At 34.8% G+C, this 72,089-nt stretch overlaps 2 protein-coding genes across 3 annotated transcripts; one reads left to right on the forward strand and one right to left on the reverse strand.

Annotated features, from left to right (window-relative positions):
• Nucleotides 1-24,922: 24,922 nt before the first annotated feature.
• LOC104888990 (transcription factor bHLH153) lies at nt 24,923-31,709 on the forward strand. Of its 2 annotated transcripts, none has more exons than XM_048641190.2 (6): nt 24,923-25,457; nt 28,626-28,733; nt 29,237-29,302; nt 29,542-29,607; nt 30,009-30,056; nt 31,159-31,709. In XM_048641190.2, exons 1-6 carry the CDS (start codon nt 25,437-25,439, stop codon nt 31,285-31,287), a joined length of 438 nt encoding a protein of 145 aa, XP_048497147.1. In that variant the 5' UTR covers nt 24,923-25,436; the 3' UTR covers nt 31,288-31,709. The 2 variants fall into 2 exon arrangements, with proteins under 2 accessions (XP_048497147.1, XP_010672413.1); XM_010674111.4 differs by having other exon boundaries at nt 24,929-25,457; nt 28,616-28,733.
• A 10,999-nt stretch (nt 31,710-42,708) lies between these two features.
• On the reverse strand, nt 42,709-45,636 carry LOC104888991 (protein IRX15-LIKE). The gene is made up of 2 exons (XM_010674113.4): nt 44,964-45,636; nt 42,709-43,418 (listed from the first exon to the last, which is right to left on the reverse strand). The coding sequence occupies exons 1-2, from the start codon at nt 45,440-45,442 to the stop codon at nt 42,920-42,922; spliced, it is 978 nt and encodes a 325-aa protein (XP_010672415.2). The 5' UTR covers nt 45,443-45,636; the 3' UTR covers nt 42,709-42,919.
• Nucleotides 45,637-72,089: the final 26,453 nt, after the last annotated feature.

The raw sequence follows: 72,089 nt of genomic DNA on the forward strand, positions 1-72,089 counted from the left end.
AGATGAAAATACAAGAAATTATATACAAAGAGAAGTATACAAGAACATTATCAAAACAAAGATGAAAATACAAGAAATTATATACAAAGAGAAGTATACAAGAACATTAATCAAAATAAACAAAGAGAAGTATACAAGAAACATTAATCAAAACAAAGAGAAGTATACAAGAACATTAATCAAAACAAAGAGAAGTATACAAGAACATTAATCAAATAAACAAAGAGAAGTATACAAGAACATTATAGATCTGAAAATACAAGAACTACCTCCAAACATTAACCTAATAATGTTTAAATACATAAAACAAAACCCTAATACATAATTTAAGGGAAAAAAAAATTCGGAAAAACTTAAAATGCCTATTTGGAGGCTTAAACGAACTCGGAAGGCTTAAAAAGCCTAAACGTCACGGCATAGCGGTGAGTTTGACTCATTGGCCCGTTCCGCTTCCGAAAAGGTATCACAATAGGCAATCGGACTCCGTCGGCATGTTTAGTGCAAATCATTTCAGGATTTTTATCGCAAATGTTTATGGGAGTTTTTGAGAGAGAAGAGAGGATGAGAGAGAAGGAGCAAAGGAATAATGAGGGACGTGAGAGAGGAGAGAGAATGAGGGATAATATATTTGACGAATCCCGCTTAATATTTGAAGCCCGTGAACTTGAATTTTTCAAATTTTTTTAAGAAGGGCTGCGCTTTTCTTCAAAAGCGCAGCCATACTTAGTCAGAAGGGCTGCGCCATTTATAAAAGCGCAGCCCTTCTGTTGTGTAGGGCTGCGCTTTTGTACAAAAGCGCAACCCTTCACTAGTAGGGCTGCGCTTTTAGAAAAAGCGCAGCCCTTCCTCTGCAGCCCTTCCTTTTTTTCCCCTAGTGAATCTGCTCACCAAGAATGGATCAGCACATGATCAATAAGGCAAAGCCATGATCAACACATACAAACAAAGCACGTAATCAGCAAAGCTGAGTACTACGTAATAATTAAATAAACATTCCTAACATGATACTAATAAATAGTAAGCAGGGATAAATAACAACATAATAATTTGCAGATAACGTTTGCCGAACTAAATTTCAACAATGTTTTTATTACATTAATGGAATAGTCACTGGATCGAGTTGTCTAACTAAAAACCAGCCTTCCCTTTTGAAGACGAAATACGGGTGCGACTCCGTATTCTCATGACCTACGATATCGAGGAACCTTTTAAATAAAAATAGGAAAGGTGATCAATCCGAACCCAGAAAAAGCCATGGCCCGCTCACCATGTACCCCAACTCTTGATTGTCGAACTTTAGACGTGCACCAGTCTAAAGTTTATTACTATCCAAGTTTCACTTTACATGATTTACCATTTATTACTTGTTATGACACACAAGCAACACAAATAATATATAATCGAACATTCACAACCTTATTTTTATCTTAGGATTAAATAAGTCATCACACAACTTATAACACAAGATTAATTCTTTCTTTAATCCAATCTTTCTTATTTGTTGAACCTAGATAACAACCAACTTACCTTTCAAAGGTATAAAAATATCAACTTACCAAATAAGGCCATCGGTCCTCATAGAGTAGTGAAATAATAATAATAATAATAATAATAATAATAATAATAATAATAATAATAATAATAATAATAATAATAATAATAATAATAATAATAATAATAATAATAATAATAATAATAATAATAATAATAATAATAATAATAATAATAATAATAATAATAATAATAATAATAATAATAATAATAATAATAATAATAGGGAACAACATGATTCAATCATGATCCATACCAATAAATATATTAATTCTCCAATGTGAATTTAATATAATAAAGTTCCCAACCAATATGCTTGCATTAATCTTCCATACAAATATGATATAAATCTCATACTTAGCATGTCCGCACACAAGCATAAAACATGCAAAATACAACATAATAGCAATCATATATGAACTCATCACAAAGTTCCTATACATGATACTACATAACTTTCCTTCCTAAAATCATGATACTACATACCTTGTGTAGAGAAATAGATAGGCCGCTTTAACAACTTTAGAAGTCGCCTAGAGAAAACTCTCCGCCTAAAACATACCATAAAAATTTATAATCAATACACAAATAAATTCCAGCAACTTTAAAATACTTTAAACCTTCTTAAAAAATGTTTAAAAGTTGTTTCCATCATTACAACTTCAATATACTTCCTAGCATGATACTATTATACTAGTCATTAAAATCCATAAAACTCCATTAATAACATCCTTTTTAAAATTTCAGCAACATATAGTTTATTAAAACTCCCTTTAAATATACTTAAACATGATTAAACTTATAAGTATAATCAATTCATAGTTTATAACATACTACTATGATTTTCCAATCTTTATCACCTTAAAAATCCATGCTTTGATAATTAAATATCCAATTTAAACATAATAAATCAATCTGAATTTTTATTTCTTTAATAAAAAAATTATATAATCATAGATTCATAATTAAATCATTAAATTAAAGCTTCTAAACATAATTAACACCAAAACAAATCTTAAAAACATAATCTCTAAATTAAACTCGAGGAGGAAGAAAGGTAATCAAACCAACACAAAGGAAAAAGAGGACAAAAGGTGAACACCGACATGGAGTGGCAGCAGCGTGAACAAGAAGCGGTGGTCGGCGGTGGTTAAATTTGAGGGAGGAAGATTTCTTGTTGAGGAAGAAACCGTTTCTTGGAAGAGAAGAAAAGAAGAGAGAAAGAGAGAAAAAAACGTGAGAGAGAGAAAAAATTAGGGGAGCCGGTTGTCAGAGGGAGGAGAGAGAAAGTTTGTGTATGTGTAAAATTTGAGTTTGATGTATTTATATGTGTGTTTTTCCTTTAGAGGCTTAGGAAAAGACAATTAGGTTTTAAATAGAGTTTAATGATAAATCAGATTGATGATTGAACTCCTAACATCACTAGGACTCTTTTTCCTAATCTAATTAGTATTTGGATTCCTCAAGCCCATTTGAACTCCTTTTTCAAATCCAAAAAGTATTTTACATGTTTTTCAAAGCATGCTTTAACAAAATATTTTATCTTCCTTAAATCCTTAAAATGATTCCTTTGACTTTCAAATAGTCAACCTTTAAAGAAATAAATTATATTTCAATATATATCCTAATATATATTTTGAAAATCCATAAATTTACGGGGGATTACATCCGCTCCTTTGTTTTGGTTATTTTCTTCCTCCTCAAGTTATATTCAATGCAAAGTTTATATTTTAAAAATTGTTTTAATATGTTTATGTTTAAAGTTATAGTTTGATTGAAACTTAATCATCTGGTATTTGCAGATGATTTGCTACTTTTCTCAAAAGGTGATTATAACTCTGTATGTATGCTCTTCAGTGCTTTGAAGATGTTCTATGAGAACTCTGGCCTTCACATGAGCCCTGGGAAGTCTGAAATATTCATGACTAGCATGGCAGATAGTGAGATAAGAAGAATCCAGCAAGTAACAGGCTTCAAAATAGGGTCCCTCCCATTTAAATATCTTGGTGTTCCTATGAGCACTAAGAAACTAAAAGTGGCTGATTGTGAGGCTCTCATTGATAAAATGTGCCTGAGAGTGCAATTCTAGAGTAGTAGAAACCTATCCTATAGTGGGAGACTTCAGCTGGTAAATTCTGTGTTGATGTCTATATGTGTATAATGGACATAACTTTTCATTCTCCCCAAAACTGTGCTACATAAAATCAATGCTATATGCAAAAACTATCTATGGCATGGTTCATATGAGAGTAGTAGCCCTGGATACATTGCTTGGGATTATGTGTGCATATCTAAGTCTCATGGTGGGCTTGGTGTTCGAAATATTCTCTTGTGGAATCAAGCTGTTGTTGCAAAGCATATATGGGCTATGTCTCAGAAAAAAGATAACCTATGGGTGAGATGAGTTCATTTTTGTGTACTTAAAAGAGGCTAACTGGGATGGTTATCAACCTCCTTCTAGTGCTAGCTGGGTATGGAAGTGTATTTGTAGTGTGAAAGATCAGCACTGGTCTATGATATCTCAAACTAGCTCTCTCCAGTTTAGCATTGTTAAGGCCTACAAGGCTCTTCTTCCTGCTGGGCAAATTTGGAGATATAGTAAGGGTATATGGAACAGGCTTTCTATACCTAAACATAGATTTATTTTATAGCTTGTCCTGAAGCAAAGATGGCTAACCAGGGAGAGATTGGCTACTATGGGTATCACTACCTGCACTAACTGCTGCATTTGTGGTGCTACTATTGAGACTCACTCTCACCTTTTCTTTGAATGTGCATTCAGTATGAGATGCCTGCGCCATATACACATATGGCTAGGAGTCAGAAGACATGATGCAAGCTTATATCAGCACATAACCTGGATGTTCAAGAACCATAAAGATGGTGGTTTCAAGAAAAAAGTTCTCATGACAGCCCTTGTTGCTCTTGTTTATCAGGTGTGGAGAGCGAGGAATGATGCCTTAAGGAACAACAAGGTCCCCTCCATAAATACTGTTGTCCAATAGATTCAATTCAATGTAAAGCATAGAATTATACAAGTGTATAGGAGAATGACCCCTAGAGAGCATAGGTGGTTTAATACTTTGTAGTTTTGTTTTTTGAGGCTTTACCTCTGTTGGTTTGCAGCTAAGTCCTACCTTAGCTTGCTTGAGTTGTAAAATTCTTGTTTGAGTGCAATATATCTCTTTCTTGCTTCTCAAAAAAAAAAGTTATAGTTTGATAATTTAAATATAAATCTAAGATTATTTAGTTTATATAATAATTGGGAATTTTTAACTACAATAATACAAACTTTTGCACGTTCTCTCGCAATAGAACAAACTTTTGATTATTTTTTAATAATACAAAATTTATATGAAAATTCCTCTAGTAGGTCAAGTTGACTTGTAACCTGTAAAACAAGTGGAAAAAAATTACAAAATGATCTTTCTTCTTTCTCCCTCCTCCCTCAACCCCCCACCCACCTAAACCACATCAACTTGTTACCTCCTATAACAAGTTAATAACCGGTATTGCCTTACTGGAGGAATTTTGATCAAAAATTTGTATTATTAAAAAATAATCGAAAGTTTGTATTATTACGAGAAAACAGACAAAAGTTTGTATTATTCTTGTTAAAAAATCCTAAAGTAATTAAATTTCAGATTTAATTATTATGTTTGAATTGAGATTTCAAGTATCAAAGCATGGATTTCTAGGGTTTTATAAGTTGGAAAATCATAGTAGTATATTATAGATTATGAAATTGAGTATTCTTATGATTTTAATTATGTTTGACTATGTTTTAAAAGGGTTTTATTATATTATAAGTTGCTGGGAATTTTGTAAGGATGCTTTTGATGGAGTTTTTATGATCAAAGCATGAGTTTTTAAGAGTTTTTAACAATTAGTATAGTGGTACTATACTAGGAGGTTTTAATAGTTGAGGTTTAATGATGTAAAAGGTTTTCACACACTTTTAAAGAGGGTTTAAAGTATTTTAATATTGTTGGAAATTTATCGAGTATTGATTTGTGGTTATATTGGTTATGTTAGGCGGACAATTCTCTTTAGGTGACTTTTAAGCTTGTGAAAGTGGCCTCTCAATTTGTCTACACAAGTTACATACATATCTGTGTTGGCTGGATTAGTATCATGTTCTAAGGATGAGATTTATGTAGTATCATGTATAGGAAACTATTTTTAGTTCATATGTGATTTATATTCAATTGGATTTGCATGTTTTATGTCATGGTGTGAAGCATGTCAATTATGATGGTGATATTATGTTTATATGGAATATTGATGCAAGCATATGGGATTAAAATTTATGTTGGTATTGAATCATGATTGAATTATGTTGTTACTTTGGATTATTTAATTACTTTATGAGGACCGAGGACATTTTTTGGTAAGTTGATTATTGCACCTATGAAAGGTTGATTGGTTGTTGACTTGGTTCAACAAATGAAGGAAGGTTATGAATTTAATATTGAAAGTAACCTTGAGTTGTTAAGTTGATGATCACCTTAATTATCTAATCTTAACATAAAAATGGAAGTTCATGTATCTTGATGATTATATTATTTGCCCTACTTGTGAGACGTAACAAGTGAATAAATTATTAATCATGTAAAGTGAAACGTGAATAGTAATAGTTTTAGACTTGTGCACGTCTGAAGTGTTGGACACGTATGAGTTGGAGTACATGGTGGTATCCCAAGGATTTTCTTGGGACCGGATTGATCGTTGTGTTCTATTTTTATTTTAAAAGTTCCTCGATATCGTTGGTCAGGGAGTACAGAGTCGCGTCCGTACTTCGTTTTCTAAATTGAAGACTTTTTTAGTTTAGACAACTCGTTCCATTGACTTTTCCATCTCAACTAATAATTATTATTAGTTGTGGAGTTTAGTTCAGTGAAAGTAGTATGCGATGTTATTATATTACTATGTATTCCTGCTTAATACTTATTAGTATCATGTTAGGTTTAATCAATTATTCATTTACTATGTTAGGCCGTGGTGTAATAGGTTTCCAATTAGAACACTCCTAATTCCCTTCCCTTCAAACTTATGTCACTCCTTCTCACTACTGCTCCCAATAGAAAAGGCAACTTATGATTGTTGAATGTGAGCGAGCTTTCTTGATTAACCTCTATGTAGTTTTCCGTCCAGTCATAGCTAGGGATGGCAACGAGTCGGTTTTAAACTGCTCCTTATGAATACGAATCTTGATTCATTTCCATAGTATGAATCCAGATCTTCCCCAAATCCGACAGGTCTGGAAAATAGGACCCAAGTCCAGATATTACGAATTCTATAGATTTGGGTCCGAAACGGATCTTATGAAAATTCAAATGGAACTGAATTCTAGCCTGAATCAGTTTGACGTTTTTGACGGTCTCCTCAATAAACTATGTCCCCAATAATACATTCTCACTAAAATTATTCCAACAAATGGGACTTGTACATTTCCGTCCATATAGTGTCTCAAAAGGTGCCATTTTAATACTCGCATGATAACTATTGTTATATGTAAATTCAATCAGGCCTAATTGGTCTTCTCAACTACCTTGGAAATCAATATCGCACACTCTCAACATATGCTCCATGGTTTGGTTAGTCCTCTCGGTTTAACCATCAGTCGTAGGGTGAAAGGTTGTACTCATCTTTAAGGTTGTCCCAAGATTCAATTGGACCTTTTTCCAAAATTTCGAGAGTAATCTCGAATCACGATCAGAAATAATATCTTTTGGAACCCCATGGAATCTCACTACATGCCTAATGTACGTCTTCGCAATTTGCTTCTTTTTCCATGTCTCCTTAATAGGTATGACCACGACGGACTTCGTACTCGGTCCACAATAACCCAAATAGTATAATTGCCACTCCCCGTCCTAGGCAAAGCAGTCACAAAATTCATTGAAATGGAATCCAACTTTCATCCAAGAACCTCTAAGGATTGAACCTTCCCTATGGGTCTCTTATGACCTATCTTCACTTTCTGACAGGTTAGGCACTTCGATAGATATTCGGCTACTCATGCTTCATGTTTGGCTACCAATAGATATCCTTAAGGTGCTTGTACAACTTATCCCCGCTCCCCCCCCCCCCGGGTGCACAGAATTTGGAGTGTTATACCCTTAATCCATAAGACGTCTCCTAAGCTCATCACATTTTTTGGGTACGCCACCTTCCTTTAAACCTTAAACTTCCTATCATCATGGATCTTAAAGTCGGCTTCCTTACCTTGATTTATATTCTCCTTAATCTTATCTAGGTGCTCATCTCCTACTTGACCCTCTTTGATCTCATCGAAAACTGACAACCCCAATGATAAGGCGTTCATTCTTGCCTCACTTTCCCGAAGAGTTAGAATTTCTAGGCTCAGCCTTTGCATATCTCGACATAACTCCTTAGGGACTACCAAGGCACTCACGCTATGGCTCGACTTTCTACTCACGGCATCGGCGACTTCATTTGCTTTCCCCTCATGATACCGGATGTCTAAGTGATAGTCCTTAATCAACTTCAACCATCATATTAAGTTCTTTCTGGGTGAAAATGTACTTCACACTCTCATGGTCGGTAAATATCTTACAGGTTCAACCCATAAAGGTATTGTCTCCAAATCTTCAAGGCAAAAACAATAGTAGCTAACTCTAGGTCATGGGTAGGGTAATTAGCCTCATAAGGTTTCAACTGACGCGACATATACACGATTACTTTTCCATTCTGTTGTAACACACATCCCAAACCATTCTTTGAAGCATCTTTATACACCTCAAATCACTCATTCCCATCAAGCAGGGTCAAAGCAAGTGCGGAGGTTAAACGTTCTTTCAAGATTTGAAAAGCTTCTTCACACTTTTCACTCCACTCAAACTTTGACTCTTTCTTCAAATAAATTGGTCATTGGCCTCGCCATCTTCGAGAAATCTCTCACAAATTTCCTATAATAGTCAGCTAGACGTAGGAAACTTATAATATCTGACACATTTTTTGGAGTTGGTCACTCACTCACAGCTTGGATCTTAGCAGGATCTATAGAGACTCCTTCTTTAGACACATAGTGACCCAAAAATGCCACTTTCTCCAAACGGAACTCACACTTAGAGAACTTGGCATATAATTGATTCTTCCTAAGCGTCTCCAATATAATCCTCAAGTGCTTATCATGTTCGACTTCGTTCCTCGAATATATCAGAATATCATAAATGAATACCACCACGAACTTGTCTAAAAATTCGTGGAAAATCCTATCCATCAAATCCATAAATATGGCAGTAGCATTGATTAACCCAAATGGCATTAGAGTAAACTCATAATGACCATAACGCGTCCTAAATGCAATCTTAGGTACATCTTTATCAGCTACCCTTAACTAGCGATACCCCGAATGCATATTATTCTTCGAGAACACACTCGCCCCATTTAATTGATCGAATAGGCCATCTATTCTAGGCAAAGGATACTTGTTCTTGATGGTTACATTGTTTGGTTCCCTATAGTCAATACACAACCTCATACTCCCATCTTTCTATTTCACAAACAACACAGGAGCTACTCCCTAAATTACTCGCTTTTAAATAAATAATTTAGTAAATAATATTTGAGTAATTTAGGAGTATTACCGCCACGTGACTAACACGCTTTCGACAACCAACTACTAACTAACCAAAATAACTTGCAGCGGAAGACTTTAACCAAAAATAATAATACTTCTTTATTAATAAAAGTAAATTTGTCTCAAAACTCAATATAAATAAAACCCTAATCTAGGTGAAGATCCCCTTCCTAGTATGCTCCCATGCACATTCAAAATTCACCTGCAAAACTGCTTGCCAAAAAGGTAAACATGGAGAAGCCAAATAGGAGAAAATGAAATACGCATCAGTGTAAAAGTGAGTATGAAATCTACTAGATATGTAATGCATTTGTTAGTTTGCAATATTTTTTTTATTTCGAAAACTCCATCACCAATATTCAAGAATAACTCTTTAAGAATAAACTATTTTCAAACACTTAATAATAATTCAAGAATAACTTTTAAGAACAAACTACTTTCCAAACACTTGAATAATAATTCAAGAATAAAACTTTTAAGAACAAACTCTTTCTCCAAACACTTGAATAATAATTCAAGAATAACCTTTTAAGAACAACTCTTTCCAAACAACTTGGATTAAAAATAATCCTGAAAACAATTCCTCTTCTTATCTCCCCTTCTATTTTGCTAAGTGTGCACACCCCCAAGCTAGTCATCCCATCACGGAGCTATATCAAGGGGTAACTATAATTGCCAACAAGTGGACTTTGAATCTCTTGATATTAATCAAGCGAAATAATAATAATATGACTTCTAAGTCATGAATAAACCTCCTTTCCTCATAAACAACTTTTTGAACATTCAAAGTTCAAAAAACCAATCAACCTTTCCTTGTAAAAATAATTTAATTTTCCAAAAAGGATAACAAAACTTCTATATAAAATGATTGATAAAATTATTCTTTCTTTTCACTTTCAAGAGTGAATAATAAAATATTGTAACCATTTCAAACCAAATTTCTAAACCAATCCAACCATTAAATCAATAAAAACTTTATCACATATAAACCACATTTCAAAAGATCTAGCTACATAACGTACCTTGATCTTGCACAAAAGTATACTAGTATCTTACTTATTCTTATACTTGAGCTTTCTCATAACCAACCAATAAGTAATATTACCACATGAACTTAATCATGAATTTAAACATGAATGACCTATCATGAGCATAATATTTTTGAGTAAGAATTATGAAAATATTTTCTTAAACGAAAGAAAATTGGAACTTGAACAAGAAATATAAAACTAGAATAGAAATAAAGACAAAGAAGAACTTTGAAGTAAGAGAAAGGATTCTTCAAAGTTTTTGTTGGAAAAGATGGCTTAAGATATGGGGTATTTATAGGAGTAGAATAGGTAGTACTTAATTTCAAAAATTAAATATTTGTAACCTTCACCATAAATTGGAGATTAAACCAAGATTTGTAACCTCCATCATAAATTTGAAGTTAAGGAAAACAAAACTCCCTCCATTCACCATAAACCCGTAGGAAATATCCCTAAAATTTTTTTTTTTTTTTGGTTTTCTGATTTTTTTGACTAGGATTTAATACCAAAAGCTTAACAAATCCAATTTTGGCGCCATATTCCCGCCAAAATAATTAAAAATCGGTGAAAATACTAAAATACCCTTTGCTTAAAATATTTATTTTAGAAAATAAATATAAAAAAATGTTTAATTATCTAAATAAATACTAAAAATATGGTGTATTGCAGTCTATCCCCCTTAAAAGAAGTTTCGACCTCGAAACTTAAGACAAAAAGTCATAATCACTTTCCAAAAACGGATTAAAATTCAAAATTGCAGTTTCTGACTCAAATGCTCATGTCTAAAATGCATATATGACTCAAAAATATGCTAAAATGCAATAACTATAGTAAAAGGCGAAACTCTATCGCATTCTACCAACTTAAAAGGAGTTACGACCCGTAACTCAACAACTAACCTCGGAAAACAACTAACGCGGGATATTTCTTGCGGATATCCGCTTTAACTTCCTAGATTGCTTCCTCAATCTGATGGTTTGACCATAATACTTTGGTTAATCTTACATCATTAGTCCGAGTACTTCTAATTTTACTATCAAGGATTCTTACAAGTCTTTCCTCGTAAGTCAAACTATCATAATTTAATGGTCTCAGGTTGCAGCACATGAGACACATCCGGAAAATACTTCCTTATCTGAGATATATGGAAAACATCATGGACTCGACTTAAATCATTTGGCAAATCAAACTTGTATGCCACTTTCTCGATCATCTTTAACACCTCATATGGCCCGATATACTTTGGGCTTAACTTTTCCTGCTTCCCAAATCGCATCACCCCTTTCATTAGAGATATTTTCAAAAATACCTTCCCCCCGACCAGATCTCTTCATCCCTTCACTTCAAATCAGCATAACTCTTCTGCCAATCTTGAGTTGTCTTGATCTTTTCTTGAATCCCTTTCACTTGCTTCACTTTTGAGGAACTTGGGTCTAAGCACCCTGGTTTCATTAATATCATTCTAGCAGACTGGACTTCTACACTTCCGATCATATAAAGCCTTAAACGGAGCCATACCAATATTTGCATGATGACTATTGTTGTAGGAAAATTCTATCAAATCTAAGAAATACTCCCACGAACCTTGATACTCTATAACACAAGATTGAAACATATCTTCTAAAGTCTAAATTGTTCGTTCTGTTTGCTCGTCTATAGCTAGATGGAAAACATTACGCTGGAAAAAATTAGTTCCCAAAGCCATCTGCAAACTCTACCAAAATTTGGACAAGAACTGTGAATCACGATCGGAAATAATATGCTTAGGTACACCATGATATTTCACCACCCACTTCACATATGCTTTAGCCAATTGATCCATCGATCAAGTATTCATCATAGGTATGAAAGTTGCGGATTTAGTTAAATGATTCACCACTATCCAAATTGTATCATTTCCAGCCTTAATCCTTGGTAATGCAGACACAAAATCCATTGATATAGAATCCCATTTCCAACTCAGAATATCCAGGGACCGAACCTTCCCTTGCGGCCTCTCGTTCTCAAACTTGACCTTTTGGCATGTGAGACGCTTAGCCACGAACTCTGCTACCTCTCGCTTCATGTTTGGCCACCAGAACGTTTGCTTCATGTCCTTATACAGCTTATCACCACCTGGGTGTAATAAATAAGGTAAGCTATGAGCTTCTTCCACTAATTTCCGCTTCAACTCTTCTCTATCACTTGGTATACACCACCTCCCCTTGAACCGAATACTTCCATCATCGGCTATCTGGAAATCCGACACATGACCATCCTGGATCTTCTCTCGAATCTTTGCTAACTTTTCATCCTTTGATTGACCCTCCCTAATCTCATCATAGATTGAGGATTGAGCTGACAAAGAACCCAATAATTCTTCAACACTTCCTTCTTCTAGTAGCTCCAATGACATTTTCTGAAACTCGACACATAATTGACTCGACATCACCATTACATTAACTGAATGACTCGACTTTTCGACTCAATGCATCAGTAACAATCACTAGTGGAAAAAATCTTATATGTCACTTTGTACGGGATGCAGTTTTACAAAAACCGCATCCGAAAGTGAACAAAAAAATGCGAGGGAAACTTGGCAAAGAAAAGCGGATGCGGTCCAAAAAAAACTGCATCAGATTTAATATCAGATGCAGTTTTTTTAGAACCTGATGCCGTTCAGGGGATTGCATCCGAAAATCAAGCGCTATATTCATTTTGCTCAAAAAACCCGCCCTTAGTCTAAACACAAATTTCTCCCCTAAAAAAAACTCAAGTCTCGAACAACTTGCGCCAGCAGCTCCACACCACTGCCCACGCCGGCGACTTTCCGCCATCACCAACGTCAACGAGTGTCCCAGCTCCACATCTCAGTTTTGCGCACCACCACCAACGCCCCAGCTCAAAATCTCAGGAGTGCAATCGCCACCACCCCTGGGCTAGTTTCGCCCTAGCTTCGCGCCACCACTAACCTAGTTTCGCGCCACCACTTCTGCCCTAGTTTGGCGCCATCATTGCTGCTCCCTAGCTTCGTTCCTCCTCCTCCCCTTCCTAAACAACTACATTACCACCTTTTCCTAGTTAGGTAACTAAAATTTCATAACTTTTATTGTAATCTCATAAATTTATAATTCATTGTAACTTTATGAATAATTGTTAGTGAACTTAGGTTGTATAGTAGTTTAAGGGTTTAAATTTTATTCATTTGAGTTAATTTAATTTTAGTTGGAGTAGTTAGTTTGATTTATAGGTTAAAAAACTAGGTCTTTGTGGTAGGATGAGTATGATTGTTATTTTTGTAGTGCCCTTTAGTTTAGTTTAGTTTAGTTTAGTTTTGTTTTGTTTAGTTTAGTTTAGTTTGGTAATTTATACTAATTTGAACTTTAAACTTTGTTGTTGATTATTGAAGCTAGCTAGTGACAGAATGTCATTTCCCTATTTACAACCTTGATATTGGTATGTTATCGCTCATACTTAACTTTCTTTAATTTCATATTAGTAAATTGGTTTATATGTGTAAATTGGTTTATATGTGCAAAGTTGAATTAAGATTAGATGTAAAATACTTTGTTGTTCAAAAACCTATGTATATATGCATCATCATATCATATGCCTAGATACCCGTTCGAGACTTACTCATTAGAAGTAAGTCTTGAATAGTCCCCGGTTTGGGACTGTTCTTAGATGTTTAATCTCACTTAGGTGGTGAATGTACGTCTTTATTTCGATTCTATAGAGGAAAATCTTAGCTCGTCGTTTCCCTACTTTGTTCTCTGGGTACATATGTAGATATAAGTAACTATATATCTACATCGTGTACTTGGAGAACTGTAGGGAAATGCTGCCGGATTTTCCGTAGAATCGAAAAGAAGATATACATTCACTAGTGAGATTAGACATCTAAGGATGGGCTAGGTTGGAGTGATAAGGACCCTTGGAAAGCATTCCTAATTTCATTGAATGTATATCGTTCATATATAAACTCTAATCATGTAGTTAAGTTCGTTATTGACATGAGGTACTTGTTGCTTGTTTGTAATTAGAGGTGTGGTTGAAATGAATCGTGCATGGATGTATGGTAGTCGTGACACGAGTGAATTCGTGGATGAGGTGTTTGAATTTTGTGATGTTGCATTAAGTCATCAGGCTGCAACGGGAACTGAGGGGTTTTATTGTCCTTGTGTTGATTGTGGCAATGTGGGGATAGTTAGTAACATTGGGTCGCTGAGGGAGCATATCTTTTGTCGTGGGTTTAGGCAAGACTACTATGTATGGGTTTGGCATGGTGAGGAGGGTATATATGATGGTGGGAATGTCGTTATTAACGATGTGCATGAAAGAGGTGAATTTGATGTTATTGAGAATGACAAGAACCTCGAGGATGAATATGAGAATATTGAGGATGACGATGATGATGATGGGGACCATATCGAGGAGATGATGGAGGGGGTGGATGATCATGCTGGGAAACGGCCTCGTATTTTTGAGTGCATGGCCGAGGCATCTTGGAAACCGTTGTATCCCGGTTGTACGAGGTACACCAAGCTGACGGTCGTGATAACACTCTTAACATCAAGATGAAAGCCGATAAGTGACTCAGCTTTCACTTCCTTGTTGCAAGCATTTGGTGATATGTTGTCGGACGACCATGAATTACCCAAGTTGAACTACTATGCGAAGAAACTGATGTGTCCCTTCAGTTTGGAGTACCAGGGGATACATGCTTGTCCAAACGATTGTGTGCTATATCGAAATGAATATGCGGATATGGATGAGTGTCCTCGATGTGGGAAGTCGTGTTATAGGCGCGCAAGGGTTGGTGATAAGAAAAGGGCTCCAGCAAAGGTGATGTGGTATCTTCCGATTATACCACGATTCAAGCGCATGTATTCAATCAAGAAAGATGCTAAGAACTTGAGGTGGCATGCAGAAAGAAGGAAAAAGGACGGTTTTCTCAAACATCCCGTTGATGCTCCTGAGTGGAAAGGTATCAATCGTCTGCATAAGACCTTTGGTGCCGAGGATAGAAATTTGAGGCTTGGCCTATGTACGGATGGGATGAACCCATTTGGCAATCTTAGTTCTCAACGTAGTACATGGCCGGTTCTTCTAGCTATATACAACTTGCCTCCTTGGTTGTGCATGAAACGCAAGTACATCATGTTGTCGATTCTTATTTCAGGGCCGAAACAGCCAGGAAACGACATAGATGTCTACCTCCAACCACTTGTTGATGATTTGACAAAAATGTGAGATGAAGGAGTTTCTGTGTATGATGCACATGCTGATGAGATTTTCACATTGCGTGCCATGCTTTTATACACTCTTAATGACTTTCCTGCTTATGGGAACTTATCCGGGTACAAGAACAAAGGGAAGATGCCCGATTTGCATCGATGACATAAAATCTAAATACATTTCTACTTGTCACAAAGAAGTTTATATGCGGACCCGAAGGTTCCTTCGACGCGACCATCCTTATCGTAATAAGAAGAAGGCATTCGATGGAACAGTTGAGGAAGGGGTTGCTCGTAGGCCATTGACTGGTGTTGAGGTTTTTGATCAGGTCAAGGGTATTGAAACGATATTCGGCAAAGGAGCGGGTGACGGTGGTAAGGGACTTTGGAAAAAGGAGTCTATTATGTGGAAACTTCCATATTGGAAGGATCTAGAGGTTAGACATTGTCTCGACGTCATGCACATAGAGAAAAATGTATGTGACGCAATTCTGGGGACACTTATGAATATTCCACATAAGACAAAGGATAGCAAAGGAGTGCAACTGTACCTGGAAAGTGAGGGGCTTCGACCAGAGCTATGGGCTCAAAAGAGGGACACTAAGAAAAGAAAGAAAAAAGAGAAAGTGTCTGGCAAAGGAAAAGGAAAGGGAAAAAAAGAGGAAATTCAAGAAGGGTCGGCTGATGATAGGAACTATTTGCCTCCGGCTTGCTACACTCTATCTAGAGCTGAGAAACGGCTTTTTGCGAGTCTCTGTACAACATTAAGGCTCCATCAGGGTACTCATCGAACATGAAAAGATTTGTTACCTTAGACGGTGAGTTGAAGCTATCGAGTATGAAGTCTCACGATTGTCATGTAATGATGCAAGTATTCTTACCGATTGCAATTCGAGGGATATTGCCGAAACACGTGAGACATACCATAAAGAGTTGTTTTTTTTTCAATACTATATGCAGCAAAACGTTACAACCTCGAAGCTTGATGCTCTCCAGGCTGGCGTGATAGAGACTTGTGCAAGTTTGAGATGTATTTCCCACCTGCTTTCTTCGACATTATGGTCCATTTGGTTGTACATCTAGTTCGAGAGATTAACTATGTGGTCGGTGTTTTTAGGTGGTGCTATCCATTTGAGAGACATATGGGTCTTTGAAAGATAAAGTAAGGAATCCAGCGCAACCAGAAGGAAGTATTATTCAGGGATTGTGAGTGAAGAGGTCGGTAATTTTGTGGCCGAGTTCTTAAGTAATGTTGATCCTATTGACTTCCTACATCTCGACACGAGGGCAGACTCGAGGGTAAAGGTACACTTGGCTCCAAAATGATTGTACCTCATGTTGAAATGCGGATACAAGCACACTTATTTGTTTGCAGCATATGGTACAGGTCCATCCCTACTTGGATGAACATATGGAGGAGTTGCGTGATCGAATCCAGAAAAGGGCTAGAGCATTGATGCAGTTGCATAATAAGACGTTTATTGATTGGTTTCATAACCGGTTAATGCGTAAAGTAGATTCCACTGTTTCAGAAACTCTTAAGTGGCTAGCATTTGGTCCTCGAGAAGCTGTGCACTCCTATGAGGGTTATGATGTTAATGGATATACGTTTTGGACAGATCGTCAAGATGAAAAATCGAGATCTTTGCAGAATAGTGGTGTTTCAGTGAGGCATCATCTACATAGTATGCAAGTGCCAAAGACAAGTCTCCTATTGATGCTACATTGATATACTATGGGCGGGTTCAAGATATTTGGGAGCTTGACTACTCTGGTTTCACGGTTTGCTTATTCAGATGCAAGTGGGTTGATTATAACCGGCGCTACATAAGAAGAGATGACCCTTGTGGATTTACTCTTATAGACCTGGGTCGGTTACGTGAAAGTGAAGAGCCATTCGTGCTTGCATCACAAGTTAAGTAAGTATTCTATATAACTGACCCTTCTGATAACAAGTGGTCAATTGTTGTCCCGGGAAAAAGAAGTATACTTGGGGTTTGTTCTCTTCGGCATAAAACAGCTGAACTGAACTGAACTGATTGGAGCTAAACTGATTGGAGCTGAACTGAACTGAACTGAACTAAACTGAACTGAACTGAACTGAACTGAATTGAATTGAATTGAATTGAATTGAATTGAAATAATTTAAATTGAATTGAATTGAAATGAATGTAATAAATATATAAATAATATTTAAACAATAATAATATGAATATTAAATAATAATTATACTGATAAGTAGTAATAATGAATAATAATAATAGTATTTTGGATATTTCTAAATGATAGTTATAAATATATAATATTAATAATCATAAATTGATAATAATAATAATAATTAATGATAATAATGATAATTAATAATAATTATTTTATATTATTTGTATTAATATATTAATACTTGATGATGATATATAATAACAATAATATCTAAGAAGTAAATTAATATTACTATTTTAATAATTAGATTTAATAATATAATAATATTTAGTAATAAAAATAATGATTGGGCTGGACCGCGAAAATTACATCATAAACCGTCTTGACGCGATTTGTTTGGTTTATGGGTTAAAAAACGTGGGTTTATTTGTGCTTTAACCTAAACCATGTTCCTCCTAATAATAATAGTAAATAATGAGTAAAGCTATAATAAACAACAATAATATATAGAAACAACAATAATAATAATAATTAATAGTAATGATATAAAAATAAATAATAATAATAATAATAATAATAATAAAATAATAATAATAATAATAAGAGCAATTAGTAAAATAAATTATACCAACATAATAATAATATTTAACAAAATGGTTATAAAAGAATGGAGCTGAACTGAACTGAACTGAGCTGAACTGATTGGAGCTGAACTGAACTGAAAATAAGTTGGGGAGAACAAGCCCTTGGAGTTGTTGATGTTGAGGATGAGGAGTACGATGCTTTTGAAGACACCCCGCCTTTCACCATTCCCGACGTCAATGTCACTGATGTGGAGTTAGCGACAAATTACATGCGTGCAAATCATGGGGAAGGGATAATGGTTGAAACTTCATAGGAAGGTGGCAAAAGGCTCGACTTCTCAATTCCAAATTCCGAATTTTGGCTTTTGAAGGTGACTTGACTTAATTTCTAACTTTTTGTTTCATGTAATGTCATGTTTAGTTCTTATTAGTATCTATATATGTATTGCAATCAACTAAACTAGCTTCACATGTATTGAAACCGACTTTGGGTAAGTGGATGTCATTTTTGGCCGATTTTGGCTTTTCATGTTCAAATTCTTTAATTTCTCACTTTTAGCCGCATGTAATGGCATGTTTAGTTCTTATTAGGATCACTATATGTATTGCAATCAACTAAACTAGCTTCACATTTATTGAAACCCACTTTGGGTAAGTGGATGTCATTTTCGGCCGATTTTGGCTTTTCATGTTCCAATTCTTTAATTTCTCACTTTTAGTTTCATGTAATGGTATGTTAGTTCTTATTAGGATCACTATATATGTAAGAAACCGATTTGGGTACATGAAACTCGTTATGGCGTAATTTCTAGTTTTGAGCGGGGGTGGGGGACTGTGCAAGGGGCTGGGGGGACTGTGCAAGGGGGATGTGTGCAGTGGGGTGGGGGGCAGGGGTAGTGTGCACAGGGGGTGGGGGAGTGTTGCAGTGTAGGGGGAAGGGGGTGTGCAGGCGGTGGTGCAGTGCAACGGTGCAGGGGGAGGGCAGTGCAGGGAGGGGCAGGGGTGTGCAGGGGTGGTGCAGTGCAAGGGTGCAAGGGGAGGGCAGTGCAGGGGGGTAAGGGGTGTGCAGGGGGCAGGGGGAGCTGCAGTGCAGGGGTGCAGGGGGCAGTGTAGGGGGGGTAGGGGTGTGTGTAGTGGGGGGGGGGGGAGGGCTTCTTTGTCTTCTTTCACCAAACAAGCCATAGAATGATTGACTTTGTTCTTTTATTTATCAATCATAGTCACAATTTTAATCTAATATATGCATCAACAAATAAAAAAAGTAAAATCTGGTTGTAAATTAACCCTGATTGATGCATAATTCTTCGAATAGACTGCATGATTGATTCAACCTCAGATAAAACACCTTGCTCTTCAGATGAGCTCCTAAAATGATAATTTACTAAAGAGAAATTTGTCAAAAGCAACCTTTTAAAAGGAAGATTTTGTTAGAAACAACCTTTTAAATGTTTTTTTTGCCGAGAACAACCTTAAACAATTTTTTCTTTTTGTCAAAAGCAACCACATTATGTCATTCCGGTGTTGACTCATGTTTTCTGGCGTTGACTTCTTACTTAACCCAATTTACTCCCATTTCCCTCCAATTTTATTCACCTCGAAACCCTTTTCCCTCCCTCATCTTCTATAAACTAATTCCCTCAGAAACTCATTTCTCTCTCTCTGATCTATAATTCAGAAACTAATTTTTTCTTCAATTTATGCACCTCCTCAGCTAGTCTGCACTTCTCATGTGCAACAAAATTCAGCTTCATTGTCAGGATGTGATTGTCAGTAGCAAGCCTGTATTTTTCAGCTATAAGAATATTAGTGACATCTCTTTGCTAATACAGTATCGATCTCCTCGTCAACCCATTCAAAGGTATTGCAGCCCCTTTGTCCGATTTCGTGGTTGTAGAACTTGCAAGCAATGAACTTTCTTCCATGATTTTCATGTGTTCATGAAGTCCTTCTCGCAATCGGTATTCTCCACAATTCACCATTGTTGCTGCAAAATTCATGCATTATTGGAGAGGTAAAACAATGCACAATTGCGAGAGATAAAAAAACCCTAACTTACACATATGAATTGCACAATTGACAGAGAAATAAAATAGATGAAATCAAACCTTGAAGAACCAAACCTCTGAAAATTTCTCGAATTTATAAGAATTTCTGAGTGAATAAAGAGAGAAAGAGAGAAAAATGAGTTTCTGAGGGAATCAGTTTATAGAAGATAAGGGAGGGATCGGAAAAGGGTTTCCAAGTGAAAAAAAATTGGAGGAAAATAGGAGTAAATTTGGTTAAGTAAGAAGTCAACGCCGGAAAACATGAGTCAACACCGAAATGACATCATGTGGTTGTTTTTGACAAAAAAAAATTTGTTTAAGGTTGTTCTTGGCAAAAAAAAAATTTAAAAGCTAGGGTTGTTTGTGACAAAATCTTCCTTTTAAAAGGTTGTTTCTGACAAATTTCTCTTTTTTTAATCATCTTTCCCCACTTTTCAACCCATCCTTACTTTGATATAATCTCTCTCCTCAAATATTCATTTTAGTTTTGAACTTTTTAATAATAGCTTTAGTTTTATCATTTCGCCTTTCTCTTTCTTATGTTTGGGTAATTGTCTTGCTTATCCCCCCAAACAAAGTGTTTATATTTTTTTAGGAACAAAGGGAGTAAAAGTTAGTACCCGATTTTCAATTATCATACATATTACCCTTAAATTTAGCTTAAGATTAAATAAATTTAATTTTATTAAAAGATATTTTTAGTAATAAATTAATTTATATAACCCTCGTTGATCTAAACTTAACTTAAGTATAAGCTTATTAGCTCTAAATTTAACTTATGATAACTAATTTTAAGTGAAAATAAGCCGAGTAAAGTATACAATCTTGCATGAAATATTTTAAAATTCTAATAACATAGCTAAAAAAAAAAAGAAGTTTTGGTTGAGATCATGTCAGTCATTAGAATGATGGAGACAAACTTAACTCTTCAACTCCTCCTCCTTCCAAAACCCCTCTCATGTTTTGTTCTCGTAATTCTCTCTCCACTTATTCCTATAGTGTCGCCGAAACTATTGGCCAAGTGCATCAAATCCCAACAACCATCGTTAGTGGTTCAAGAAGATGAGATCGAGAAAAGTGTTAGACAAGGTTGAGTTTAAGGTGTAGTCAGTTCAAGAGGCGGTGCTCTGGGTTTCTAAAATGGTGATAAAAATTACTAGCAAGGTGACAATATTGTTTTGTATATTTTTGGTAGAGTTATGTCAACAACGTCAATGATTGGAAAAGATGGGAGGACAAGAAAAGTTGACAACCGCTTAAAACTAGTTTTTTTCACCTTTGAGATTTCTGAGTAACTCTCTAGATATTTGGTTATCGTTGGTAAATAGAAAATTTGACACAAGTTATAGCTTTTTTTACCAACTTTTGATGGTTGACAAGTCAAATTCTATAATGTTGGTGTTGGGTATTAGTGGAATGAAAAACCAATTTCGACTCAAAAGAGTAAACTTTTAAAAATTGGTTGAGGAGCTTCTTAATGTGAAGCCTGGATACGTTGAGGTGAAATGACCAATATGTCCAATTGCTACAAAAATTACTATCCTTGTCCATACAAAAAATTATAAGATATAAATGCATTGTTTAAAGTGTAAATTAGTTGTAAATTTATGACAAAAGTTTGCATTAATCTATATAATAAATGATCAATATATGTTTGTTTTTTCTATTTTTAGCTTCTTATATGCAACCTTTAGGACAGTATTTAGCTTTTTCTTAAATTACAGTGCCTTTATCTATAGAATACTATAAAGCAATAAGGATTTGCTTATGTGTCAAGAGCAAATTGAATTATTGATGTGTCAATTTTTTGTTATATCTTTTACAATTTTTTGCCACGTGTATTTGTCTCTAAATATTTCTGTTATGCATTACTTAATTTTTTTAGGCATATAATTGGAAAGCTATTTAAGAAAGTTCTCTGTTGTGGAATGTAAATCAACTAAATTTTAGGAATTGATTGCTATTAACTAGTAATTACTTATGCATCATAAAACCGCCAAAAAAAATATATCCTCAAATCCGATATTTTAGGCACTAATTAAAAAATCATATCCCCTAAATACGGTTTTTTAGAAACTAATTAAAAATTCATATCCCCTAAATTCGGTATTTGAGTTACTAATCATATATTTTGGCACTAATTAAGAAATAAATTTACAGCAAGAAGCTGATATTTTAGGTATTGCTTAAGGTATTACAACTATTTAAATAAACATGTTGTACTCTCTTCTTAAACCCAAATTAAAACAAAAGTCTTAACAGATTATAATATTAAACTTAAAGTTTACCAAGGGACGTATTAATCATACAATAAGTTGTATTGTAGGTTTTTTTAAAAAATTCAAATTATAAGATCATTGACCATATATCCATACCATCAAAATTATAAGTTCATTGCAAACTATAAAATCATGATAATTATTAGTGAGTTACAATGTGATTAGCAATACAAAACACGATCCATGATAAAATCAATAATAATATATATTAGCACCTCATGTATAACACAAAAAAATAAACATCTTATGTATTAACACTTAGCTTGCATAAAAAGAATAAACATCTTATGTATTAACACTTAGCTTGCACAAAAGAATAAACATCTTATGTACTAATACTTGCACAAAAGTCATCTTATGTACTAACACCTAATATTAAACTATCAACTAAAAAACGGATTAGCCAATATATAAATCGATAAGAAAAGATAACAAAGTCTCAACAAAAGTTAACTTTTACTTGGATCATGAGGTTTGTAAAACTTAAAAAGTAGGGTAGCCTACAAGCATGAGATGTCTTAAAGTTTAGTATAATAACAATGGGACCCCTTTCATTTTACAAAATATCACATCGCATTATTTAAAGTTCGCTATAGGAATATGCTATCGTAACTGGTAATTGTATGACATCTCTATGTAAGGTTAAAGACTAAAATTACATATAGAACTTATGTGAAATTTATTGTCCATAATTTTAGTGTAGATGTACCTTATTTGTTCAGTTTATTCACAACAACCGATCACAACTAAAAAAAAAATAATATTACCATACATATGAAATTTGAGAGCTCATAATTTCTAGGTGTTCATCTCAAAGAAAAGATAAAATGTCATATAATATATTTTCCACATATAAATTGATTTTTATTTCTATATATTACCGTTTATTTGGAACAAGTATTATTGACCTGGGCCAGTGAGCCAATCACAAACTCACAATAAAAATGAAAAAGGGTGAATTGTGCATGTAACAAAAAACTGACAATATAATTTATTCTATATTTTACTTTCCAAAATAAATAAAAAAAGTGTCAAATAGTATGAAACTTACAAGCTTTAAATTCTAAGAGAGGTGCATAGAATCTTACTTCTATCTAGAAACCGAATATAATCTTAACAAAATCTAAGTTTGCTAATAAAGTTCCAAACTGTAACAAACCCTTGCTTAGAACTCTCAGTTTTCACTGTCATAAAAATTCTGTCTTTTTCCATCTCAATTTGAATATCTAGAAAATGAATCATCATCTTCATATAAAAGACTTATGTAGATAACATATGAATCTCACACATCCAACGTTAATGGATAAAAACACAATCAAATTAATTTTTTCTACATTTTCGAAAATATCAAGTGTGTTCGATGAGTCTGTGGTCAAAATTTTTGGATAACTTTTCTCGAATAAATCTTGAATTGAACGGGAAATTTTTTCTTTAATAACATAAGATTCAATTGATCAAATGTAGCAATTTTTCGAATAAATCTCCATTTTATTTAAATATGATATTGCCCAAATTCAGGAGAAAGGTTCAATTAAATATTATAACAATTCTAGCTATGTTTTAAATCTCCATTTTTGGTTTGTAATTTGCACGGGTTCAGTTAGCCATATCAAGAGTTACCAGCATTAGGGTTTGAAATTTTATTTGTGATAAAGATCATGGGATCTCAAGACAACAAAAGAGTGGGGGTGAGAGGGACTGTGGAAAGTAGGGACGGCAGAAAGTGAGAAAAGAAGTGGTTGCATGATTGAATCCCAATAATGGAGCGAATTGTGATTTTATTTGGTCCTCAATGTGAAACAATGGGTAGAACAAAGACTTTTTCAATCAACGCCACACGATAATACTAATTACATTAGTCATTGAACGCACGTGTTATAAGTCAGTTTTAAAATATATACCTCATAAACGATATGATTATAAAAAGTTTAAATCACGATCTATTATTCACCCCATGATTTTGGGAGAAACATCATGAAGTCATAAAATTTATAAATAAAAAAAATTACGTGCATTTTGCACGGGTCAAAACCTGGTTAAGCAATAAATCCGACTATCAAAATCAATAATAAACCAATACAATCAATAATAAACCAATACAATCAATGATGAATAATCATCTAATACGCCATCCAACATCCCCTAAGGCCCTAATTAGCAAATAGTGCCAAGAGAAACTCACTCGACACTCCGCAAGTCATAGGATGAGACGAAAGAACAAGAATCGCGCCAGCAAGCTAACGCGTGGGACATAAAAGGAGGGTCATTTTCCCACAAACACCAAAAAATTGGTCATATTCAACGATAGTTAAAATCAAATGACTTCATCAAAGCATAACAGAGCATAGTAAAAGGTCTATATAATACTCACTATGAACTTAATAATCATAAATTAATTAATATCCTCATAACTACTTTTACATGGTTGGAAATTAGCTGTCACATATATGATATATATAAAAAAACACCCACGAAATTTCCCATTTTTTCCTTCTTAAAAAAGATCTGCCTTTTTACTCATTTCTATAAAAACTACTCTCATTAAACCCAAAACCTTCCCAAATTCCTTTTCTCTTCTTTTTCTTTCTCTCTGTTTTTGTCTTCATTTTCGTTAAAACCCATCAAAATTCATACTTTAATTGGATAACTGTCCAACTCAAAAACTCAAAATTTTCAATTTCTTGAAACAACCCAGAAATTATTGTTTCCTCTTTTCAATTGGGTGGAACCCAGAAACTAAAATTTGGTAAAGTTTAGTACCAGAATTGGCTTTTCTGCTTTTATTCCGTTAAAAACTGAAGAATTTACTAAATAAAGTTTCAACCTTTTTGGGTTTAGAGATTAAGTTATTAATTCAACTTTCTAGCTTACCTAATTTCTATAATTTGTTTGGCGGTTTTATTTTGCCCTGTTTTGAGAAGATTGAGGAAACTCTCTAAGAAGTTCTATGCATTTTTCAAAGAAATGCAGACTCTGATTTTCTCTGTAAGTTCTTTTTTTTTTTTCCTGATTTTAAATTCTTAACTTAAATGTTTTATTATATTTTTGAATAAATTTGTAATTTATGATATTGTAAGTTTGTCTTCTACATATTAACAATTTAATTCATTTTAAGTAATCAATTTTCTAAGGATTTGATTTGTAAAACACAGTACTTAAATGTCTGAAATGACCATAATGAAATAGACTTGTGTCTTTTACTTTTTCAGCACATCATCATCACATAATACATAATTATATATGCGCTATAATTTTTTAGGATCATATTTGCGTCATTGCGTGCATGGAGTAGTGAATCATATTGTTTATTCGTTTAATTACTACTACTAGTTTTTTTTTAATAATCTGAGTTAATTATGCTCTGCACTTTAATTGAGTTATGAGATATTATAGGAATATATCATAGAAGTACAAGAAACTTTTTGATTTGATTATCACAACTTCTGTTGATTGTATACTGAATCACATTGATAGACTAATTAATCTAAACTCTTACTATCGCAAGTTTCTTCCCTGAGTATTAACTCTGATTTTTTTATTTGATCTATCAAACTTTCAAGTAATAGTTATATGGACTGGATGTTTAAAAAATGTGTGTATGGATTTTTTTATTCATCTCTTTATGAATGAATTGTTATTATTGTGTTAAGGAGTGATTGAGTGCAGTGATGTAGACGGAATTTGATTTTAAGGGTATCGTCTTTATAAGACTTTATCATTTAAGCTAGACGATATCATTTAAGCTTGACGATATCTACATGAAAAAATTACTTCTTCCATCCCAATTTAGTTGCGACATCTATTTTTTCACAGTTTACGAGATATAACTTCAAACACCTTGAGTTATATATATGAAAAAATTATAAAAATTATATATTTAGAAAATACAAACTGGGACGAATCAAACAAGATCCCATATGACTATTTTTTTTTCTTATGTATATGGAGTAAAAGATAGTCAAATGCCTATAATCAAAATGTAGCAACTAAATTGGGACGGAGAAAGTATGTGATAGGTAAAAAAAGTAGCATATGTAAATAGTGTTAAAGTACAAAGTATGTAAATAAAAATTAAAGATGTACACTTGTCATCATGATATACACACTACTTTTTCTACATATATCTAAAATTTTCCACTCTCACTCCTTTTTCCTTTGACTCTTGTTACCCTTCAATATGTCAATAAAGTACTAGATTGCGGGACCTACAAAAATGGTAGTGTACTAGTGTTATCTGGATTACAGTCACCTTAGGAAATTGTGAGAGTAGGTGGTCTTGATCCTCTATCACTTTGCACTTGTTGTTTTCCCTTGGAATTGATTGCAGTAGATGACCAAATTTCACATTTCCTTTGATATGAATGTGCATGATATTAGAGCTCCTTGCCAATAATTCTTTTCTAAGCATATCCTTACCTAACCAGTGCAAAATAATTCGCAGTTCGCCCAACATAGGCGAAATATAGCCCGAAACCAATCAATAGTTCGCTTTTTTCAGTTTTCAATCTACGGGGATATTAGGGAATTATGTTACACTACCTAAGATAAAGTAAATTTGAGTAGATAGTTGGGTTTGGTTAACACTAGCCAATAGCAGCTGATCTTTATTATTAATCCATTTAGCATATCTTGTTGGATTTCTTTTAGGTGATACTTGTTAGATTCAGCAGTATTTCATGGATCAAGTCAAGACAATTAGTATGTAAACAGATTGCCGTAAAATAATAAGTACGTAAACAAGTTAATGTGTTGAAAAAATGTAGCTGAGACGCGTTTGTCGACGTTTGCATACTTATGATGGATAGATATCTCCGACTGACTATTGTCTGCTTGTATGTTTAATATTGAAAGAATTAGTTGATGTGTGCGTGTATCTTGAATACTAATCATACAAAAGGAAATGTTTTTGGCTGATTTTGTTTCTCCCCTTACTAATTGTAAGTATTGTCGGTTTATGAGTCTACACATAAAATATTTAAGTTTGGAATTGTTTATATAACTTTCTTAATCGACAATATGCAATATATCATTAGGTGGTGTCAGCAAATTTGCTGAAGTTTGGTCTTTGACTAGATTGCTTCCTAGTTCATTGTATATAATATGAGCCAGAGCTACCCTATTATTATATGTATAGGGTGGCATGGTTTTGTCATAATTGATTAGATGACTTGTGTGAAGGCGATGTATGAATTAAAATATGCAAGTAGAAATGGCTGCATTCTTCCGAGGATGTTTCCTAAGTCAAAATGATCCGAATGTTTTTAATTGGCGACTGTAAGTTCTTCTGGTGTGCTGTGTGGTGACGAGGGCTGTGATATTGTGGATGCTCTATACTATGTGTGGTGAACTGGAAGGCTCGCTGTGTGAAATTCGTACACAGGACATGTAGTCATTATGGCTATGATTTACGAATAGCATTGAAGTAGTTGTGGCCCATTTAAATACCTTATATCTGAAAACTTTTGATTTATTTAATTCCATGGTGTGAAAATTCTTCTACTGACTATAGACATGGCATACTTGGTTAATGTGCTAATTTAAAGTAGCAGTTGTTTGATGTAGTTGAACTAACCCGTGTTACACGTAATCAATGAAGTATTAACAAATGAAGTATTAAAATAAGGTACGGTGGCTGATGGATATATTAAGATAGTTCTTTGTTTATTTAGAGTACTTGTATGTCTGGGGCCTCATGCACCTGAATGAGCATGCATGACTTGGTCTCTATTATATCATCACTCATAATTACATAGAAAACGTATTGTTCAACTAACTATAACAAATGGTGTTGTTTTGTGGTTGTGATATTTTTGGTTTCTTTAGAATAATGCGTGAATACCTTTTGTTTGTTGCCTTGCCTCATTGGAGGAGTGCACATTGATTAAAGATTGATGAGTTATAACATGGAATTATAAATTAACTTGTAATATTTTGTTTGGTATTTTAAGTGAGAAGCTTGTCGCATTGGAAGTTTGAAGTAACAGATATAAAATAAGAAGGCTAAAATCATAGATAATTAGGAATGTAGGGGATACTGTATTGACAAGTTTGTGATAAGGCAATGGATGTTTAACTGATATGCGCTTGTAGTCGTGTATATCTATTATACCAACTAATGACTTTCTCATATATGCTTGTGCTAGGGGATTCTAGAGTAGTGAGATGACCGAAACTAAAAGGAGTGTTAGACCAACTGACCAGGACAGCTTCACATCAGTTGCATCGAAACGACAAAAGATTGATATATCAATGTCTAGCAAGGTTTGTTCTCTATATTCATTATATGGCTTACTTTCTTACATATATATTTTGACAATTATTGTGTTGATACTATGAAAGATATATAACCTTCTTACCACATTGTTTTGAAGTTACGTTATGAACGAATAGTGATTACCGGTCGAAGTCACTATTCTTAGTTGTCTAGGGTCGAAAAATTTACTTGTTATATTGGAACTCTTGCTGCTTTTCAGCGTGTGAATTTCGGAGTTGGAATTATTTATGAGGCCCTGAAATGTGAAATCATGCTGTTATTACTGCTTCATGTGGTTCAATAGCTCATAGAATTTGGATCTTCTTTGATTCACATGTCTAGACACCCCCCCCCCCTCCACACACGTGCACTTTAATAAAGAAGAAAAATTCACAATAAAATTTGCACCAACTCTATGTAGCCGTCTGTGTATGCGTTTCTTCTTTTGCAGGTTGAAAATGAGGCAAATTTGTGGGATTCGTAGCATTTGACACATTGTTAACATATGCAGGAAAGAAAAGAGAAACTTGGTGAAAAGATAACCACACTTCAACAGCTTGTTTCCCCATATGGCAAGGTATGATTTTTTTTTTTTTTAGTTAATTTTTTTTTGGGAGAGCGGGTGTTGGCGGGGGAGTGTAAATATTGTCTTGCTTGAGCTGTATTTTAATTTTCAAATAAAAGCACATATATCCACAAGTCACAACCTAATGATTTGCATTTCGGAAGTTTTGGGTTCCTTGATAAGATTTTATTATGATGAGGTTTTTTGTCCCGAATTTCATTTGTTTGCGTTTGTATAAACTTGTGCTGCAGACTGATACAGCCTCTGTCCTGTTAGAGGCAATGGAATATATTAACTTCCTTCATGAGCAAGTGAAGGTATGAAGTTGATCTCTCTCCTGTTCAGTTTCTCTGGTGATCTTATGGGCTTGTGCATACGATTAAGAAGCAAGATCAAGCATATTTAATGGATTTACTAGCTACTTTCATTGGTTGTAGCAAACATGCTTTTATATCTCTAAGACGAGTTAAGTCAACTTGTCTGTCACTCGTGCTGGGATGCTATGTGGTACGACCTAACAATGTAGGATGGATTACATTATTAAGTTCATAATTCTACATTTAAATTTTGATTATTCCAAAATCCTTAACGGTTTATTAGTTTCTCATAAAGCGACATTTCAGACAACATATTTTCTGTGCAGCACATGAACATTGCCCGTAAATTCAGTGTGGTTTTTATTCTTGCTCCTATGATAAGTTCTTTTTGGTACTTGTAGGTTTTGAGTGCTCCCTACCTCAACAATACTCCTGTTACAAAAATTGAGGTGAGTACTGTGTGATCCATTTACCTCGATACAGGATGATCAGTGCATTATGGTATTGGTATATTGTCATCAGTACTAGAACCAAGTTCTTTCCTAGGAAGTATGCTGTTGAAAGATGAACTTTGTTGTTTGTTTGATCAAGTAGGCTTTATCTGGTTTTTTTGGATATAAAGATCGTGAAGATCATAGAAAAGAATGGGAAGGTCTTCAGATTTAAGGATGAATTTTGCACCTATCTATGGGGGTAGAGAAGCGCGCAGCGCTATATCCGTACTGGAAAATTTCTGACTAGGGAAGCAAATTTGGGAAGAATTGGAGTTGTGTTTGTTTTATTTTGTGTTTTATGGTATATTCATTTGGTAGACATGATGAGAAAAAGACTTTGATGTGAAATATGTGGGATGTGGCTGGGATTGTTGTGAAGAGTTTGAGACCGTAACTCACGCAATGTTTTGAGGCAGATGTATAATGCATTTGATGATTTTCAAGTCTTCAGGTTGAAAGGTGACCATTGAACCTCTTCTTGAAGTCTATGCTACCCTGTTGCCAAATGCTGCATGTATTGAACCTCTTCTAATTCAAAAGGAAGATTGCAGATATTTCTTGGCTTGTATTGAACCTCTTCTTGAAGTCTATATTACCCTATGACTGTATTGTGTATGAGTTGTTGGCTTGTAGCCGAGGCCTGACAGCTGTGTTTAAAACTTGTCTTAGGTGAGATGAAATTATGAAAACATATAGCGAGACCCTAAAAGTTGGCCAAAAGAAAAAGCCCCTGTCGTCTTACACCAAGTAATTGTGAGTTCACCTCATACAACTTTACTAACAGTGTAAGGACTAAGGAGGACCTTATTGGACAATATTCACCACGGGTTAAACTCGATCCAACTTTGCAGGCAAAGCTCATAGGAGTTTTGAACTTGCAACCTCTAGCTGACAAAGTGGAATCCTACAACCATAGACCAAACAGCCTTAATTGAGTCCATCTTATACACGACTGCCAAATCTATTCTTGTATTTTACTGATACATGTCTTTAGGCACAAATATTCGATTCCCGTCAATTGGTAGTAATGTTACTGTTGTTCATTTATTGTCCTCAGGAGCCCCTACAATATAGCTTAAGGAGCAAAGGATTGTGTCTGGTACCAATAGAGTGTACTGCTGGATTGGCTGGCAGCAATGGGGCAGATATATGGGCCCCAATTAAAACCGGTTCCCCGAGATTCTAGTACTCACTTCCGCAACTAATACACGCAGTTTAAGTACCAATTACTACCCTTACTTGCAATGCTTCATAATGCAGCTAATCGGGCTTTGAGATTATCATGTGATACTCAAAAAGCGATGTATTTTTTCCGGTCCTGGACACGAAGCGATGGAGCGTGAAGTAACTGAAACTTGCGGCCTCTAAATCTGTGTTCGTAATTAGGTTGATGTAATGGAAGAACATAAGAATTTTGTACAAAGGTTTAATTGGCCTGATGATCTATGGAGATGAATTGGGAGACCGGTGGGAATTCAGTTGCACTTCGGTTTTGCCTAGTATAAATATATGAAGTATATTGTTATCGATATACTTGTCCAATTGTATGAGCTCTTGTTGGCGGATCTATATATTCAAATAATTAATCCACATAAAACAAAGGGTGAACTGATGTGCTTTCTTTATCATCCTTTTGTTATGTTTTTTTTGGTCCTATAGGCAGATAGGCTATAGGTATGCATTAGTGTTTCTGTGAGGATTCAACGGAAGAGTTCACATTGTCTTTTTTTTTTTTTTTTACATCGATGTAGTGTACAAAACAAGCTAAACGAAATTAAATCTATCTCTTCGGCATCTCGTTGCTATATCATGCGCTTGATGCACTTGGTCCCTACTTACCTTCATTATACAACACCAATTGAATGCAGATGCATTCCCATGAACGGCCTTGCAAGGTGTGGCCAATCGAGATGTCCGCATTTCTCGTGGAATCCAAAAACAGGACCAATAACATAGAGTATGTGAGAACAAGTATATTCGAATATGAAAGAGTTCTATGTAGACGGTATTTTGATAATTATTTGATTGGAATTGTTTGCTAAATTGTTGTTATACTCCCCTGGTTAACAAATATTTAATTTTTATGGGCTGTTTGTAAAGAATTAAATATGGGTTTTTCTATGTGTATCCTTGTGTTTTTTAAAATTTTATAATATATCTCTCATGTGTTTTTAATTCTACGATGTATCTTATGTTTTTTAAGTTTTCTACAAAATACCTATAGTGTGTATTAATGAAAACGGATGTTATTAATTTTTGAATTCTCACACAAACTCCGTTTAGTAGTCGAGACCTTTAAACTTCCCCCATTTAATTCTTATGTTCTTCTTCCCTAAACTCTCAAAGGAAATCTACACCTCTTTTAGTTGAAATTCCAAAAAAACGTTGCGCAAACCCTAAAAATTTGGAACTTGGGGAGAAATTTCATCATTTTGAGTTGCATTGAAGACGAAGGTGGCGAAGGAAGACATAATTTGAAACGAAAGTGCACAACGAAGAGTTATTAGCTTGGAATAATCAAAATCAGGTAATTTTCTTGATTATTAGTTGTTAAATTGGTAGATTTATGTATTTACGATGTTTTAGTGAAGTTCGGGGTTTGATTATAATGTTTTGGTGAAGTTCAGGGCTTGAAATTTGATTGAATATTTGTTATTGTGTGTTTATGTTCGTTGTTGTAGACAATGCCTGAGAGAATTGTCAAAATTCATTACCTATGAAATTTTGTAAATTTAAATGTTGAAGATGTTGATTTGCAGTTGATGATAGATATACTGAATGATATATGTGAATTATTTGATGAAGATGGCTATGAGCTCCCTGAATTTCCTGTGCTTTTATATGTTAATGGGGATGAAAGGATTGAACTGCTAGTGCTGGATGATGGGAGTATGATGAAGATGTTTGAGCTTGTTGGTACAAAAGTGATTAATGTTGGGGTTAGTGCTGCATAAGAAGCAACTTTTATTTAAACCTTAGCACAAAGAGTTAGGAAGGCTGACCAAACTAAGGTCCATCAGATAGGTGTGAATAAAGGCCTAAAGGACAGTAGGCCCAAAGTACAAACTAGGAGCACCAAAAAAGCATGAGATCAGTAACTTACTCCACCAAGCCAACCAATCCATGACTGTGTTAGATGACCCTTTTGAACCTATCCCACCAACCTAACCAAGCCCAAATATTACTAGGACGAAACTACAAACTAAGAGTAAAAAAAACAGGCCCTTAACATTATTTCTCCACAGATTGACTTGCATTTGTTCACCCCCTCTAAACCCACCCATAATTGTGTTAAATGAACTAACCCCACTAACCCAAAAAGATTGTTTTCAATCACTACTTTCCCCCCCTTAGCAGCCCTCCAGTGAGAAGAAGCCCAAGATTCTCATAATTGCTTACATCCCAACCATCATAACAAGTCCAGTTCCACTTCAGTGGTCTTGACCAACTTGACTGGACTATAAACCTACCTGATCACTGTCCACTTGATGAACCCATGCATTCCCAGTCCCTTCATGAACCCACTACTTCTCAAGCCCTTGACCAACCCACCTCACATCCCATTGATGAGCCCACCTCATAGGTCATTGATGAGCCCATATCCCAGCCCATATCCCAACCCACCTCACAACCATTGATGAGTCCAGTTCCCAACCTATTGATGAGCCCACTTCCCAGCCTAACAACTTAGAATCTAATGCTACTAACCAACCTAACTCAACTGGACCCACTCCTCACCCCAATGTGGATTCAAGTGAGCCTTCTTGCAAAATCAAAATCAAAGCCCTTGGGACTGTGGGTTGCCTAAACTCAAACCAGGTCAAGTGTTTCTACTGCTCCTACTAGTAGCAGACTTAGAAGAACTAGATCAAGGGTTATTGTGATGGAAGGTGTAGAAGAGAGTTCTGAGGATGAAAATGAGGATGATATACTCACTGATGAGGATGATGTGCATGAGTTACTTAACCATGCTTATGTAGATGGTGGGTGGGAGGCTTTTAAAGAGTTAGAATGGTCAAGTGTATGATGATGTTGACATGGGAAGGATTGATTTGAAGCCATGCATGGATGATGTTTGTGGACAAAGAACATTTCAAGGACACTCTTAGAGATTACTGTATCCAAGAAGGTGTTGCCTTGGTTGTGAAGAGGTCAGAGGGGGATAGGTACACTATTGAGTGTGCAGATGAGAGGTGTGAACGGAGAATTCATGCCTCTAGACTACCAGATGGTCATACTTGGGCCATAAAAACACTTAAGCTTGGCCACAAATGTGACCTGAATTTGGTTCAGAATCCCATGGTTACTTGTGTATGGGCTGCTAAGAAATCGCTTGAAAATTTTAGATTAAACACAGAGATAAAAGGCAACACAATTAAAGGCCTATTGTGCGATAGGTATGCGTTGACAATGGCCACATTTACTGTGTACAAGATGAAAGATATGGCAATGAGGATGATTTAGGGGGGCCATGATGAATCTTACACTCACTTACTAACCTACTGTGAGCTGCTCCTTAAGAATAACCCTGGCTCAGTAGCTTTTTGCACTTGGAGAACATTGCAAAAACCTGAGAAAGCTCTACAGTTTACATCCATCTTCATTAGCTTTAAGTCTCAGTTTCAAGGATTAATAGATGGTTGTAGGGGATTAGTGGGAGTTGATGGCACTCACCTTAAAGGTAACTATGGGGGGATTCTTCTGTCAGCAATCTCATTCGATGGCAACAATGAGATCTTCAAAGTTGTTGTTGCTGTGGTTGATTGTGAAAACAAAATAAGTTAGAGTCGGTTCTTCACACATTTGAAGACCTTGTTGACTGCAAAAGCAGGAATGATTGGACAATAATGAGTGATAGACAAAAGCTAATAACTTCATTTGTTTGTTTTGTAGATTTGTAGTTTATATGTAAATAACACTTACTAATACCTTGCTTGTTTGTTTGTCACATGTGAATAGGGTAATGATCCTAGTCTAGACAGGGTTTGACCAAAAGTACCAAGAAGATATTGTGTAAGGCACTTATGTAAGAACTTCAAGAGTGAATATCATGGTATTTCGATGCACAAACGGTTTTGGGAGTCACAAACTTATACTCACTGTACAGTTTTAGGAAGGCTTTGGAAAAGGTATAACAAGTTGTTGCTTTGGGTGCTGTGAATGGTTCAAGGATGTAGGCCCCCTTGAAAATTGGACAAAGTGGAAGTTTGATCCATCACTTTGTAATGATCAAAACACCAACAACTTTGTGGAGAGCTTTAACTCCACTATTTGCTCAGATATGTGTTGCCTATTTTGACCTTGTTGGAAGGTATTGAAATATTTCTGTCACTTGTTGTATTTTTTATTCTACAATTGCTCACTCATGTTTATAATTATTGTTGTGTTTCAAGTGTTAGAAGAATATCCATGGTCAGGCATGCCACTAGACAACAACTAGCAGAGCAATGGGTTGATGATGGGGTCTGTCCAAATATTAGGGAGAGGGTAAGATAAACCAAAGACTCTAGGACATGTCAAGCTTACCCATTAGGAAGGGGTGAGTATGAAATTCATGATGGTAGGGTTGTTTTACCTATTTCACTAAATCATAGACCCTTTGCATTTTGTCAGTGAATGGTTTAGTGTGGCTAGGTACATGGAAGCTTATAGCCTTAACATCTCATCTATTATTCCTGATTCAAAACAATGGCTTGACCTAGGTTGTCCAGAACTCATCCCTCCAACCATGAAAAATGGAATAGGCAGGCCATTTAGGAATAGAAAGGGGGACATGGAGAGGAAAGGAAGGGGAAAAGGAGCACAACTGTGCAATGTAAGAAGCACAAGACATTTGGCCATAACTCAAAAACATGTAAAGGAGGTGCAACAACAAGAGAGCTAAGGGAACACCAAGGTTTGGAGGATCAATCTTCCAATCAGACAAGGAATTCAAGAAGACAAGTTAGCACTTCACAGGAGACACAACCTCAGATTGAGAGTAATTTGATTGACTTGATGATCAATCAATCACAAACATCTCTCACTCCTAGGACAAGCACTTCACAACAACCTAATTCAAGTGCAAAAACTTCAAGGCAAGCTCAGCCTAGGCTCCCATCTTCACAGCAGCAAGCAAGCACTTCCAGACCTAGGCTCCCATCTTCACAGCAGCAACCAAGTACTTCCAGGCCTGGAGTCACATCCTCACAGAAGCATGTGTCCACAAGGGAAAAACACCCAAAGCAAGCTGCCATAGGCCAACCATCTTCAAGTATTGAACAAACACTTAGTCCAAAGGGGCAGAAGATCTTGGAAATATTGCAAATGCTCCAAAACTAGTTTGTTTTGCTAGAACGATGGCCTTATTTTTGTCATAATTAAACTGGCTTTTTTACGCATTAGCTTTATTTTGTGAACATCTAGGAAATGATAAACTTTTGCTTGTTGCCAACTATGTTAAGAATAGATAATGCTTTACTTAGTTGGTAATATTAGTTTATGGCAGACAAGTTAATTAGACAAGTTATTTGTGTAAGACTTGTTTTTTTTTTTTTTTGGAATGTCAAATACTCAACTACGTTGTAAATTTTCAAATGCTATTATATCAAATATTTGATAATTAAACACTGAATTTGATGTTCTCTTTCTTAACAAAATAGGATACAAACTTTTTTCATTACAAAATAAAAAGAGAGAACTTACACCCACTTGCAACATTCTGATCCTAGTATAATCAAAATTAGCATTAAAACATACAAAAAGATATCAATTTTTGCCATCTCCTTTAAAAATCCAGCCAATTCATGCACATTGTCTTTAACCCCTACAACCTCTTCTTTGATGCTGATTAATTAATGTCGCATCATGTTCATCTTCTGCATTTGCTTGAATTCCAAACTGCAATGCTTTGCTTCTCCTCTGAACATGGTGGTTGTTCAGCACATGAAGAATTGACAATGATCGCATTTGAAGTACGCTTTCCTCGAATTTATTTGAGAACCAGAAATGTGGAGCTTTGCATTGGGGGGGGATACAATTACACCTAGGGCAGATGAATTCCATCGGAGAGCATGTATAAGCGAGAGAGACGGAGCGAAAGTGAGCGGGAGGGAGGGAGGGAGAGTGAACGGATTTAAGAAGGAGAAAAATCGAGGGCTGATTTGCTGTTGGAGGCAAATTTTCCCTCCAAACCCTGTCATTATGAAACATTGACAAAGATCATAATTAATTAAAGTAAATGTTAAGTATACTTAACGGGGTGGTATTTTGTAAAAAACTTAAAAAACACAAGGATACAATGTAGAATTAAAAAACATAAGGAGTATATTATAGAATTTAAAAAAATACATAGGTATATCATAGAAAAACCCATTAAATATTGAATTTTTTTAACAAGAATAATACAAACTTTTGTGTGTCTCTCGCAATAATACAAACTTTTGATTATTTTTTAATAATACAAACTTTTGATCAAAATTCCTTCGGTAGGGAAATACCGGTTGTTAACTTGTTGTAGGAGATAACAAGCTGAGGTGGTTCAGGTTGGTGGGGTTGGGGGAGGAGGGAGAAAGAAGAAAGATCATTTAGTAATTTTTTTTACTTGTTTTACCGGTTACAAGTCAACAGTGGCGGATCCAGGAATTGAGTCACGTGGGTTCGAAATTGTTCGAACGTAAGAATAAAATTTGTTGTCATTCCAATTTATTTGCACATTTTACTAGTGTTGTAAAAAACAAACATAACACGAAATTAGCGAGTTTGGGTCAAAAGGTTTTACACGTTTATGTAATATAGTTGACACGAATACAACACAGACGATTAAATAAATGAATAGACTCGACACAACAATTTTATAAAACAGGTCGGGTTCAGAGATAGATGAAGGGATTTTACGTGTTTTATCTAATCTGTTTGATACGAACACAACACGACAAACTCTAAAATTTTATTATCTTGAGTTACAATTTTTATAGAAAAAGGAAACATTGAACAATTATACTTAGCGGATTTTTTTTTTCTTAATTACATCATAATAAATGACGAATTATATTCTTGTACTATCAAAAGATTATCAATTTCTTATAAACAAACTTCTCATAAGTCTAGTCCAACTCGATCGATCACAATAATTTTTTATGAGTTTGAATTCAATCCTATAATATCCAATCCATATATATATATTAAGAACACTATATTTCTACCTTTTAAACGAAATAAACCTTATGTTACTTTATATGATTTTATAAAAATTGTACATGAAGTCAATTACCTATGTTAAATTTTTAGTGTAATATTACTAGAGACTTGAATACTTGAAAGAGAATTTGAAGAGCAGCGGATATAAACTAAATCAATAGCTATGTAAGTTGTAGTTATAGAAAACTAAAGGGAAGGAGAAAAGGAATAGAAAAGGATGACAAAAAATACATAAACTGTAACTATTATAAAATAAAGGGATCCGCTCAAAAAGAATAAAAAATAAATAAAGGGAGGATAGGAGAAATGGAAAAAAAAAGACAGTAAACCAACTTCAGCAGATTTTCATAGCATCACACTTCCGCCTTGTCGCCTAGTTTTTCCTTGGTCTCATCCGGTAGTTTTGCGGTTGTTTATCCGTCGCTCGTGGCCAAGGTTTCCGATCGCCTTTGCTCACTCAAGCCGTCTCTAGCACTGGGAGTTTAAGTAGAGCGGTGAAGCACAGGTTATACGTCTACCTTTCTGTTTACTGTGTTCAGTGTTGTCTCTGTTTTTTTTTTTTTTTCGGTTGATTTGTCTTTCTAGTAGTAGGTTTTCTTCCTGCTTTAAGTTAGTTCTAGTTTTTAATGGTTTGCTTTGAGGGTATGGAGGAGGATCCTAGTTTAGGTTTGTTCTTGTTGCACCACCTGGATTTTCTGGATGAGAAGGAGGATTACGTGATTGAGGAGTTGTTTGAGAAAACTTGTGGTCCTAATGAGGCCATTCAATATGTAACCTCATTGAAAGAGAATGGAAACTCTCTTTTCAAAGTTACTGAATTTGGTAGAGCTTATGCGATATATCGGAATGCTATGAAGTGTCTTTGTGTTACCATTTCTGCTATTTATGAAGAATGCTCTGCTAATAATATTGATCCTGACATTAGAAAACTAGTTATATCTCTGCAATTAAACATTGCAGCGTGTGAAATCAAACTTCTTCTGTTTAAGGAAGCTATTAGTTCATGTTCCTTGGTGTTAGGGGTTGATAAAAGTAATGTGAAAGCTCTATTTAGGCGAGGAGTGTCTTTTACAAAAATTGGAAGCTTTGAAGATGGTTATGCTGATTTTAGAATGGCTAGAGGAATTGAGCCAAATAACAAGGCAGTTGCTCAAGAGATTGCAAGTCTTGAGGCTGTCCTTTTGCAATTTCCTAAGGCTGATGTTGGTGTATGTCAAGCCCCGGGCTTTAGTGGTGTAGGCCCACATGATACTACCGGTTCCATGTTGTTGAACCCTGGACTCAATGCAATGGATTTGGATGTCCAGGAAGAAGTCTCAAGTAATTTCTCTTTGGTAAACAGCAAAGAAGATGAGATTATGGCTCATCATGACACGAAGTGGGAAGAGGAGGCCCCCTCGGATTGCTCGCAGAATATGGGGCCTCAACCTGCACAAAATCTTAGAAAGATCCCCTTCGTCAACAAAAGAAAGCCGTCCTCGCGCCTCATGATTTCACAAACAGATTTAGACAAGTTAAGCAAAGGCAAAGTAATCCAATTCTGCCAACCCCACTCTCTGTCAATTTTGAAGGTTCGAACCTTCACTTCAAAAACTGGAAATTTGAAGGAGGCCCCCCGTGATTCTAAATTGCGGGTCGCTCAGGTCTCTGATTCGGCTCTCATTGAGGATGAGGGTCATTCAGATGTTATCTCCCATCTGCCATCGAGTCCGAAGGAAGACAATCAAACTTCCTCGGCTCTTCAGGATATGCAGCATCATTGTGAGGTAGGTAAGGTAGGTACAGGTCACTTAGCTAACCCAATTTTGAGTGCAGGTATCCACGTGCAAGACAATCTCCGGTGTCTGGATCCTTCACTTAAGCAAGACCTCACAAAAGTACAATTTACGAGCCAAAAGACAAGAAGATCAGTTGAAAGGCGACGACGATCAATTGGACAAGTTGTTATTCTGGCCAAACCTTGTTTCGGAAGAAAGTTTCGGAAAAAGATCATCAAAGGTGTCATCTCTCATATTGGATCGAAACGGAAAAGTGATGCTCCAATCTCATCGGACCTCCCTTATCATGTTAGGAAGAAACATGTTCTTTTTATATGTTCTTGTTGTAATGTTTGTACTTGTCAGGGTCTCGGGCAAGTCGTGGGATCTCACAGTCTAGCTAGTATTGCTGACAAAGTTCCAATGCTCCCTGCTTGTCCTTAGGTTGTATTTCGACTTTTACGTAATGCACATTTCCTCGATGTCAAAAAAAAAAAAAAAAAAAAAAAAAAAAACTTCAGCAGATTCGGACCGTGAACGATGTGAAAAAGACAGAACTATCACGCGGAGTTATCGCTGAACCATGCTGAAGTATATGCTTAGTTTATTATTTCGTTTGTTTTTAACATTTATTTTCCTGTATTTTGAGCTTTTACCCAGATTTTTTTGCGGATCCTCGTGGGTTCAGTTGACCCATTGAACCCACGCTGGATCCGCCCCTGCAAGTCAACTTAACCTATTGGAAGAATTTTGATATAAAGTTTGTATTATTAAAAAATAATCAAAAGTTTATATTATTGAAAGAACGGACAAAAGTTTGTATTATTATAGTTAAAAAAATCCTTAAATATTTACCTACAATTTCTTTTAACCAATTTGGGTAGAGTAAAACCCATTAGTTATTCTACCATTTATATTCATATGCCTTACCTGTTCTTGTATTCACTCTCTTGATTTCTTTCAACAAGTTTTTAGTGGAGATGATTAAGTTTGGTGAAAAGAATAGTAATGACGAGTCAATGTCTAACGCAGGAGTGTATTTTCTAAGGACCGTAGGTACCACATTCTCTAAATGGTCTTAAAAGGCAAACCATTACTCCATTAGTGTAGGCCTTTATCCAAACTTATAGAAGTAAATAACTGGAGTGAAAGTATCGGTTGATTTTATAAGAGACTGTTTACTTTTAATTAAAAAATTAGGTACGACTTAAGTCCAATATTAAGAAGATATATGCCACCTTTTTTAATATAGTGACTAGTTTAATCTCTATTATAGGGACCAGCTTAGTTTATTTTATGACTAATTTAATCTATTCAGTAATTACATTCTTTAACACATTCAGCGACTAATTTAATCCATTTAGTGACTAGTTTAACCCGTTGGGTAAGACTATCGAGTTACTTTTTGAAATTGTCTGCTGTAGTTCGAGAAACAGAAAACAGAGGAAGGAGAAGAGAAGGAATGACTTTGGTAGTATTGGGTTAGAAGGAAATAGAATGAGTTTGTTAAAAAAATTCAATCTTGAATTCGTCTAATTTTATGTTAATAGATTGCCTATTCTAATAATTTGTGTTGACAAAATCTCCTATCCGATCAAAGATCCATTTAATTTTGATCCTAAAATAGTGGCCCATGTATAAAGGACAATACGGTGACAGATCTATTAAGTCATCTATGATTAATTGTTAATATGCAAAATAGTTAGCTTAGAGTATTCAACTCTAGTGAATCATCTTAATTAGGACATCATCATACTATAGAACAATCTTAATAGGCAATCACACGGGCAACATCATTGATAATTTTCTTTTAGAAAACATATATTTTTCGTTTCGATAACAATTGGGTGAATATTTTTTTATATCTATGCACCTAAAACCGCATAGAGTAATTATGTAGACGAGATTTAATCTAAGATCTCGAATATTATCTCCAATTCTTTATCAATTAAGTTAGCTAGCATCTACATATCATTAAGTTAGGTTTTTGATGAGGCAAATGGTAGGTAACTTGGATACTGTTTGAGCTGCTTTTAAGGTGAGGTAGACCTTCTAACTACTGTGAGGTCCAAGTCAGAGTTTGCTGGTTCACAGTACACATCTAAGTTGAGTTTCTTCACTTTGCCGTCACAGCAAAGCATTCTTATTAAGTCATGTCATTACAATCTTCCAACATTTCGATTTTTGGAAACCTTGTTCACCAAGATACTTGAATTTTCTAATTACAAATCGAGTTAATTGACTTCATGCTTTTATGACTGTCACCTTTAAATTTTTTCCTGTCTCATGACAAATTGACAACTTAACTGCTAATTGTAAAGTTCATGCACTTGCTGGCATTCTACTTATCACCAATAATAATGTATATTAGCAAATTTGGTGAAACTACACCATAAATTTGAATCAAGATATAATATTTGGACTTAAACTATTATACTTCTTCCTTTCCAAATTAACTGCAATAAATAAATTTTTTATATCTCACAAATATTATCTATATGTTGCATTTAATTCGGAACGGAGGAAGTAATACTCTTTCAATTAATTAACTCAAAAGTGGACAGAATTAGGAAGAGGTTGGATGGTGATGCCTCCACATTTAACATGCAAGACGTGGTTTCGATTTTCATCAAGCTTTAAAAAATGTTTACACTTAATCAATATAAGAAGAATTACACGAAATATTCAAAAAATTTATTTTTCACAAGCCCTTTCTTTAGGGGAAAATTGCTCATAAATAAGAACAAACATTTACCTAATACCATAATAGGCCCAAATTGCATGATCAAACATTTTACATTTTCACTACACATCAAAGATTTACAAATGAAATCTCTTTAAGAATACAAATTAAATCATTCCAATTTATGAACCTCATTAAAGCTAGGAAGAATTGTCCTTAGAATGACAAAACTGAAAACAATTCTCATCCATCCTCTCCAACACAAAATGAGCAAGCATTCCATTATTTTCAACCAAATTCTCCTTGCACAAAAACTCCTCACTTGCAACTCTTTGAGGATCCAAGTTATAGTCATGCACAAAAACATGTGTCTTCCCCGTCCTCGCCGACGTCTTCTTGCTTCTTGCCAACACACTGGCGGTGAAGATAGTCGACATCCTCCCTGGGGCAGCGTCCCAGTGACCTCGAGGACCGTCGACGAGGATGAGATCCCAATCGATGTCGTAAAATTGGTTTGGCAAGTCATTGATGCCTAATTTACACTCAGAGAAGAGCAAGTTTTGTACTGGTTTACACTCGTTGTGAGCTTGTTCTTTTACGGAGGATATCAACTCTTTGTAGTTGCTTAGCTTTGTTGTGTATTGTACATCGTAGGCTTCAATTTCTGGGTGTTTTTCTTCCATGTATGCAGCATAATACCTGCCAATAGTAACGGATTAACAAGAATTGAGTGCTTGAAATTTGCACATAGTAGTATCATACTAACATGATTTATTACAAGTGTTATATGTATTTTCTTATATCTTACAAGAAAGTGTAACTTCTTTTTGAGTATATACTTCCTCCGTTTCTAAATAAGTGCAACATTTGTATAGTGTTTACTATTCACAGTTTAAACTTTAATTTAATTAGCTTTGGTGATTTACATTTTAGGAAGAACATAGTCATGTGGGATCTTGTTAGATTCGTCTGAATTATGTGAATTTTTTTAATATTAACTTTTTATAATTTTTACTTATTGATAATTGATGATATTAATGGTTAAAACTTAAAATAATACATTGGCAAACGTGAAAACAAGAAGTATTGCACTTATTTAGAAATGGAGGAAGTAAATACCCACTAGCAGCATGTCTATGAAGAAAAATCATGCAATGTGCAATATAAAAGACGATGTTAATTTCTGTTATATATAGAGGTTAATCAGTAAGGTTGGATGTTAAAATGAAATATATGTGCATCACTGCATGGTATTGGTATATATATCCTTGTCGCATTTTGCACAATAGCAAATTTTGAGGGGTTGAACATAAGGAATGGGCTCTTGTTTCCCTTGTAATTTGGCGTTGATTTGAAGAAATTTAGCTAAAATACGTACCATATATAACTTGCTTCACTATCAATATTTTTATATTTCAACTATAAGAATATACTAATCTTTCTGTTTTTTACTTTCTTCAATTCTACCATGGATATTTTTCAAGGTCAAATTTGTAGAAACATTGACTACACTTTTATAATCGCTAATATACAAAGAGGTAAAAACAAAGCACTATCGTGTTAGATTTTGTTATATTCGTTTTGATGTGTATTATTAAATTTCAATATTTTTATAATAATATTTGTTAATAGGTAATGAATTAAAGATATTACAATGTATTATGAATATTTCTATAAGATAATAATATATGCTAAAAATATTATCATATCTTTATAATACGGATACCTAATATTCCTAATACGATGAAACATGTGATTTAGAGACTGAAAATCCAGTGGGATTAAAAAAAGAGTATTACTATTTTTTTTTTTGGAACTCCTATTTAAGGGTATAAATGAAAATTTTCAAGCTGTATCTTACTGAAAATAGATAAGAAAGTGTGTTCTAGCCTATCATAAAGAAAAGGATAAGAAATTTGGGTTTTATTTTTGGACGAGGTAGTAGTAGGTTATTCTAAGATCAAAAAAAAGATGATTGTCAAGGGACCAACTCAACCAAATTAGCAATGAGGGGGTGATGAGATTCGAACCCATGACCTTTATGTCACACTAGCTCTTGATACCATGTCAAAGGACCAACTCAACCAAAATCTTAAACTGATGGTTGAGTCCCAGGAATAGATTTATACTCTATCAATGATGACGAAGTATTAATTAATTTCATAACTCTTGACGTACTATAATTAATTGTTCAAGTGAAATAAGTAAAGTTATACACATAAATAAATTAAAGCTGTTAATTACCTGTTCTCGTCAATGAAAAATGTTCTACCATGAGTGTTAAGAGCCCGCCATAGCAAAGTTTCATGGGTGAGCCCAAAAACAAGAAAATTGCAAGGTGAAGGACACCTACGTAGTACATCAGATATGGACTTAATATCAGAGAGCTCCATTTTCTCAGTAGTATTAGCATTAGAAGAGTAATGTATAAGCGTATTCATCACATGTTTAGGGAGCGGGTATTGCGCCGTCGCGTGCCCACCACCCATCACAGCGGCAGATATAGCGGCACCACTAGTAGAGGTGGCGGAGGAGGAGGAGGAGGTGGTGGTGGAGGAGGGAGAAAACGAGTCGCGAGTGTATATAAGTGTAAGGAGAAAAATGAGGGTGAAAAGAGAGATAAATGCTAGAAGCCATAGCCTATTTGAGCTTCCTTGTTTAAGAATGTAAGGGTGGAGAAGAATGAGTTTTGCATTGTTTGTGTTTGTGTTGGTGTTCTTCATATTTGCATGCAAAAATAGAGAGAATAATTATTATTTGGGGTGTTTGAGTTGTTTGAAAGTGGAAATGTGTAAGGTATATATTTAAGGGGAAATGTAATGCAAGAGAGTTAAATAAATTAAAAGGGAGAAAAGGTAGGAAGTTTGTCATGAAATTTTGGGGGTTGGAGAAACTTGGAGTGGAAAAAATGGGTAAGAGATCAGCTAGAAACTGAATGTGACATTGGAATGGAATGTGAATTATTTATTATAGTGGGTTTAGGAGTGTTAATTAATTAATAGGAGTAAAATATAATTATGAAAACCAATTTTAATTGACCACGTGTAAATATATGTGATTATTGATGTAGATTCTTTAAGATTAAAGAAATCTCACATTTACGCAAGACATTGCTATGATTTTCATTCCTACGTCTTTTATCAACCATCTTTAACTTTTATGAATAATGGGTTTGAATGAATAAGCAACGTAGAATACTTGAATTTGTCCTTCAAGGGCATTCACCAATCACCCCCTATCGTTTATTAGTTGCACTCGTATCATTAATTAGGCCCGTGAAAAAGTAGTTTGGGCAATCACATACTAATCTAAAATATTGGACTTTAGAAGTATTATGCACATATTTAAAAAATAAAATTAGTATTTTGGTCCGAGCGATATCTCGGACCAGTTACAATTATTAAATATATCACTATATATAAATATCATAATTGATTATATTAGTTTCTCGTAATATTTTGTCTAGTGCGAAATTGAACAATGGGCGTTATGGCATGATAAGTTGTTCAAAAAAAACTTCTTATGAATTGGGGATAAAAGTAACAATATTAAATAAATTTAGATAAGAGAATGTTATTATGTCTTAATAGAAAGGTTAAAGATCAAAAGGCTTGTCTACCTGTTTTTATTTTTTTGCTAAAAAAGGATGATTAATTAAACTCCAATTTACAACCAAAACCAAACCTAAGGTGGAGAACCAACTAGGTTGGATCCCCTACCAAAGGAAGGTAAACTGCCAGAGGCAACTAAAACATTACAATACTACAATTTCATCAACCATTCATGATCAATTCTAGAAATCTTTTTAGGCAAAACAGCTAAAATTCTCCTTTTTACTATGTGCTTCAGCTGCTTCATATCTGCTTCAATACTTCTTTCACACTGCTTCCAATAGGCTTAATTCCTATTTTGCCAAATGAAGTATATTACAACAATCAACCCAGCAAAAACCACTTGTTTCCGGAATTTAGACCTGCAACTATGCTGTGTACTAGCAATTAACTGCTGCTAATCATCAGTCTGATGTCTGATATTGAGCCACTCCTTCAAAATCTATAAGCACCTTGCACTATATATAGTTGCATTTAAAGAATAAATGCTAATGTGATTCACAAGCCTCACCACATATGAGGCATAGGTCTGTCATGCTCACACCATATAAAGCCATCTTCTCTATGGTCTGCAGCTTTGCCTGAACAGCCAACCAGGCAATAAATCTATGTTTTGGCACACTGTATCTATTCCATACAACCCTATCCCAATTGACATTAGTCTGATCCCCATTCAGCGCTTCATACACCTTCTTAATAGAATAGTAACTCATGTTACATAAATCCTCCTGTGTGTAAATTCTCTTCAATTGCTCTTTAACTAAACAAATGCTTCTCCAATACCAGCTTGCATTTGATTTGGGAACATAGCTCCACCAGTCAGCATCCTTGAGATACACTGAATTTATCCATTTCAACCACACATTGTCCTGTTTATTAGAGACAGCCCACACATATTTCCCTAAGAAAGCCACATTCCATTTCAATACATTTCTGAAGCCCAAGCCCCCAGCTACTTTAGGTTGACATAATTTCTCCGAGGCAACTGCACCAGATTTTTGGCAAAAATAATTGCCACTCCAAAGATATGCTCTACATATCATGCATATGTTCTGCAATACTTTTTTAGGAATAAGAAAGACTTGTGCCCAGTACATATGAAGACTAAGCAGGACAGAGGTTATCAACTGAACTTTTGCTGTGTAAGAGAGGTTCCTTGAACTCCACACTCTAATCCTTGCTGTCATCTTCTCAATAAGAAGTTCACACTGAGCAACAATTGTTTTCTTGGCACAAATAGGTTCACCAAGATATGTGAAGGGAAGAGTTTGTTGAGCAAAGCCAGAAGCTTATGTAATTCTCTGTATACCATGATTGGACATTCCACAGTTATACATTGCAGATTTACCTGCATTGGCCTTCAAACCAGAAGTCTCTGAAAACAGCTTAAAAGCTCTCAGCATCAAGTAAGCAGACACATAATCACCTTTACAACACATGATCAGGTCATCAGCAAAGCACATGTGTGTAAGCTTCATCTCCTTACACCTAGGATGATATTGGAATTGTTCTAACTCATTCAATTTTGTCAAGATTCTTGACAAATATTCCATGCAAAGTACAAATAGCAAGGGTTATATGGGATCACCTTGCCTTAAACCCCTTGAAGATTTAAAAAATTCTCTCATAGTGCCATTAAGCATTATGGAAAACATTGGTGTTGATACACATTCCATTATCAACCCCTTAAATGATGTAGGGAACCCTAGTGCAATTAACATTTCCTCCAAAAACTCCCAGCTTATAGTATCATAAGCCTTCTGAAGATCAATTTTCATTAAGCAACTAGGCTTGACCTGCTTCCTACCATAGTGCTTTACTAGATCCTGTAACACCATAATATTATGTGTAATGTATCTTCCATATGAACAAAGCCACTTTGATTTTCCATTATCAAATCAGGAAGAATCTGTCTAAGCCTCCCACAAAGCACCTTTGTAATACATTTGTATATAGTATTACAACAGGAGATGGGTCTAAATTCACTCACATTGTGAGGACATTTAGTTTTAGGCACAAGAGTTATAACAGTGTGATTCAATTCTTTTAGGAGTCTCCCCTCCTGCAATGCACCCAGTACTGCTGCAATTACCTCATCACCTACTAACTGCCATGTGTCTGCATAGAAGTATGTGCCAAAACCATCTACTCCTGGGGCCTTACAACCAGGAATGGAAAAGAGAGCCTTCTTGACTTCATCAATAGTATATGAGGCATTCAAGATGTTCCTGTGGGCTTCTGTAATCAATGGGCCTTCCTGAACTATCTGAACATTAACTGATCTCCTGGTAGAAGTATCTCTAGTGAGCAATTGCTCATAATACTGTAAAAACGCAGAAGAAACACCATAAGATGAGTCATGCCAAATTCCAGCAGTATCATAGATGTTATGCACCTGATTCTATAATCTCCTTGCTTTAATACTCTGATGAAAAAACTCTACTATTCTCATCTCCATTTTTCACCCAATCCATTTTGGCTTTCTGAGCTAGAAATTCCATATAAGCTTGATGCTTAATATGATATTCTTGCACAGCTCTAAGCTCAACATCAGCTAATTCTAGATTCCTTGGATTCTTGTGTAAAAGTTTTTGTGCTTCAATCATATTTTCATATGCTTTAACCTCAGCAGCTTGTACCTTAGAGAAGCCTTCTCTATTCAGTATTTTTAATGCAGCTTTCACACACTCTTCAATTTTTTAAGCACTTGAAACATTTTTGTCCCATGAACCTCAGTATGCCAGGCAGCCCTCACAACTTCTGCAAATTGTGGTGCCAATCTCCACATTCTAAAATACTTGAAAAGGTCTACCTGTTTTTATAATTACATATAATTATAAGACTTTATTATGTTTTACTTTGAAACTTTAAGTATTAAAATTATAATGGATTAGTGGTTAAACTCTCACATTAATTACATTTCAAAGATCACCGTGTGTTCGAATTAATCTTAATAATTACACATATAGGAACGCCTTTTAATATATTTGTATAGATATATTTTAGAAAATAATTGTATTGAGATTGATTGAACTATATGTAATGTTACACCTAAAGGCTAAATTTAAATGATGGGGAATAAGGACAATATAGTTTAATATTGGCCTTGACCGTCCTGTTTGGCACTAGTGTTTTAGGTAGCGGGTAGAGGTTGGATAAGGTCAAAACACTATTTAAGAAATCTAGTGAGTGTTTGGTAAAGTAGAGCGGTTGTATTAGCGGTTGGAGTAGATTATGCGTAGTGGTTGTATTAGCAGTTGGAGTAGATTATGCGTAGTGGTTGTATTAGCGGTTGGAGTAGATTATGAGTTGTGGTTGTAGAACATTACTACAAGTAACATTTGAGATTATAGGTAGCGATCTAGCGAATGAACACTATATAGTAGCAGAAGGTAGAATTGTTAACCAATGTTTTTAATTTCTTTTTCATTTTTCTGTTTATTTATTGCTTTATTTTATGGCAATTTATTGCTTTATTTTATGACAATTCATTGTTTTCCTTTACAATAATAGGGATATGATTTAAATATTTATTTTAGAGAGAAGATATAACTAATATCTCACAATATATTATACTCCAAATTCCGCAACCATTCTAGTTAAAATAGGTAATATACATTTATTGAGGGTTGAATATTTATTTTGGAGTAGAGATCTTCATATATTGTTAGTATTTTCAACTAATATCTCTCAATATAATAAATATCTCTACTCCATATATATTTTATAATATATTTATTAATATCTCACAAGTATTTTCAACTAATATCTCTACTCCATATAACTAATATCTCACAATATAATAATTACACAAAGACCAGTTTATTTTATCACTGCTAGTTTTCAGATTTTAGTTTTAATATTTAAATGGCATACGATAAAATTATATACTTTGTTAGATTGTGTAAACTCCCTGATCGGCGTGTATCCATAGATTTCAATATATATATATAGGTTACAACATAAAGTAATCCTAACAAAATTAAGAAACCTAATTAGAGTAGAAGTTCAATTCTATAAACTATAACCTAATATATATTTTATATTCTATCATACTTCATAATAAATTCGAAAGTAGTCATAGTCTTTCCGATCATGTTTATTTTAAAAACTAATAACAAAACACAATCAACTAAATTTTCTAGTTTAGAAAGTACTAAATAATTTGATGGGATTATGTTCCTAAAAAGAGTGATAGTTGGTACTCGCGAGCAATTTGTCGGGTGAAAGAGAAGATGAAGATGTGGATCACAAAACCTCAACTGTTGCAGATGGGGAAATATTCAATAAAACAAGTTTATAACATAATGGAGACAAGCATATATAAGGAGTGTATACTGGTCTCCAGCCATCTGGTGTAGAATCAATGAAGCAAACCTAAACATAGATTTATTTCTTGGCTGGCCATTTTAGGAAGATTTAACACCAAAAAAAAAAGGTTGTTAAAAATGGGTATCACAGGAGATGATAGATGTATGATTTGTGCACTGGAATGTGAGGATCATCAACATGTATTTTTTCAGTGTCAGTACAGTGCCAGATGCTTGGACCAAATAAATTTTTGGCTCAATATGCCCAGGCGCATTTCTGGATTTGCATGAAGAAAATGAACTAATCCAGAAGAGGTATGTACTTTACTGACATTCTTTGTACAATTTACAATATATGGGAGGAAAGAAACAATGCTCTTTGGAATGCTCAAGTGAAGAGTATTGACAAAATTGTAAGTACTATAAAACAGGATGTAAATAATAGAACGCATAGTGTTTTACCTAGTAATATTGGTGAAACTGATCATAGATGGTATAGGGATTTGTTTTGTATGGGTATATAAGGCTCTGCATAGCCTAGTTGTTTGACTCTGGTTTTAGGAGACTTGTCTCCTTAATCAGTTTGTTGTAAATATTTTTTTTGGTGCAATTAACATAAAAATTATTAAAAGAGACGGTCTAATTTTAATGTAAAAGTAGACTTAGTCACTGAAGGAAATTAACCTAATTACTATTGGGATAATTTTCTTTTTAATATTGGGCTTACCATTGCCTAATTTTAATTTAAAAGTAGGCGGACTCTCACAAGACAAATTCGCAATTAATATACTTACACTTGCTTATAAAAAAAAAAACTAAATAATTAAAATACATAAATGATACTCCCTCCGTTTTCTTTTGTTGTTCCTATTTGAAATACGGAAAAAACCAATGCAACTTATATAATGAGCAAGATTCCACTATTTTAAATAAAATCAAATTAATTAGAAATAAAGATTCTTGCATTTCTAATCTATCTATGTTAGGCAACTAATAATACAAAAGTGTAAGAGATAAAAGAATAAAATCTAACTATTGTATCTTCAAATTAATGAAGTCATAAAGCTATACAATATGTATGAAAAGATTCAAAGCAAGAACAATAAATTGAAATTTCCCAATAAAAAATACAGGAACAATAAAAGAAAAAAAGATAAGTATTAAAAACATAAGTTTTCAATTATTTATGTTTGGATTAAAAATTTCAACTCTTTATATCAACCCAAATCCACATCCAACTTTTACTCAAGTTTCTTTTTCAATTTTTTTACTCATTAAGGAGTACATAAAAAACTGTCACCTGTGTGGCTAATTTGGGTCAACGTTTATGTGATGCACCGAGCTGCTTAAAACTTTTGCTCTAGTGGCTTATTTTTGTCAAGCTAGCTAGTCATTATCAAGATGTGTACCCAGAACCAGCAAATAGCAAGGTCAAGCAACTAGGAAGCTTCTGCTGGTGGAGGGTGCCGCTCAAACATTACACCAAACTTTGTTCATTTTAAATTTTACTACCAATAATCACCAAATCAAACAGCATTGAACAAAGAAAAACAAAATCAGCCTATGAAGAAATCCATTCAAATGACAAAGAAAGCATGTAACAAACGTGTTTTTTTTTTTTTTGACATCAAGTGAACGTGCAGAAATATAAACAAGGAAACATAAAAAATAAGTAAAACAAAGACAACTAAGCAGGTTTCAAGATGACTTTGTATGATGTGCTCTACACCATCGAGCTTGTTGATGAGCTGAATTAACCTGCGTATGCGAGACCTTAACCACTTGGCATGAGTTAAATTGTGTCGCTAAAGTATGAATCCGCTCAATAGTCCAGGTGACGTTAATATCCAAAGGTTTGACCGAATTTAGTAGTTGTATGAGTTGCTGCGATTGTGTAAAGACTTGTAATTGCGTGTGGCGATGTTCCGCATCCCATGAGATCGCCCTTAGACAAGCCATAGTTGTCGTGAAAACAGCCGATGCCGCATAACAAAAATAGCCTTATCGGATCCTGGAAGACGAGTTACCCGTACAAACCACCCAAGCAAATCCGCCCCTGTTATGTACTTTATCCCATGAGCCATTAATTTCTATTGTGAGTGGAGCATCGCAACTAATTTGTTGGCCAATATTTGCAACCTGAAATCCAGGAGGAATCGAGGGGTCTAAAATATTTAGCGTTGGATCATGCTGTTGTTGTTCGAATGTGGCATGTTGACGCGCACTATCCTGTAGTTGGAGATAAACCGACTGTATTGTTTGTTGTTGCTGACGGCATACTTGTTCGTTACGCGATTTTTAGATAGCCCAGAGAGTGCCGACGAAAAGAGGGAGATATGAGCTTTGTTTCCGAGCTTCATTAGTAAAGTGTAAAAAACCGTTACTTAGCCATTCGCTAAAGTCATCACAATCCGCTATTGAATTTGTGATGTTAAGTTGGCTTTGATCCCAAGCTTCAAGAGCTACTGAACAGCTTCAGAAAAAGGTGTTGAACGTCCTCTTGGTCATACAAGCATATAGGGCACTCAATGCAAGGACTGATTGCCCGCTTGTAGAGGTTAAGTTTGGTTGCTAATCCATTGTGCCAAAGTTTCTAGAGGAAAAGCTTCCATTTAGGCATGGTGTTCGATCCCCAAAGAGTACGAAAGAACTTCGTATCGAAGGTAGATGTCATGCTACAGATTTCATTTTGTTGTTGATGAACTATTTCATACCCCGATTGGGTAGAATACTTGCCAGACTTGGTGAGAGGCCAATAATGTATATCTCGCACATTTAAGGAAAGATGGAGTTCAATAGTTTTTATTTGATGTGCGCTAGTTGGTTCAAACTGCTTGTTGATTTTGCAAACATCCTAACCTTGATGATTCGGAAGGATCAACTCAGCAACCTTAAGTCTTGTTACTTCGGCCAAGGGATTATTGTCTCGAAAAATAGGTTGACCCCCATTTATCCAGTTAGTGGTAACACTAATGCTTAGACCGTCCCCCACCTTCCAATGACAATGGTTGTTGAGTAATTTATCAGCGAGCAAGATATCCTTGCGCCCCCAAGGAAGTTGACGATTGCTAAGCAAGTGAGGGCGACAAGGGCGCCACGAATTGTGATATACCTTAGAGAGCAGTATTTAAGGATTATGTTTGATGTGCCACGCTTTCTTCATGAGTAACGTATTCAAACTACCGATGTTACGTATACCCAAGCCCTCTAAACTTCGAGGACGTTGAATAATATCTCTTTTTTTTCCAGTGGATCCCTTTTCCCTGATTATCCTTCCAAAAAAACATTGCCAGCATATGATTAATTTGTTGACAATGATTGATGATATTCTGATTACCGAAAGTTGGTGCATAATAGCTCCAATGAGAATAGAGTTGATGATTATGAGCTTGGCTGGTTGTGAGATGTTGATGTGATTCCAGCGAGAAATCTTCATAGGATATCTTATCCTCTGAGCCTTTTTATGTAATTACAAGTCTTGGACCTATAACCTCAAATATCAATATTTTTGACGAAACCATTGGGAGCAATTGCAATGAAAAGTCACCTAAGTGACTCGGCAAATTTTTCTCTCTTTCCCTCATTTCTCCACCTCATTTTCCATTAAGGGGTGTTCACTAGTAGAATAAATGCTATTTGCTGCGGTGGTATTGCTGTGTTTTTCCCATACGCATCAAAATATCACGTAAAAAGAAAAAACAAAAAATAACCATATTGCTGCGGTTTCGGCCGAAAACCGCAGCAACATATTTTCAGCGGAATTTTTTTGAAACTTTTTGACTATTTGACCAAATATATTGCTGCGGTTTCTAGAAAGAACCGCAGCAATATATTAAAATAATATTAAAAAATATTATTTTAAACTATTGCTGCGGTTCCTAAAAAAACCGCAGCAATATCTTTTTAAAATTATAATAAAACGGCCCAAGTAAGGTTTCCCCTCTCTCTCTCCTCCTCTCTTCCTCCCATCTTTTTCACGCCTCCTCTCATCTTCTCTCACTTCTCTCCTCATCTTCCCTCTCTCCTCTAACCCTCTCAGTCACGCCTCCTCTCATCTTCTCTCTTTCCCCCCTCATCTTCTCTCTCTCCTCTATCCCTCTCAGTCACGCCGGACGTCCTTCGAACTCAACGTCGTCTTTCGAAATCGCAAAACTCGCAAGGTCGACGTTGATTTCGAAAAGTCCCTCGCCAAAATCGCAAGGTCTTTCGACGAGGTCGATGATGATTTCGACGAGGTCGATGTTGATTATCGCAAGGTATTTCAACGAGGTCGACCGTTCATTGTTTTCGTTCGATTTTCGTTCGGTTTTCATTCATAAGGTCACCAGATTGCTATTTGTTATTTGATTTCATAAGATTCGCAAGGTCGACCGTTCATTGCTATTTGCTCACCAGGTTCATAAGGTCGCCGTCGCCAGATTCATAAGGTTCGGTTTTCGTTCGTTGCTCAACAGTTCGCCAGATTCAAGTACTCGTTTTGGGTCGCCGTTGGTTGTGTTCCTCCAATTTGTTGGTTGTGTTCATTGTTTTCGAATTTCTACTGTTATTATGTACCGTTTGTCAATTATTTATGTAATTAGTTTTTTCTATCGTTATACATTAATAATATTCATATGTCATTTCATTTTCAATTCATATGCAAATTTTGTGGATAGTGGATTTATTTGTTGCCGGGTTTTTATTTTTCAAATGTGATTCCAAAATGAAAAAAAAAATGGTTAGCAGGACATATTGCTGCGGTTTTGACCCAAAACCGCAGCAATACTCTCTGTTAAATATGTACTCCCTCTGTTTTTTTTTTATCTTTCTCACTTGGAATCTTGACACTATTCATGCATAGAGAGAATCTTCTCAAATGTTCTCAATTTATAAGAAAAAACATAGTCATGTGGGGTCTTGTTTGATTCGTCTCAATTAGTACTTTATTAATATTCAATCGTTATAATTTTTACAATTATATAATGAAAGATATTTAAGTTTTAAAACGTGCATTGGAAGACGCGCACAGAAAAGTAGGAATGATAAAAAACAGAGGGAGTACTACATAAAAATATTGTTGCGGTTTGGCCTAAAAACCGCAGCAATATTTGTAGATATTGCTGCGGTTTAAAACCGCAGCAATATTATTAATACCTATTGCTGCCCTCTTAATTGCTGCGTGCCCAAAACCGCAGCAATATGGCACTTTTTAACCGCAGCAAATAGCATTTATTCTACTAGTGGTTTGTTCATGAAGGGGAAAGAGAAAGGGTTTAAGAAACAGATTCAAGGAGAAAAGAAAATAAAACACTTCGATTAATAATGTTGTTTAGTTTGAGAACTCATCTTCCTCCTTTTACTATTTTTCCTCACATTCTTCCTCTCTCTCCCAGGTACCACCATCCCCACCTAACATTTCCGCCCACTAACGTCACCCTCTCACTGTCGTTCATCAATGCCACCCTCTCACTGCTGCCATCACCGTTGCCCCTCACCACTACCACCTCACCGCCTCCCATCACCAGTCCTCCCTTCTTTTCCTTCTCTATCACCATTAAAGACCATATTAAGGTTTTAAAGATCAAATTTGACAAACCTATGAAGCATGGATACGCCTCCTAGGCACAACTCCCGTACTCGGTACGGGTACGGGACGGATTCGCCTAGGATTCGTAACCAAACCGTATGGATATGCCGATTTGAATTGGGTACGGTTAGGATGAACACGGGTACGGGCTAGGGACGTTTATGAAGATAGAGAAATGTACACAGTCACTTTAAGGTTCCGTTTGGTTGAATGTAAAATGATTTTTCATGTAAAATATTTTACAATGAAAAATTCAAATGCAAAACTAATTTTTCTTTGTTTGGTTCAATGTAAAAAAAAGTTACGAAAAAGAGGAAAATGGAAGGGGAAGGGAGAGGAGAGTAAAAGGTTGCTAAGCAAAAGGGAGGAAAATGTATTTTTCTTTCTTTTTGAAAAGAAAATGATTTTGGCCTAGAGTTCCCTTGAAGGAAAACTTGTTTTACACCCCTTACCAAACCAAACAACGGAAAATGAGAGGAAAAGAAAAACTCATTTTAATATTTTACACCCTACCAAATAGAGCCTAAGTGAATTATAAAGGAGAAATTATAAAAAAAAAAATATATCTTACATCTCCTCAACTAAGAAGAGTTCGAACTCATTCGTCTCTACCCCAACACGTCTCTCTGCCAGCTTTATTGTCGACAACTTGGCGTTTCTCTGGCAGCTTTCTCCTCGGCGTCTCTCCTTCGAACCAAGTGAGTCTCTCACTCTCTCTCCCTCTTCTCAATTAGATCTAGGGTTTTGTTTTTTTTATTTTCTGATCTATTTTATTTTTATTTTTTGTTTTTTTTCTTTCTCTCCCGCTCCTCACTTGAATCTAATTCCCCTATTCATTTTAGTTTTTTGTTCTGTCAAAATGCCGACATTGTTGGCTAACTTTGTTTTACTTTTGCTTTCTTTGCAGGTGATTGTTGTACTTATAGTATAATAATATATTTTTAAATACATTATAGGATAGAGTAGGAGAAGAGGAGACACACATGAACCACAGTCCACATCTAATGTTTTCTTATTTTTTGAATTTTGCTTCAACATTAATCAAATTGTTCATTTACCTCAAAAAGGAAAAGTTCTACTTCCTTCGTTCTATTTTAACTGAAACATTGGGTGAAATGACACTATTCATTGATCTAGTTTGACTCCCATTTATCGTCATTATATAAAGAAAAACATAGTCAAGTGAGATCTTGTTACATTCGTCTCGATGCATACTATCAAATTATAACTTTTTAATATTTTTTACGTGTGACAACTACAAATATTAAAGATTAAAGAAGTGCGTTGGGTTGCGTGAAAAAAACAAATGTTTCATTTAAAACAGAACGGGTGAAGTATTTTATTTATGGTAGTGACATGTATATACATATTAAAATATAAATTTTACTTCCTCCGTTCCATATATATCATCGTTACCAAACTAATCAGAGTACACAACAAAGATGACAGAGAAAGTAGGAGAGAAAAACTCTAGCCCCTTTGCACCCAATTTAGTTTCCCTCAGAAAACCTAGCCCTAAGAACTCGAAAAAATTCTTAATTTCAAGCTCATGCAACCAAAAATTTGTAATTGTTGTAACCATCTCGTCACTGATTATTATTCTAATCCCCTGGTTATCTACAGAAGTAGATGACTCTGTGTCTTTCTTCTGCGAAAAGCATTTTAGACCTGCAAAAATTAGTAGAGTGGTTAACATTAAAACCACTCAATGTCAAGGCTATGAGCCTAGGAGAAGATTAATTGAGCCTATTTTCATCATTTCGCTACCTAATTCGTCCTTAATTTGGATTAGGTGGCTCCAATTCATGAGCTTTAAGTACAAAAATCGGAAGAGGGCTAAGGTTTTACTGCTCATTTACTTCTCTCTGAGTTCTTGGATTATGATGTCTTCGATATTTTTGGTTTTAAGTTCATCATTTCTTCGAGGGTGTTGTCTGCGTTTTGTGAAAAGCATAATTTCCTTGCATCTGGTGGAGTTTTCTCCATTAATTCAGCTATTACATTAAATACAATTGGAAATCTCTCTGGTAAGTGCAATTCAGAAATGGAGTTCTGGGAATTTTGCCCTAATTTTTTTTCTATAAAAGGTGGGAAAGTAGGGTAAAATTTCAATTCACTCCTAGTTGTTTTATCTTGTCTTTCTCTCGAAATTTCTCTTTGTTCTATGGTTGTCTAAATTCTTGCTGCTATTTCTCTTGTGAGTTACAGTGTGTTATCATTATGTCATTACCTAAATCTTTTAAAGATGTTCTTATCAATGAGTCTGCTGGAGCTAATGTTTCGTCCATGGATACCATTTCTCATGTAGTTGTGGTGGTCCTTAATTCATTTGTTGCTAGGTCTTCCCTTGTTTTAGATACTGCTAAGTTAGGTGTAAGTGATTGTTCTGACCCCCTTATTTCCCAGATATCATTAATGTTGATGATTTACCTCAAGTTAAAAAAGATATAGATGATCTTTCAAAGTCTTATTTGATATTTAAGATGCTAGGTAATCCTATTGATGTGCGTACTATTATTACTCGAACTAAGGTATAACAGAAGTTTTGCAAGGGTGATATTGAATTCATGGAACTAGGTAATCATTGGGTGATCGATGATTAGATTTGCTAATCCTGGGATCTCTATTTGGTGTGGTCTGAAAGGCCATGGCATGTGCAGGGGAAACTTTTTGTTCTTCACCCTTGGCATGCCCATTTTGACCCTTATGTTGAGGAATTGAAGTGAGTGGACCTATGGGTTAAGATACTAAGGTTTCTTGTTGAATAGTTAAATTATGAGTTTGTGGATAACATGTTGTCTTCTAATAATGTGGGTATTTTTGTTAAGCTTGATGCAAGATCTCTGTTAAAGCATAAAATCCCGTTTGTCAGGGTGTGTGTTAGGGTTGATATAACTAAACCATTGTTGGAATGTGCTAAAATTACAAGGATTGGTGGTATTATTAGTGGCTATGTGATGTGGTATGAGGACTTTTCTACTAGTTGTTCGTTTTGTGGTTGTGAAGACCATAGTATTGAGAAGTGCGTAGCTTGTTGTATCCTCCTCGGAAATAAGTAAATGTCAGGTTACTTAAGAACCCAAAGAAAAACTGGTTGGCCGGATTCCTTGAAAATGCTTCAAGGCAAGTTAAGCCTGTCACTACAACTTAGCAAGCTAATGTAGTGGAGGCAAGGCCTAAGGATTTCCTAGAAATTCTTATGTTGCTGGTGCCGCATCTAGTGGTTTTCAGAATTCTGCTAGAAATAAATTTCCTTCTAAAGTATTTTCTGGTGTTAAGTTTAACTCTAGTTAGAAAGGTGTTGTGATTAATGATGGTGAAGTTGCTGGTCATGGGAAATATGCTTCTTTAAGCCTTCCTGAGTCTAATGAGAAAGGCAAATCTTTAATGGTTTTTGATGCTATTGATGTGGAGTCCTCTAATGATGAGCCTAATTGTGAGGCTTTGACTCCCTTTCCCGATCCTTCTCTTGGTCCCCAAGACAAGACCTTGGCCGCTGTGAAGTGTGTTGATCCTGTTTCTGATTCTGCATTATTGCCTCTTCCTCTCCCCCTTGCTAATGATTATATAATTTCTCCTGTCTCCCTAAGAGTTATTTATGTTTATCCTGAAGATCTGTTTGCTGGAAAGGATAATGATGGTGTTGATGCACTCCTCCCTGAGGAAGATGATCTGTTTGATCTTGATGACACCTTCTCTGGTGTTGAGGACGATACCTTTATTATTGATGGCAACAGGAAGAAGATGATGTTATGGTTGATGGCTATCTTTCACAACCTGAAAACTCTTTTCATTCTATAGATTCTGAGGCATCTATGATCAAACAAAATGAGGGAATGGATGTAGAAGAGGCTAGCCATGTGAATTCAGTTTCTTCAACAAGTTCAGCCAAGAGGAGAAAGCATTGCAAGGAGGATGACTCAACCTCCTCAAGTCTGAAGAGGGGCATGGCTTAGTCAAGCGTTATCTTCCATCTGCCATCTATTTGATGAATTTACATTTTTGGAGCATTAGGAGATGCAAGAGATATCTTACAATAGAAGAAGTTAAAGACTTTTGTAAATGTAATAATGTGCATATCATGGTAGTTTGTGGAACCAAAGTGCATATCATGGTAGTTTGAGGGGAGTTTAAGGCATTGTGGTTTCACTTATTTCGATTATTATATCCCTACTTTTGGTATGGCAGGTGGTTCATGGTGTTTATGGAAAGATAACCGTTCTAATCCTTTTATTTTGAAAGTTGTTCATAAGATCTAGTCGTTTTATGGCTTGCTTTATTGAAGTTTTATATATGAATAGCTCGTTTATTGCCATTTTTGTGTATGTTCCACCCAATCATGCTTTAAAACAAGAATTTTGGGAAGAGTTAATTTCATATTTAAGTTCTTTATCTTTGCCTTTTATTTTACTCGGAGATTTTAATGAGTTAAGTTCAAGTAATGATAAATTAGGGGTGCTCAGTTTAGATTTTCTCGTCTTAATTATATGAATTTGCCTTTTGAATCGATTGAATGTGTTGAGTTACCGTTTGAAGATAACACTTATACCTGGAGAAAAAAAATCCCCATGGGACTAATAATATTTTAGAAAGGTTGAATAAAGGTGTTGTTAGTTTAGATTGGATGAATCTATTCCCTTGCATGAAAGTTAAACATCATAATTTTACTTCTTCAGATCATTGTCGGATATCAGTATCTTTAATATTAAGTCAAGTTAGGAAGGCTCCACCTTTTCGTTTTAATAAACTATGGACTACTCGAAAGGATTTTGATTGTTTAATAAAGAGAACCTGGAGTACTCGATTTCAAGGATCACATATGTTTTGTTTTACTCGCAAATGCAAACCGCTAAAAGAAAAAGCTAAGCTTTGGTCTACCACTAGATTTGGTAATATTTTTCGTCAACTTAGAGTGGTTGAGGAAAAATTGAAAATTATCCAAGAAAGATTAATTGTAGAAGGAGATTGCATGCGACCTATAGAGATGCAAGGAAAATTTTCAGTCAAACAAAGTAAGCTTTTACTCTTCCAAGATATTCACTGGAAAACTAAAGCAAAGTCTAACCATCTAAAACTTAGTAATGAGAATACTAGTTATTATCATGCATGTGCCACCATCAGAAAGAATCGTAACTTGATTAAGTCGATTCAGGACGCTCAAAATAATTCGATAACTCATCCTGCAAGGATAGAGGAGTGTATCACAAACGCATTTAGACAATGATTTACGAGTAACACTAATTGTTTTGTTAACAACCATGAGGATTTTAGTTTATTGGAACGTATAATATCGGATGAAGATAATAAGTCACTTGTAAAGAGGTTTCATTTGAGGAAGCTAAAGTTGCTACTTTTAACTTACCACCTGATAAACCTCCAAGACCGGATGGATTTCCCCCTTTCTTTTTTCAAAAGTATTGGACTTTAGTTGGAAGATCTTTATTCAGGGTTGTCAGGGTTTTTTTTCATTCAGGGAATCTTCTTAAGGAATTAAATCATATCTGTATTACGTTTATCCTAAGATTGATAACCCTTCAAATCCTAACCATTTTCGTCCAATAAGTTCATGTTCCGCCATTTATAAGATAATTTCAAAAGTCATGGCCAATAGGTTAAAAGAGGTGTTGGGTAAAATAATTCATCCTCTACAAGGGGATTTTGTTCCTAAAAGATTAATTCAAGATAATATTTTGATAGCAAATGAAGTTTCTCATTCTTTTAAGAATAAAAAAGGATTAGAGGGATGGATCGCTATCAAACTAGATATGGAAAAAGCTTATGATAAACTTAAATGGAATTATATTATTATGGTTTTTGAAAGTTAGGTTTTAGCGATAAATGGAAATTGGTTAATGCAGTGTATTACAACTGTTTCTTTTTCAGTATTAGTAAATGGTATTCCTGGAGAGATCTTTTCCCCGTCCCGAGAAATTAGACAAGGGGATCTGTTTTCACCATATATCTTTATTCTCTGTGCAAGTATTTTAGCTTGCAAATTTTACCAGGCTAGCCTTTTAGGTTCGAGGGATATAAAAGTTAAATTAGACACTCAAGAGTCAAAATTCCTTTCTTAACATTTCCTGATGACATAATGATATTTGCTAGAGCTACGGAGGAGGGTTATCATCAAATTAAAGATATTTTAGTTAAATATTGTTCCATGTCTGGTCAGCTCGTCAATAATCTTCATAAATTTGTGTTCCAGTTTACGCAGAATGTGGATAGACATGTATCCAAAAATTTTGCCAGCATTATTCTTCAAATAGAAGAAACTCTATCTTTAAGCAAATATTTGGGATGTCTTATTATATGTTCTAAAGTAACAAATAATATATTTTTGTGGATATCCAAGAATAAGTAACGTCTCAACTGACAAAGTGGAAGGCTAATTCTTTATCCTAAGCAGGTAAAATTGTTCTTATCCAATCGAATCTAGCAACAAAAGCAAATTAGCAGATGCAAAGTTTTACTACCCCCTTATATTTTGTCTTCTTTAGATAAGAGTTACAGGAATTTCTTTTGGAATAAAGATTCTGATGAGTAATTCCCAAATTTAATAGGTTGAGATAAGATTTGCCAACCAAAGAATCTAGGAGGCTTGGGTCTCCGAAAAGCTAAGGTCAATAATGTAGGACTTCGATTTTAACTTCTTTGGAAAATCTTATCAGCTCCAGATAATTTGTGGGTTAACCTTGTTAGAAGGAAGTACCTAAAAGGGGAAAGTTTGTATAACTACAAAGTCAAATCTAATGTTTCTTGGCAATGGTGTAAGCTTATGAATTTACGTACTAGTTTCGAAAAAGGAATTATATGGAGTGTAGGGGGTGGACTATCTATTTATTTTTGGTTTGGTAATTGGGTTTATGATCATCCTTTAGCAGATAGGTGTCACGTACAGGATGGCTCTAATTAGCTACTTAGTTAGTAATTTATTAATCAGGAACGCCATTGGAATTTACATCTCTTGCACAGTTTCTTCCTAGTGACATTATTAATGATATTAAGGGTATCTATATTCCAAGCAATAAAATTTTGGATAAATTGTTATGGGGTTTATCCCCTAATGTAAATTATACTGTAAAATCATGTGTAAATTTAATTCAGAGTATTATTTTCCAAACCTATGATCCGTCTGTGTTCAACTAGATTTGGAATCTTAAAGTCCCCAAAATTAAATTTTTCCTTCAGAAACTTTGTCATAATGGACTCCCTACAAAAAAAAGATTAGAACTTAGTCATATTTTTCGCCCTTTAGAGTGTGTCTTCTTTAATTTCCATTCTGAAGATGCTTCTCAGATTTTCTCTCGTTGTCCTTTGATCAAAGATGTTTTTGATAATCTTGAGCAAAAGATTAATTTGTCCATTTCGAATGTGATTAGTGACAATATGTCTTTCGTTGAGTTTTTATATTCATTTGAAAAGGAATTTTCCATGGTGGAGATAGAAATTTTTGTTATTTTCTTGGTGGTTTATTTGGTACAATAGAAATGTTGGTGTTATTTTTCGGTAAGAGGCCTGCTCTACTGCTAAGGTTCTTAGTAGTATGATTCGAGCTTTTTTAGATAAATTAGTAAATTAGGGAATACTAGAAGTGATAGTGAGGGTTTGTTTCTTTCTTCTGGCAAGAGGAAGGCAGATATCTCTTGCTTAAAACAGAAGCGTAGAGAGGTCGTTGTGTCGACGCCTCCAGAGTTTGGGTTCTTGATAAATTTTGATGGTTGAAAACTTCAAAACTCTCTAATGGTCAATCGGCTTTTGGCTTCTTAATTAGAGATGAGTATGGAAAAACCAGATATGTGGTGTTGGTGCTCTTGGTATTTCAGATTCTATTTTGATTGCAGAAGCTAGAGGTTTACGTGAAGGGATTAGGGGGTTCATGCTTTGGGTTTGAAGAAAATCATTTTAGAAGGGGATAATTTGGTTGTTATTCCCTTTCGCTGTAATCATCCAAAAGGATGTTTCAGAGTGGCCCACCATGAGGGATCCTCCCTAGTTTCGTTTTTCCTTTTTCTAAAATAAAAAGCTTCATCCGTTACATAATAAGTGAAGCATAGGAATTGGCGGATATAAGATTTAAATAAACATCACTTTCAAAAGCCAAAGTCATAAAATATTATCAAAAGGAGGAAAGAGAAAAGTAAACCAAATAAGTTTAATTTGTGATGGATACTCTTGTCATTTTGTCACTTTCTTTTTTCCATTATAGGTATGTTTCACTAGTTTTGAAACGTTCTAATATAGTAAGTGTTTAACTTATTATGGAATGGATGAAGTATTTTTTTTTTGTTGAATCCAAGTCGTACCCGTTTTCAGAAATTTTGATTTTGCCGTTTTCTGTTCCCGTACCCGTACCCGTATTCGTATATGTGCAACCTAGATAAAAACTCTAGATTTTAAGTTTTTATGGCCGAATTTGACCATTTAAATTAAAGCCATAATCAATGATTGGAGTTGCGGTTTTTTATTTGGGTCGAGTTGGGTTTTTATTTCGTGTGGATGGGTTTGGATGGGGTGGTGGTTTATATGGATGGGTTGGTGGTTTCGATGAATGGGTTGGTGGTTTTGATGCATGTGTTGGTGGTTTCGATGATAGATGGCAGTTTTAGTGGTTTCATTAGCGGTAAGGTGGTTTCGGTTGCGGTAATGGGGGTTAGGGTGCTTGAAGAGGTGGTTCAGTTGTTGGGGTGGATGGGTAAGGTGGTTTCGTGGCTGGAATGGTGGTTCTGGTGGTTGGGGTAGTGGTTAATAATTGGTCAAGGTCACTATGGAGTACAAGAAAGAAAGGGCAAGTGAAACCTTATGGGGAGGGTGGGGCGGAATGAAAGTAATGGACTTTGGGGTAAAGGAAAGGGAAAAGGGAATGATTGATATGTCTTAAGAAACAAATAAGTAAATCAAGCGACTTTATTCTCTTACCCTTTCCTGAAAACTCCAAACCAAACGCCTACTATCACGAATTCCTCCTCCCTTATGCCCGACCACAATAGTGAGCCTCCCCTCTCCAACAGTACTCTCTTTTTCCCTTTTTTCACCTCCTTTTTACTCAGTGGATAATTATACGACAATAAAAATGCAGCATTTTATGGAGACACACGTCAGCTTGTATTGTGAGCTTGACTCATGGGCCGAGGTAGCAGGTAGCTTGTGAGTGCGATGTGTCCTAACCTTTGGGTAACCTCATACTCCCTCCGTCCCAAAATATAGTTCCCATTTGGCTTTTTTCACGGTAATTTATGCAAAGTGAATCTTAGTGAATCTTGGTTTTGCATTGGAATGTTAAGTGATTAGGTAGTTAGGAGAGTTAAAAAAAATTAACCACTAATTTATATCAGCTTTACGGTTATTAAAAGAGGAAGCTGAAGGGTTCACTACAATTAAACACTGATTTATGCAAGGATACTTTTGATTACATATGAAATCCATATCTTTGGAAACTGACCAATGAGAATCCTTAAAGCTACATTTTACAACCAATAGAATTAAGGAAAGGTAGAGCACACGGATTGCTCCTACAAAACAAATTTTGGGAGGGAAAAAAAGTTCCCTCCAAAACTTAAGTCTAAAAAAACACTGTTGGTTCCCTAATTATTCTTCTATAAATAGTGGAATATTACAGGGGACTTGGCACATAAGATCAACCTCCTCAATCATACACAGAGCAAAAAAAAAAACAACAACCTCCTTAATCATACACTACATCATTACCCACAGCTTCAATGGCTTCAAACTTCAACCTTAACGATGCATGGTCTCCTGAAGACTAAGTCAGTGACATTGATGAGTATGACCACAATATTGAAAGGGACTTGCGTGAAGGTGGTCCTCAAAATGAAGGACTAAATGGAACCATATGTCCATTTTGAACTTAATCAACCACCTGAATATCAGCCAGCAATAGAAGGGGGCAACCATGAACAACCAACTAAGTAGGTTAGTCATCATAAGCGTCTTAGGCTCAGCATTCAAGACAAGTTTCATGTGCTATGTTGGCTTCTAAACAAAGCCAAGAATGAGAAATTGATCCATGGGTCCATCAATGCAACCTCAACTGAGTTCAATGTCATAAGAAAATGCACCAGCAACATATGGAAGGAAACAAACAGCGTAGATATACAAGAAGCAATTGCACGTTTCAGTGTAGCAACAAAGCTACATTTGAGTGGAAGGAAGAGAATTCAGGTTGAAAATAATGACATTATGAATCTAAGCATGGGGCAGAGAAAAGGTATAAGGGACTTATCTGCCATGATTTTTGTGTCAAAGAGTACAGTACATAGAATGATTAAGAGGGAGTAATAAGGCCTCGTACCAATCCACTACACCCTGGTTTGAAGGAACCAAATAAGATAACCATGTTGGAGTGGATTTTGAATCTGCTAAGGGGAGATGCACCACGCAACATGAAAGAATACTACCAATGTATGATTTCGTCCACTTAGATGAAAAGTGGTTCTATCTCACAAAAAAATCTCAGAAAGTGTATTTAGCACAAAAGCAAAGGGGTAAGTACAGGGCAGCAAGTTCAAGTAAGTTCATACCAAAAGTTTGTTGGCAGGCCAAGATATAATGATATGGGTTAATGCACATTTGATGGGAAAATAGGGATTTTCCTTTTCACTTATCAGGAGGTAGCCAAGAGAAAATCAAAGAATAGAGACAAAGGGACATTAATCACCAAGGTCGTGGAATCTGTCAACCAGAAGGTGACTAGGGACATGCTTATCAATCACATAGAGCCTGCCATAAAGGCAAGTTGTTTAAACTTGTTAAACTTGATTCAAATAGTTGAAAAACATGTGAGTAAGTTATTTAAACTTGTTTAAACTTGATTCAAACATTAGAAAAACATGTGAGTAAGTTGTTTATACTTGTTTAAACTTGATGTGAACAATACACAAAATAGTACAAACAAGATTTTTGGTTTTTAAAAACAGGAATGACTACAAGTTTATTGACAAAAGTCAGGCTTTGTTATCATCTCATAAGTCCCCATTTATCATAGACAAATGCACTAAAGTTACAAACACCATAAACTACCAAATGCCTCCAAAAAGTCTTATAAGACTGGTGGCAAATTTGATGTTTTAGTGAATTTAACTTTAGTGCATTTTTGTCTTAGTATATAGGTTTTCTTTATTGAATCATGTCAACCAAACAGTTGAAAAACATGTAAGTTGTTTAAACTTGTTTAAACTTGACGTGTACAATTCACAAAACAATACAAAAACTTTAAAACAAGCCTTTTGGTTTTTAAAACGGGAATGACTACAAGTTTATTGGCAAAAGTCAAGCTTTTATGTGATCATCTCAAAAGTCTCCATTTATCATAGACAAATGCACTAAAGTTACAAACACCATAAACTACCAAATGCCTCCAAAAAGTCTTATAAGACTGGTGGCAAATCTGATGTTTTATTGAATGCAACTTTAGTGCATTTTTGTCTCAATATATAGGTTTTCATCATTAAATCATGTCAACCAAACACCATAAACTACCAATTGCCTCCTAAAAGTCTTGTGAGACTAGTGATGTTTTAGTGAATGCAACAGCAACAACCAACTATATCACAATTTGATCAATCAAAATAACAACAGACATCAACCACCAGCAAATAAGTCCCAAAATATCAAAGCACAAACATAATAATATATATTAGACGTCAGATCTCAAACATATGAAACATATCAGATCACAAACATAATAACAACAGACATCAGACCTCAAACATAATAATAATAGACATCAACCACCAGCAAACAAGTCCCAAAATAGCCAAAATTGTCAACAACTACCTAATATATATCACTTTTCATAAACAACTACCTAATATAAACTTTTTCTTATACAACTACCTAAGTTAACAATTCCGTCAACGTAACACTACCAAAGACGTTGATTTTTGAAATTTCCGTCACATGGGCCCCACCTTTTCTAATATCCCACCAATTTTACTACATTTCTAATTTCCTCACACGGGGCCCATTAAACTAACCCTTGCTTACCTTTGTTTGGCTTTTCATATACATCCTCTAACTGCGATTCTTTCATTTCTCACTCATCATCTTCAATTCTCACCCACCTTACTGTAATTCTTTCATCATCAATCACCATCTTCCTGAAAAAAGCTTCCCATTGTCGTTTATGCTTCTGTTTGCAAGTAATAATTTCCTCCCAAGATTATCACTGGTCCATGATGTCAGAGTTGCCACACCAGTCTGACATTTGCAAATTTTGGGAATAACTTGATTTGACAGACCTATTGATGTGCTATCCATTCTTTGAATCCCACAAATTCAACAATAATTAGCCAAAAAAACAGAAAATTTATCATAATTAACAAATTCCCCAATATATAAAAAACCCTAATTTCAAACAAAATCAGAAGAAATCCCCAATTATATCACCAATGACATTAAATTTTTACCAAAAACACTATTCTATAAACCCTAATATCAAAAAGTGAAGGAATGGGAACTTAGCTAAAGAATTAAAAATCTTCAGTGAATATTTTGGCCTACAGTGAATATTTTGGCCTAAGTATTGACAATGTAAGATTTTCAAGGGTTTTATAATGCCTTAATTAGTTTTTAGGAGGGTATTGTAGTAAAATTGGTGGGAAATTAGAAAAGGTGGACTCCATGTGACAGAAATTTCAAAAATTAACTTCTTTGGTAGTGTTACGTTGACGGAATTGTTAATCTAGGTAGTTGTATAAAAAAAAGTTTATATTAGGTAGTTGTTTATGAAAAGTGATATATATTAGGTAGTTGTTGACAATTTTGGCCCCAAAATATTAGATCACAAACATAATAACAATAGACATCAGATCTCAAACATATGAAACATATCATATCACAAACATAATAACAACAGACATCAAATCTCAAACATAATAACAATAGACATCAACCACCAGCAAATAAGTCCCAATATATCAGATCACAAACATAATAACAATAGACATCAAATCTCAAACATATGAAACATATCAAATCACAAACATAATAACAACAGACATCAGATCTCAAACATAATAACAATAGACATCAACCACAATATATCAGATTGCAAACATAATAACAATAGACATCAGATCTCAAACATATGGAACATATCATATCACAAACATAATAACAACAGACATTAGATCTCAAACATATGAAACATATCATATCACAAACATACATTTATCTAATCATAAACACCATCAGATCAATACTCTATGAGTCAAAGATATGAATCATAGCATAATTATTTTATTTTTCATACTTTCAGTAACATTAACGAAATGTAAGGAAAAACATAAGCACTAAATCAACAATCAAGTTCCATTTAAATAAGATAGGGGCCATAGAAACTTAGCTAGAAGACTCTGCATCACTTATATAGCCTTCTTCACCATGATCATTTTTTTTATAGGAGTTGAAACAGAGATTCCAACTTCAACCTTTTTGTCATTATTGCCGAATTTTTCATAAACGGAATCTTCCAAAACGATGGTCTCAGTGGCGTTTTGTTCATCACCAAACCCTACCTTATTTTCCCTTTCAAGTTGCAACAACACAGTTTTCTCAGATTCAGAGGAATCCTCCTTAAAAGGGATTTTTTTGCCATTGGACTATAACTATGAATACCTTCACATTCTTTAATTACCAAATTTGCAGTAAGGATACTCAGAACATGAGTATGATTCAATGGGTACATCATTTTTGGAAGAAAAGGAAAACCCGTAACTCATATTCTAAGAAAATAGGGGACTAATGTAGAAATTTCAGAACTACAGAATTCCAAGGTCGAAGATGAAGAGAAACCGGAATTGCAATTCAAATTTCACAAATATGTGGATGATCAAAGAGATGATATGATCTCATATTGGAAGAGAAAGTGGAATTTATATACAGTAATTGAGAGTGAACTATGTGAAGAATGTGAACATAATAAAACGAACATTTTTCAAGAAGAAGAAAGAAGATTAAGGGAGAACTTGACCAGAACTGAGAATGAGATGAGAGAGAAACGAAGAACTTTCTAGGGCTTGTGTATGAACAAAGAAAGAAGAGAGGAAAAAGAAAATGGGGTGGTTTAGGAGATAAAAAAAATTATGTAACGGCGAAAAGTGTAATAAATGGGGGCAATTAATACCCTAGGTCAAGTGGGGATTTCTGAAATGGGATTTCAAGTTACATTAAATGAGGGTCCAGTATCCCATAATAAAATGAGGACAAATCCGAAATTTTAAAAACCCAATGATGGTATTTTAGACAGAATCTAATAAGGAAATGAGAACTATATTTTGAGACGGAGGGAGTAGTATTTTATACAATGATGAGGTAGCTCATGGACATGCAATTAATGATGAAAGTAATTTTCGTTTAGTTTATCACTAGGTTTTAGGCCCGTGCACAATGCACGGGAACTATTTAGTATAATAACAATGTTTATATATCAGCTACAATGAAAACGTGTAAACGATTCTTACGTTAACTTGATAAAAAAAACTCTGTGTTTAAGAGATATACACCTTTATATTAATTATAAAGTTGTTTAACATATACATGATACTGATATGTTTTGGAAGACTTCTTTTTAGTGCAAAACGAAATTTATTAAGAAGTTACTTCCTCCGTTCTATTTCTATAATATTGCAAAATGAGATTTTTACACTATCCATTCACCATCATAACCTTTCACTATATATTATGATTTTTATGTCAGGAAAAATATTGTCATGTGGGTCTTGTTAGATTCGTCTCGATATATACTTCAGAATATCAATTTTGTATAATTTTACTAAAAAGTAATTAAAGATATTAATAGTTAAAATAGTGTATTAGCAAACGTGAAAACTCAATTGTTGCAGTAGAAAAAGAACGGAGGTTGTATAACATAGTCATAAGCAAAGCCAACAACACCTTATGTTGAGATGACAAAGGTAAATTAATGATCTCAACTGCTTCAAAAAGGGAGAAAATTTGCACGAACTTGGTCTTATCCTAGTAACCACTTAGGGGTCAATTGTCTTAGAAACCCTCTCCACATTACAGTCTTCATTTTTTACTCGAAATGGCCTTAAAGTGTTAGACTTCCCATGTTCTTTCTCATAAATTAGTACTATTAGGCAATTTTTACTCGTGACTGAGAAATGGCTACATAAAATTAGCCATGACTAAGAACTGGTCTCGGGAGATACAAAGCTACCATGTGATAGGGATTGTCCTTGACTTTTAACACATGGTCGAAAAAACTGTCTTTTTTGAAACATCATAAGAAATTTTGTTCCAACTGACGGAATAAGTACCATATGGGGTATAAATACCTTATTCCCCGTTGCTAACTGAAATACCACAATTTCGATGATATATTGTATCATACCTTATTCCAAATTGTGTGTATTTTTTGAAACATCATAAGAAAATTTTGTTCCAACTGACGGAATAAGTACCATATGGGGTATAAATACCTTATTCCCTGTTGCTACCTGAAATTACCATCATTTCGATGATATATTGTATCATACCTTATTCCCCGTTCCATCTGACGTAATGAGTATCATACGGGGTTTCCCACTTTACTTTTTTGCCTAAATACCTTATTCCCCGTTGCTACTTGAAATAATCCTTACTCATTAGTTTCTTCCTAAAAACAATTTTAGAATATATTAAGCCACCACAATTTTAATATTAAGAATAATTTAGAAAATGATAATTTTGTATAGTAAACAAATATAAATACACAATACTTGTATAATGTCTGTGTGTTATATAAGTTCTCCATATGATTTCCATTTCAATATTATCTTTTACATCAAAGAAAAAAAAGCTGTCAAAACAAAGTGCATAGGCAAATTAACAACTTTTCTAATTCGATAACTTCTAATCTTTC

The sequence above is a fragment of the Beta vulgaris genome, chromosome 3 (assembly GCF_026745355.1).
Source record: "Beta vulgaris subsp. vulgaris cultivar EL10 chromosome 3, EL10.2, whole genome shotgun sequence".
Classification (NCBI taxonomy): domain Eukaryota; kingdom Viridiplantae; phylum Streptophyta; class Magnoliopsida; order Caryophyllales; family Amaranthaceae; genus Beta; species Beta vulgaris.

Bases quoted from the DNA above. Each gene is read 5' to 3' on its own strand.
- LOC104888990 (XM_048641190.2), top strand. From the start codon at position 25,437: ATGCAGACTCTGATTTTCTCT. The intron at 28,734-29,236 runs GTTTGTTCTCTA...TAACATATGCAG, and splicing joins ATATATCAATGTCTAGCAAG to GAAAGAAAAGAGAAACTTGG. The intron at 29,608-30,008 runs GTATGAAGTTGA...TGGTACTTGTAG, and splicing joins TCCTTCATGAGCAAGTGAAG to GTTTTGAGTGCTCCCTACCT.
- LOC104888991 (XM_010674113.4), bottom strand. From the start codon at position 45,442: ATGAAGAACACCAACACAAACACAAACAATGCAAAACTCATTCTTCTC. The intron at 43,419-44,963 runs GTAATTAACAGC...TACTATTGGCAG, and splicing joins TTTTTCATTGACGAGAACAG to GTATTATGCTGCATACATGG.